General features: G+C 39.3%; 7 non-coding genes across 7 annotated transcripts; all 7 read right to left on the bottom strand.

The window, feature by feature from the left end:
* Positions 1-21,699: 21,699 nt before the first annotated feature.
* TRNAS-ACU (transfer RNA serine (anticodon ACU)) lies at positions 21,700-21,773 on the bottom strand. The gene has a single exon. It is a non-coding gene; the product is annotated as a tRNA-Ser (tRNA).
* Positions 21,774-40,547: 18,774 nt separating this feature from the next.
* Positions 40,548-40,621, bottom strand: TRNAS-ACU (transfer RNA serine (anticodon ACU)). The gene has a single exon. It is a non-coding gene; the product is annotated as a tRNA-Ser (tRNA).
* Positions 40,622-42,887: 2,266 nt separating this feature from the next.
* Positions 42,888-42,961, bottom strand: TRNAS-ACU (transfer RNA serine (anticodon ACU)). The gene has a single exon. It is a non-coding gene; the product is annotated as a tRNA-Ser (tRNA).
* A 2,266-nt stretch (positions 42,962-45,227) lies between these two features.
* On the bottom strand, positions 45,228-45,301 carry TRNAS-ACU (transfer RNA serine (anticodon ACU)). Its single transcript has one exon. It is a non-coding gene; the product is annotated as a tRNA-Ser (tRNA).
* A 1,097-nt stretch (positions 45,302-46,398) lies between these two features.
* TRNAR-CCU (transfer RNA arginine (anticodon CCU)) lies at positions 46,399-46,472 on the bottom strand. Its single transcript has one exon. It is a non-coding gene; the product is annotated as a tRNA-Arg (tRNA).
* Positions 46,473-51,071: 4,599 nt separating this feature from the next.
* TRNAS-ACU (transfer RNA serine (anticodon ACU)) lies at positions 51,072-51,145 on the bottom strand. Its single transcript has one exon. It is a non-coding gene; the product is annotated as a tRNA-Ser (tRNA).
* Positions 51,146-56,910: 5,765 nt separating this feature from the next.
* TRNAS-ACU (transfer RNA serine (anticodon ACU)) lies at positions 56,911-56,984 on the bottom strand. The gene has a single exon. It is a non-coding gene; the product is annotated as a tRNA-Ser (tRNA).
* Positions 56,985-72,089: the final 15,105 nt, after the last annotated feature.

The following is a 72,089-nucleotide window of genomic DNA, read 5'->3' as shown; positions in this document are numbered from 1 at the left end:
CCTACAAATGCCTGTATCTGTATTATTGTAATTTTGTTTTTTAAGCACAGCTGCACCAATGCAATTTTACCTGCAAACACTTAAAACATCTAACATAATTACCATTGCTTCTTAAACCTCTCACAATCCTTTCATTTCTTACACTCCAAATACATTTCTGCACCCACTTTATCTACGCTTTTGACTAATTTCATACTAAATCTACACCCCTTGAGCCTACACTGCTTTTCTCACCTGCATTTCTACAATTCTTCTGCTCGGATTCCCTTACAGTCTCCTCTCCTACTTCCACTTTCCCTCAACCTATTTACCTACTTAACACTATGTGAATGCTTTCTTATACTCCCCACATCACTCAGTGTCTACCTAATAATGTATCTTTATCCTTCCCCCCTAGTCTCCTCCACCTCCTCCTCTGTCTCCCCTCCATCCCTCTGTTTCCTTCCCCCACCTTTTCTGTTACCCCACTTTCATTCACCTCTGCCCCATGGTCCTGCTACCCCACAACTCAGCCCTGCTCCCTCTCTCCCTTCCCTGTCACCTCCCCACACCCCCATCCACATCACACTGACCTCCCTCCCTGCCCACCTCCTGCAGTTTCCCCTCCTATCTCAGGCACCCGTACCATCACTACTCTCTCATCCCTGCCCTCAAAGTTAATCCCACCTCATCGCTACAGCAACCCTGAAAATCTAATTCACATCTCTCCCACAAACTCATACCCCCTATCCTGTGCCCTCTGGAATGCCAGATCCGTTTGTAACAAACTGGTCCCCACTCATGACCTTTTCATTTCCAACTCCCTACACCTACTAGCCATTACTGAAACTTGGATTACGCCCTCTGACACTACTTCTGCTGCTGCTCTATCTGCTGGGGGCCTTACATTCACACACACCCCCCGACCTGGGGGTCGCCATGGGGGTGGTGTTGGGGTCCTTTTACCTTCTAGTTACTCCTACCAACTCATACCACCAGAACCATCCCTTATATTATCTACATTTGAGGTCCACTCCATATGTCTCTTCCAACCAGTCCATCTTAGAGTAGCTGTCATTTACCGCCCCCCTGGCACTGCTTCCAAATTCATCGACAACTTTGCTTCCTGGCTTCCTCACTTCCTCTCTTCTGACATTCCCACCATTATCCTAGGCGATTTCAACATCCCTATTGACATCCCCACACAATCCCCTGTCTCTAAACTCCTTAACCTCACCTCTTCACTTGGTCTCTCCCAGTGGACCTCCTCACCCTCCCATGTGAATGGGAGCTCACTGGATCTGGTCTTCACTCACCGCTGTGATATTTCTGATTTTTCCAACTCCCCATTTCCCCTCTCTGACCACCACCTGCTCTCCTTCAACCTATCTCTCTCGACTTCCCCATCTCAACCTCCTAAGGCTACCATCACTAAGCGTAACATTGAAGCTATTGACACCACATTCCATTCCTCCCTGTTTGACTCACTTCTCTCTCCTATTCTCTCTCTCATGCCCTGAACAAGCCACTTCCACATACAATGCTTCCCTTACTTCTGCTCTTGACTCTGTTGCTCCACCAACCACTGTTCACCCTCGCAAATTAACACCTCAACCCTGGCACACCAAATGCACCAGATATCTGCAAAAATGCTCACGTACTGCTGAGCGACACTGGAGGAAATCACGCTCTAAGGCAGACTTCCTCCATTTCAAACTTATGCTCTCATCCTTCAGTGCTGCCCTTTCTCTTGCTAAACAGTCATACTTCAAGAACCTCATCTCCTCCCAGTCTTCCAACCCCCGGCGCCTCTTTGCCACTCTCAACTCACTCCTCTGCCCACCTCCACCTCGTCTCCCTTCCTCACTCTCTGCTCTTGACTTTGCCACTTACTTCACATCCAAAATTGACTCCATACGTCAGGACATCACATCACACCAGACTATCAGTAACCAGCCTTCTCCCATCCCTTACCAACCCTCCCCATCCCTCGCACCAACTCTGTCATCTTTCTCCCATGCATCTGGAGAGGAAGTCATGGCCCTCATTCGTTCCTGTCCCCTCACCACCTCCCCACTTGACCCTATCCCCTCCCGCCTCCTCTGCCACATCTCTTCTTCTGCTTGTTCCCATCTTTCCCACCTTCTCAATCTCTCCCTCTCATCAGGCACTGTCCCCTCTGCCTTCAAGCACGCTCTCATCTCTCCTATTCTTAAAAAACCTACCCTTGATCCAAACACTCTCTCCAACTACCGACCCATCTCTCTTCTCCCTTTTGCCTCCAAACTCCTTGAGCGTATTGCCTACAACCGCCTTACTTCCTTTCTTTCCTCACACTCACTGCTTGACCCATTCCAGTCTGGCTTCCGTCCTCTCCACTCCACTGAAACTGCCCTTACAAAAGTATGCAATGACCTCCATGCTGCTAAATCTAAGGGACACTACTCTCTACTTATTCTACTTGATCTCTCTGCTGCTTTTGACACTGTGGACCATCCTCTCCTACTGCAAATCCTTCACTCCATTGGTCTGCGTAACACAGCCCTCTCTTGGTTGTCGTCCTACCTTTCTGACCATTCATTCTCTGTCTCCTCTCATGACTCCACCTCCCCCTCACTTCCACTAACTGTAGGGGTACCCCAAGGTTCTGTCCTTGGTCCTCTTCTCTCTCTATACGTCCTCACTAGGTAAGCTCATTAGTTCTTTTGGTTTCCAATATCATCTCTATGCTGATGACACTCAAATCTATCTTTCCTCTCCAGACCTCTCCCCTACTCTCCTCACTCGTATCTCCAACTGTCTCTCTGCTATCTCTTCCTGGATGTCCCAGCGCTTTCTTAAACTTAACATGTCTAAGACCGAGCTGATCATCTTCCCTCCCTCCCGCATAACCTCACCTCCTACAATCTCATTATCTATTGATGGCACTACTATCTCCTCTACCCCCCAAGTGCGCTGTCTTGGAGTAATCCTTGACTCCTCCCTCTCCTTCAAACCACACATTCAGCACCTCTCACAAACCTGCCGTTTTCATCTAAAAAATATTTCCAGGATCAGACCCTTTCTGACCCAGGATGCTACTAAGACTCTTATCCACTCACTGGTCATCTCCAGACTAGACTACTGTAATCTCCTCCTGACTGGCATTCCTGACAAATACCTCTCTCCACTCCAATCTATCCTCAATGCTGCTGCCCGGCTCATTTTCCTCACCAAATGCACTACGTCCACCTCTCCTCTCTTACTAGTCCTTCACTGGCTCCCCTTCCCTTTCAGAATCCATTTCAAGCTTCTCACACTTGCTTACAAAACCCTCACCCACTCCTCTCCCATCTACATCTCTGATCTTATCTCGCTTTACACTCCCACCCGTCCTCTTCGCTCTGCTAATGCACGCCGACTCTCCTGCCTACGGATTACTTCCTCCCACTCCTACCTCCAAGATTTTTCACGTGCTGCACCACTTCTCTGGAATTCCCTACCTCTCCCCCTCAGACTCTCCACCTCTCTACAAAACTTCAAATGGGCTCTCAAGACCCACTTCTTCACCAAACCCAGCCAAATCTCATCCTAAACCTCTGTTCCACGCTATGTACCCCATCTGTCTCACCCCTGTCTGTCTACCCCTCCCCTTTAGAATGTAAGCTCTCATGAGCAGGGCCCTCTTCCCTCATGTGCTTACTCTTTTCTTACTTTAATAATCTTCAGCTGCACCAAATCCAGCAGTCTTCTGCCACCTGATACTTATTCCAGTGTCATCTGCTGATGTAGCTATGTTTATTTACCCTGTACTTGTCCTATATTGTCATCAACTGTAAGTTGCTGTTTTCCTGTTTGATTATTTGTTTATGTACTCTGTAATTTGGTGCTGCCATATAAATAAAGGATAATAATAATAAATAATATAATATATAGCAGTACGGTACAGTAGGCCACTGCTCTACCTACCTCTGTGTCGTCAAGTATACTATCCATCCATACCTGTGGTGCATTTTAGAAAAAAAACATATCTCGGCAGAGCAATCTATATATCCATCATTTTTCAGACAGCAACAGTGGGTATTGTAATAGTCACCCAATCCATCACTTTTATAGGGTTACATGCATCCACATGCTACAGCCTGTCTCAATAATTTTACTGTCACGGTGTGTGTGTTTGTGTTTTTATTTGGGTATTTTTTGTTGTTGTAGAACTACAGGTACCAGCGAGCCCGTTATTTCCCCGCCTGCTGGTACTTGAGGTTCTCCAAGTACCAGCAAGTGGGGGAGGCTTGCTGGGCCTTGTAGTTCCACAACAAAAAAACAATATTCTTTTTTTACACATATGGCTATCAGCCCGGCACCCACCACCCAGGGGTGCTGGGGACAGCCTCGGGCTTCACCCCTGGCCCTTGGGTGCCTCGAGGGGAGGAACCTCTTGATTTAAGGGATCCCCACTTCTCCAGGGAACCCCGGCCAGGGGTGACTAGTTGGAGGGGTAATGCCAGGGCCGCAGGGACCTACATAAAAGTGTCCCCTGGCTGTGGCATTATCTCTCTGGCTAGTGGAGCCCGGTGCTGGTTTTAAAAATATGGGGGACCCCTACATCTTTTGTCCCACGTATTTTTGGAACCAGGACCCGTCTAAGAGCCCGGTGCTGGTTGTCTAAATACGGGGAACCTCTGTCCAATTTTTCCCCCAGTATTTAAATAACCAGGACCGGCTCAAAGAGGCTGGTTATACTAAGGAGGGGGGACCTCACACATTTTTTTTAACCCATTCAGACCCTTCTCCTTTAAGTTAATGGAAGCCCTTGACAACAAAATTGCATTCATGTCCTCCTCCATCACCCTTCCCAGTCCCAAACACTCATTTTTTTTCTTTAAAAATTTATAATATATCACAAGAACAATGAGCAGGCAGGCAGCGGGCATTGGCGGCATCGGACTGAGATAGAAATTAGTGGTGGAGGGCTGGGTCAGTTGATTGTGGGAGAGTTTTTTAAGCCATTGGCGGTGGCAGTGGGTATCGGCTCAGAGGCAGTAGCGGGCATTGGCTAAGGGTCATCGGCAGGATTCGGCGGACATTATGGCTGTAGTGCCTCACTAGCCACTGACCTCACCGCACGCCACTGTGGGACAGATGTAACATGCAGAGAGAGGTAGATTTTGGGAGAAGGAATGTCCTAGCATAACTGTTAATTGCAGTGTAATACTGTAATTCAACTGTGCAGCATTTGTGGCTAAATGTCAAAGAAGCCAGTATTTACCCTGCATGCAAAACAATAAATGTATTTGCACATACCTCCCAACTAACCCAATTTTTGCAGGACAGTCACTTTTTTGGGAATGTCCAGCTAACCCAAATAACCCCCCCCCCCCCCCCAGTGTCCCATAGTCATGGGGAAGGGGGGGGGGGGTGGAAGGCTCCCTGTAGCTTGTTGCTCTGCAAATATGCACATTGTGGGTAATTCAGACCTGATCGCTAGGGTGTGTTTTTTGCATCCCTGTGATCAGGTGGTTGCCGCCTACAGCGGAAGGGAAAATTTGCTGTGCAGGTGTGTGATCACATGTGCACAAGAGCTGCACAGCTCAGCACTTACTCAGCCATTGAGGTGACGTCACAAATCCTCCCACAAAACGCCGGGTCCCTCCAATGTTTTTCCGGACACTCCCTAGAAACATTCAGTTGCCACCCACACAAACACCCTCTTCTTGTCAATCTTCTTGTGATCTCCGGACCGTCGCACCTACGCATTGTTGTGCATACGCATGTGCAGTGCAGACCTGATTGCCCGCTGGGTGAAAATAAATTGAAGCGATCTTGTCTGAATAAGCCCCAATGTCTATTCACGGGAGACAGAGGGGCTGGGGCATGGTCAGCAGCTCACAGAGCACCTATAATGACAAAAATGGGAGACATGGCTCATGATCGCGATATACCTGCGAAGGTACGCCCTCTATTGATTGACAGGCAGAGGCATTCGCATTTTCTGCGGGGCACCCGGAGAAAATGTAGGCACATGCACAGGATGGACCCTGCGTATATGCCCCCATCCTCTTCATAGTTTTTGGGGTTGGAACGAGCAGTGTGAAAACATCAATCGATGGGGGTAATTCCAAGTTGATCGCAGCAGGAATTTTGTTAGCAGTTGGGCAAAACCATGTGCACTGCATTTACGAACAGATGATTTTTTATATAAATTTTAAAATGTTAGTAAATGTGTGTTTTTTTCAACCTGGAAGCCCAACATCGATTAAGATCGATCTTAAATAGACCCCTGGGTTTTAAGTATAACCATGGTTGAGTCCAATAATGAATTCACATTGACCGAAGTTCTAATTAAGTAGTGATGTGCACCGGAAATTTTTCGGGTTTTGGGTTCGGTTCCGCGGCCGTGTTTTGGGTTCGGACGCGTTTTGGCAAAACCTCACCGAAATTTTTTTGTCGGATTCGGGTGTGTTTTGGATTTGGGTGTTTTTTTCAAAAAAACCCTAAAAAACAGCTTAAATCATAGAATTTGGGGGTCATTTTGATCCCATAGTATTATTAACCTCAATAACCATAATTTCCACTCATTTTCAGTCTTTTTTGAACACCTCACAATATTATTTTAATTGGTATTTGGTACCGGGGACACAGTACCTCAATCAAGTCTATAGTTGGCTCTGAAATCAGCATTAAACTGGATCCACACTTAGATTATCTGTCCAATTTTTTTTTCTTGTTGAAACAAAATTATGCTAATATGTGGCAGCAAATGACAATTGACCATTTGCTCCCAAACACTGGAAAACATCCAAAAATTGTCATTTAGATAAATTGGTTAAATCCATTTCATTTAGCTAATTTATCCAAACTACCTTTATTGTATCTTTGTGGGTGAATGATGTGTGGGTCAGTGTTGAGGGTGGTGGAGGAGATGGGTAATAGGCACAGCAGGGTGTGGACAGTCAAATAGTGTGCTTAGAGGTGCAGATAAATAGGGATATCTAATAATTCACCCACTATTCTATAGAATTATTAGATATCCCTATTTATCTGCATTACTCACCTAACACTCAGCATTTATCTACATGCTGATGCTATTCATAGCACTTAGCTTGCAAGTATTTTACCCATAAGGAGACACATTAGATGTTCCCTCTCTTTTCATTAAAGACGTCCCCAGCAACCATACTGTACTATACTACAACAGGAATAATTACTGTGGGGGATTATACCATTTGATCTGGAATAAAGGGAAAATATTGTGGAAAGAGTGCTGTAAGTGTATGATATGTAGAACTATTGCCAGGTTCTGACATTTGTCAAGTGAATTACTAATATACATTCAACTAATATTACATAGTGTCCAGTAATTCAGTATCAGACTAATTGATATAGTCAATTTGGATCAATAATAAAGACACAACACAGGTAGCGAACCTTGATATTAATAAATGTATTTCCATTTATTATATATGGTAATTACATTATACAAACTTATTGTACTTTATTTTGTGTTTAGACAATTTTAACGAATTTATTAAAAGTTAATTTTTAAATCATCATTTGTGCGCCAGCAAAAGAGACATTCTTTTCTCTTCTCCTTTCCTGCATAACATTACTGGTCTCTGGTAGCACCCCGAACGTCCTACAATTAATATTTAATATAACTGATGGACATTTATTGGGGCCTCTTCATACAAATATTTAGAATTTAATAGCTGGTGCAGAACACATCCCCTTCCCCCCATTCCCTGTATATCTGGATTCACCAAGGAACTGCTGATACTGACTCCAAGAAGAAAGGGAGTCTCTTCCCTATGAAGGTGAAGCCTTGTTTGGCGACGGCCTAGTTAATTTGATCTCGGCAGCTCCCGCAGGTAAGTCAACCTTCTTGCACTATGTTCCCTCTCAACGGATAAAGACGCATCATTATCTGATGCAGTCATTTCGGCCCAATAGATATGCAAGAAGTTAAGATTCCCCTTTCTTTGCAGGTAGAGGAAGGAGAAGAGGGAAGAGGTCTGTAGCCTCTTCAAGATTGCAGGAGCAGAGATTGTCCTCTGCTTCTGCCAAATCCACTGCATGACGCTAGGGCTTTCTTGCAGGAGCCCGCACCAGTGGGGGCACGTCTAAAACTCTTCAGTCAGTTCTGGATTCATTCGGACCTGGACTCGTGGGTTTTATAAATAGTGTCCCAAGGGTACAAACTGGGGTTTCAAGACGTTCCCCCTCACCGATTGTTCAAATCAGCCTTAGTCAGCAGGGAGAAGGTTTTTATTCAAGCCGCTTCGTGGTCCCGAAGCCGGACTGCTCAGTCAGACCAATCTGAAATCTGAAATCCCTCAATTTCTACCTAAAGAAATTCAATTTCAAGATGGAATCTCTCACAGTAGTGATCTCCAGTCCGGAGGAAGGAGATTTCATGGTTTTGGTAAACTTAAAGGATGCCTACTTACATGTTCCCATTTAGCCACTGCATCAAGCTACCTGAGGTTTGCAATTCAGGATTGTCATTACTAATTTCAGACGTTGCCATTTGGTCTGTCCACGGCTCCGAGGATTTTCACCAGGGTGATGGCGGAAATGATGGTTCTCCTTCGCAAGCAAGGAGTCACAATTATCCCGTACTTGGATGTTCTCCTGATAAAGGCGAGATCCAGGGACCAGTTGGTGCAAAACATTGCACTCTCCCTGACAGTTCTTCAACAACATGGTTGGCTCCTAAACTTGCCAAAATCGCAGTTGGTCCCAATGACGCGGTTGTTGTTTTTGGGAGTGATACTGGACACAGAAGAGGTTTTCCTCCAGTGGAAAGGCTATGGAGATCCAGAGTCTGGTCAAACAAATTCTGAAACCAGCAAGAGTGTTAATCCATCAATGCATTCGGTTGCTGGGGAAAATGGTTTTGGCCTTCGAGGCCATTCAGTTTGGCAGGTTCCATGCCAGAGTGTTCCAGTGGGACCTGTTGGACAAGTGGTCCGGATCCCACTTACACATGCACCGGAGGATAATCCTGTCTTCCAAGACCAGAATCTCACTCCATTGGTGGCTGCACAGTTCTCACCTCCTAGAGGGGCGATGGTTCGGGATCCAGGACTGGATCCTAGGGACCACGGATGCAACCCTTTCGAGGTGGGGAGCAGTCACACAGGGGGAAAACGTCCAAGGAAGATGGTCAAGTCAGGAAAGTTGTCTCCACATAAATGTTCTGGAGTTAAGGGCCATTTAATAACAGCAGACACAGTACACACTGGGACGGGTGCCCAGCATCCTCTACGGACTAAGAGAAAAGGATTTACCGGTAGGTATTAAAATTCTAGTTTCTCTAATGTCCTAGAGTATGCTGGGGACTCCGTAAGGACCATGGGGATAGACGGGCTCCGCAGGAGACATGGGCACTTTAAGAAAGACTTTAGTTCTGGGTGTGCACTGGCTCCTCCCTCTATGCCCCTCCTCCATACCTCAGTTTGATACTGTGCCCAGTTGAGACTGGGTGCTTTTCAGGAGCTCTCCTGAGCTTTCTGACAGAAAGTATTTTGTTAGGTTTTTAATTTTCAGGGAGCACTGCTGGCAACAGACTCCCTGCATCGAGGGACTGAGGGGAGAGAAGCAGCCCTACTCTCTGAGTTGCAAGGTCCTGCTTCTTAGGCTACTGGACACCATTAGCTCCAGAGGGATTGGTACGCAGGATCTCACCCTCGCCGTCCGTCCCAGAGCCGCGCCGCCGTCCCCCTCGAAGATTCAGAAGATAGAAGCCGGGTGAGTATGAGAAGAAAAGAAGACTTCAGAGGCGGCAGAAGAGTTCATGATCTTCACTGAGGTAACGCACAGCACTGCAGCTGTGCACCATTGCTCCCATACACCTCACATACTCCGGTCACTGTAAGGGTGCAGGGCGCAGGGGGGGCGCCCTGGGCAGCAATATAAACCTCTTTTTGGCAAAAATATAACATATATACAGCTGGGCACTGTATATGTATGAGCCCCTGCCAATTTTACAGTTTAAGCGGGACAGAAGCCCGCCGCCGAGGGGGCGGGGCTTCTCCCTCAGCACTCACCAGCGCCATTTTTTCTCCACAGCACCGCTGAGAGGAAGCTGCCCGGACTCTCCCCTGCTTATACCATGGTAGACAAGAGGGTTGAAAAGCGAGGGGGGGCACATAATTTGGCGCAAATGACATACAGCAGCGCTACTGGACAAACATTAAGTTACTGTGTTATTCCTGGGTTATATAGCGCTGGGGTGTGTGCTGGCATACTCTCTCTCTCTGTCTCTCCAATGGGCCTTGTGGGGAAACTGTCTTCAGAAAAAGCATTCCCTGTGTGTGTGTGGTGTGTCGGTACACGTGTGTCGACATGTCTGAGGAAGAAGGCTATATTAGAGAGGAGCGGTAGCAAATGAATGTGGTGTCTCCGCCGACACCTGATTGGATGGATATGTGGAATGTTTTAAATGCTAGTGTAAACTCATTGCACAAAAGATTAGACAAGGCTGAAGCTTTGGGACAGTCAGGGTCTCAACCCATGCCTGATCCTATGTCGCAGGGACTGTCAGGGTCTCATAAGTGCCCACTATCCCAGATTGTTGACACAGATACCGACACGGATTCTGACTCCAGTGTCGATTACGTTGATGCAAAGTTACAGACAAAATTGGCAAAATCCATTCGATATAGGATTATGGCAATAAAATATGTTTTGCACATCACAGAGGAACCCCCTGTCCCTGACAAGAGGGTACATATGTACAAGGGAAAGAAGCCTGAGGTAACCTTTCTCCCCTCACACGAGCTGAACGAGTTATGTGAAAAAGCTTGGGAATCTCCAGATAAAAGACTGCAGATTTCCAAAAGGATTCTTATGGCGTATCCTTTCCCATCAACGGATAGGTTACGATGGGAATCCTCCCCTAGGATGGACAAAGCATTAACACGCACAGCTACAGCTGGAAAATCAAATTTTTTACCTTATGTTCCCTCACAGCATAAGAAAGCTCTGCATTATCAAATGCAGTCCTTTCGGTCACAAAGAAACAAGAAAGTGCGAGGTGCGTCCTTTCTTGCCAGAGGTAGGGGCAGAGGAAAAAAGATGCACAACACAGCTAGCTCCCAGGAACAGAAGTCCTCCCCGGCCTCTACAAAATCTACTGCATGACGCTGGGGCTCCACTGGCGGAGTCCGGCCCATGTGATGTCATGCAGCCGCTCTGACCACGCCTCCTGTTTCTCCGTTGCCGACCCAATATTGAAACCCTGCCCCCGCACCGCTCCATCTCCGACTTGGAAATGGAGTGTTGTTGACCCCCCTCCCCCCCCCTGCACCGATTGACAGGCAGAGGCGATCGCATTATCTGCAGGCGGATGCGTATGCTCTTAGCAATTTTTGCAGTTGGATTGCTTATTGCGATTGCAATCCAACCTGAATCAGGCCCTATTACCTATCACAATGCACTGCGGGTAGTACAAAATGGGGTTAATATAGGAGAAAAACCCCCAGAGCTGTGCTCCTTAACTGTCCCTGGTGGCTAGTGGAGCAGCTGCCCAGTAATCAGTGTCCACGCCAGTGCGCACACGGCCCGCCCCCTACAGCCACGCTGGATCACGGTATAAAGTGGGCACAGAAGCCCCTTACCACCCTTTCATCAGCGGCCTCGTGATCCCGGAGGGCGGTGTGTGTGTGACTGACCTTAGGAAGAAACCGGAGCCTCCGCTGCATTGACCCAGCAACCGGGGCACTGGAGTATACTGTGCCGCTGGGAGTGATGGAGCTGCAGTAAATATGTCTATTAGACCTAGCCTGCTGCAGCCCTTGTAGATTCTTATTAAAAAAGTTCTTCTTTTCTTGTCAAAATTAATAGCTAAGAATAGGATGCCTGAGGCAGCCCCCTGTTAAGTGGCCTGCTACTGAAGGCACCAACTACAAACTGAGCTCCCTGTTCATGGAAGCAAGGTTATAGAGGAGGGGGCGCTGAGTATCTTGTGAACAGTCAAAAGCTTTGAGCTTGTTGGTGCCTCAGATCAAGATCCTACTCTACACCCCAATATGAATCCTTGTGGAGTCCAGTGTACCCCACAGAAGAAAAAAATGTGTCACAACCATTGGCAGCAACATAAGAATAGCTGCTGATGGGCACAATTGAGAAAGGAAGGGGGGAAAACATTTGAATCCAGCACATATATGTAATTCGAATATGTAATTTGTACCTTCCTACTTTAAAATGTAATGGATGAACCTCACCCTGTGAGAACTATCTTCATGATCAAGAGATCTCATATGCAAGATAAGTATGTGTTGGGATAGGGCTGTGGAGGGCGGCTGCTCGGGCACACCCCCGTCAAGTTAAGGAGATTCAACTGAGGAAGCACAAGGGAACTCTCATCTGGGGACAACAACTGCAGGGAGAACACATTTTCAGATGAATGTGGGAGGGCAGAAGGCTGCCTAATACTGAAGCACCCCCAAACAACAAACCAAATGCAACAACTAGTGCAAGCATTCCTGGGGGAAGGCCTGCAGCAGATGGATCCAATAACAGCTCCAGAGTTGCTCTACAAGACAAGTAAAAGGGTGTGAGCCCTGCAGCACCACCTGTACTTTGCATACACACATATAGGACAGCATCTCTTATATGCCCCAGAATCAATAAAATAGTATCCTTATCTAGGGTATCCATTCCCTCAGATAAGGTATCCGTCCATGCTGCTACAGCACTACACACCCAGGCCGACGCAATTGCCGGTCTGAGTAAGGTACCCGAATGTGTATAAATGGACTTCAGGGTTATCTCCTGTTTGCGGTCAGCAGACTCTTTGAGGGTAGCCGTATCCTGGGACGGGAGGGCTACCTTCTTGGATAAGCGTGTTAATGCTTTGTCCACCCTAGGGGAGGATTCCCATCTTAACCTATCCATTGATGGGAAAGGATACGCCATAAGAATCCTTTTGGAAATCTGCAGTCTTTTATCTGGAGATTCCCAGGCTTTTTCACATAACTCGTTCAGCTCGTGTGAGAGGGGTAAGGTTACCTCAGGCTTCTTTCCCTTGTACTTATGTACCCTCTTGTCAGGGACAGGGGGTTCCTCTGTGATGTGCAAAACATCTTTTATTGCCATAATCCTATATCGAATGGATTTTGCCAATTTTGGCTGTAACTTTGCATCATCGTAATCGACACTGGAGTCAGAATCCATGTCAGTATCTGTGTCAACAATCTGGGATAGTGGGCGCTTATGAGACCCTGACAGTCCCTGCGACATAGGATCAGGCATGGGTTGAGACCCTGACTGTCCCGAAGCTTCAGCCTTTTCTAATCTTTTGTGCACTGAGATTACACTAGCATTTAAAACATTCCACATATCCATCCAATCAGCTGTCGCAGAGACACCACATTAATTTGCTCCCGCTCCTCTCTAATATAGCCTTCTTCCTCAGACATGTCGACACACGTGTACCGACACACCACAAACACAGGGAATGCTTTTTCTGAAAACAGTTTCCCCACAAGGCCCTTTGGAGAGACAGAGAGAGAGAGTATGCCAGCACACACCCCAGCGCTATATAACCCAGGAATAACACAGTAACTTAATGTTTGCCCAGTAGTGCTGCTGTATGTAATTTGCGCCGAATTATGTGCCCCCCCCCCCTCTTTTCAACCCTCTTGTCTACCGTGGTTTCAGCAGGCGAGAGTCTGGGGAGCTGCCTCAGCGGTGCTGTGGAGAAAAAATGGCGCTGGTGAGTGCTGAGGGAGAAGCCCCGCCCCCTCGGCGGCGGGCTTCTGTCCCGCTTAAACTGTAAAATTGGCGGGGGCTCATACATATATACAGTGCTCAGCTGTATATATGTTATATTTTTGGCAAAAAGAGGTTTATATTGCTGCCCAGGGCGCCCTGCACCCTTACAGTGACCAGAGTATGTGAGGTGTATGGGAGCAATGGCGCACAGCTGCAGTGCTGTGCGTTACTTCAGTGAAGATCATGAAGTCTTCTGCCACCGCTGAAGTCTCTTTTTTTCTCATACTCACCCGGCTTCTATCTTCCGGCTCTGCGAGGGGGACGGCGGCGCGGCTCTGGGACGGACGGCGAGGGTGAGATCCTGCGTACCAATCCCGCTGGAGCTAATGGTGTCCAGTAGCCTAAGAAGCAGGACCTTGCAACTCAGAGAGTAGGGCTGCTTCTCTCCCCTCAGTCCCTCGATGCAGGGAGTCTGTTGCCAGCAGTGCTCCCTGAAATTTAAAAACCTAACAAAATACTTTCTGTCAGAAAGCTCAGGAGAGCTCCTGAAAAGCACACAGTTTCCACTGGGCACAGTATCAAACTGAGGTATGGAGGAGGGGCATAGAGGGAGGAGCCACTGCACACCCAGAACTAAAGTCTTTCTTAAAGTGCCCATGTCTCCTGCGGAGCCCGTCTATCCCCATGGTCCTTACAGAGTCCCCAGCATCCTCTAGGACGTTAGAGAAAATAGGATTTTAATACCTACCGGTAAATCCTTTTCTCTTAGTCCGTAGAGGATGCTGGGCACCCGTCCCAGTGCGTACTGTGTCTGCAGTTATTAAATGGCCCTTAACTCCAGAACATTTATGTGGAGACAACTTTCCCGACTTGACCATCTTCCTTGGATGTTTTCCCCCTGTGTGACTGCTCCCCAGCCTCGGAGGGTTGCATCAGTGGTCCCTAGGATCCAGTCCTGGATCCCGAACCATCGCCCCACTAGGAGGTGAGAACTGTGCAGCCGCCAATGGAGTGATATTCTGGTCTTGGAAGACAGGATTATCCTCCGGTGCATGTGTAGGTGGGATCCGGACCACTTGTCCAACAGGTCCCACTGGAACCATCTTCCCCAGCAACCGAATGCATTGATGGATTAACACTCTTGCTGGTTTCAGAATTTGTTTGACCAGACTCTGGATCTCCATAGCCTTTCCACTGGAAGAAAACCTCTTCTGTGTCCAGTATCACTCCCAAAAACAACAACCGCGTCATTGGGACCAACTGCGATTTTGGCAAGTTTAGGAGCCAACCATGTTGTTGAAGAACTGTCAGGGAGAGTGCAATGTTTTGCAACAACTGGTCCCTGGATCTCGCCTTTATCAAGAGATCATCCAAGTACGGGATAATTGTGACTCCTTGCTTGCGAAGGAGAACCATCATTTCCGCCATCACCCTGGTGAAAATCCTCGGAGCCGTGGACAGACCAAACGGCAACGTCTGAAATTGGTAATGACAATACTGAATTGCAAACCTCAGGTAGCTTGATGCAGTGGCTAAACGGAACATGTAAGTAGGCATCCTTATGTCTACCAAAACCATGAAATCTCCTTCCTCCGGACTGGAGATCCCTACCCTGAGAGATTCCATCTTGAAATTGAATTTCTTTAGGTAGAAATTGAGGGATTTCAGATTTCAGATTGGTCTGACTGAGCCTTCCGGCTTCGGGACCACGAAGAGGCTTGAATAAAAGCCTTCTCCCTGCTGACTAAGGCCGATTTGAACAATCGGTGAGGGGGAACGTCTTGAAACCCCAGTTTGTACCCTTGGGACACTATTTGTAAAACCCACGAGTCCAGGTCCAAATTAATCCAGAACTGACTGAAGTGTTTTAGACGTGCCCCCACTGGTGTGGGCTCCTGCAAGAGAGCCCCAGCGTCATGCAGTGGATTTGGCAGAAGCAGAGGACGATCTCTGCTCCTGCGATCTTGAAGAGGCTACAGACCTCTTCCCTCTTCTCCTTCCTCTACCTGCAAAGAAAGGGGAATCTTAACTTCTTGCATATCTATTGGGCCAAAATGACTGCATTAGATAATGATGCGTCTTCATCCGTTGAGAGGAAAAATAGGGCAAGAAGGTTGACTTACCTGCGGGAGCTGCTGAGATCAAATTAACTAGGCCGTCGCCAAACAAGGCTTCACCTTCATAGGGAAGAGACTCCCTTTCTTCTTGGAGTCAGCATCAGCATTCCCTTGGTGAATCCACAATGCCCTCCTATACGAGACTGCCATGAAATTGGCCCGTGAACTCAAGAGTCCTATATCCCTTGCAGTCGTAAGTATGCTGCAGTGTCCTTGATATGATCCAACGTAAGGAGCATCCCATGTCTCCAGGATATCTATATCGGATGACAAGGTATTCGACCAATTCTTGAATACTACTACTCACCCATGCGCATGTAATGGCAGGTCTAAGTAATGTACCCGTGGTTACATAACTAGAAATAATGTAGCTTCCTGCATACGATCCGCTGGATTTGTGACAGGGCCCCGTGCAGAACAGGGGGTGATTCCCACTTTATTCTGTCCGCGGCAGGAAATGAATAAACAACCGGAAACATTTTGGGGATTTGAAACCATCTTGTCGAGCTGGCCCAGACTTTCTCAAACAGAGATGGAGGAACGTTACATCAGCTTTCATTATATATCTATATATACATACATATAGACCCCTTTGTCAGGAACAGCAGGGTCCTCAGTGATGTTAATATGTCCTTAATATCCACAATCATGTACTGAATGCTCCTTGCCAATATTGGATCTAATCAGGAAATATTATGGTCGACATAGGAATCAGTATCCGAGTCAGTATCAGTGTGTAGTAACTGGGCAAAATAACATTTTTGCGGGGCCTGAGGGAAAAGAAGCATAGCCATGAACATCACATCTTTTCTCTACGTCTGTGTCTGGGACACAGATTTATACAACCTCACTCTGATATTACTGAAACTTTCACCCAGTCAGTTATTGGTGGTGCCAACAGGGCCACCATCATATGTCTGCATTCCTAATATAGTTTCCTCTTGGGAAAAACATTCAGCCACCGACATGTTGACACACATGTACCAAGTACCCACAGACACATCGGCTTATGGGGGATAGACCTACAGTAAATCTGTCAGAGGGACAGATGGGATTTTTCAGCTCACAACCCAGCGTCAAAAGTACACAGTCTGGGAAATAATAAACTCTATAGTGATAGACTTGTAACGCTCTATAGATGTGCTGGTGAGGTGAGGAAGAAGCCCCGCCGCTGTAATGGCACGCTTCTGTCCCGCTCAGAAACAAATAATTAATTACGCTGGTGGGGTAAGGACAGTGCCCAGGCACTAATGTCCACTTTTGCCAGCCTTTTGTGAGGAATTTATGCTGCCCAGGGTGCCCCCCCCCCTTAACGCCCTGCACCCTGCAGTGCCTGTGTTTGTGTGGGAGCATGGCGCACAGCATTCCGCTCGCTGCGTGGTACCTCAGAATGCCATCTGTTCTTCTGCTACTCGCCTGTCTTCTGACTTCTGGCTCTGTAAGGGGGTGACGGCAGGCTACGAGAGTGGGCATCTAGGCGTACCCAGCGATCAGCACCCTCAGGAGCTAATGGTGTCCTGTCAGCCAGAGGTAGAGCCATTGAACTCACTAGAAGTTGGTCATACTTCTCTCCCCTAAGTCCCACGAAGCAGGGAGACTGTTGCCAGCAGCCTCCCTGAAAATAAGAAAAACTAACATAAGTCTTTTCAGAGAGACTCAGTAGAGCTCCCCTGTAGTGCATCCAGTCTCACTGGGCACAATTCTAAAACTGGAGTCTGGAGGAGGGGCATAGAGGGAGGAGACAGTTCACACCCTTTGAAAGTCTTAAAGTGCCCATGTCTCCTGCGGATCCCGTCTATACCCCATGGTTCTTAATGTGATCCCAGCATCCTCTAGGACGTATGAGAAAACAAATAACGCACACACGAGGAGAGAACAAAGGAAGCTATAAGGAGGGGAGGGGAGGGGGGGGGGTAAGGTAAGGTAGTAAAGGCATATTGGATAAACTACAACCTTATACATATTCATTAATGTACCAGTAGTTAGAAGTAGAAGAGCTCTAACAGAAACCACAAAGCTTATCTAAAGCCACACCACACTGGATATGCCCAATCTCATTTGATCTTTGAAGCAAAGCAGTATTGGACTTTGTTACTACCAAGCAGTCTCCCATCCATGTATTATCAGATTCTTTAGGTGTTTTTAAACTACCAACACCCTTTTCTTGGTACATTTAATTTTTACACGTATTCTTTTATGTACCAGAAGTTAGAAGTAGAAAAGCTCTAACAGAAACCACGAGCTCATCTACAGTCACAGCACACTGGATTTGCCCAATCTCTCCTGATCATGGAAGCTGAGCAGTGTTGGTCCTGGTTTTAGTACTTGGATGGGAGACCACCAGGAAATACCAGGAGCTGTGTGCATTTTTACAATACCAACACCGTTCTCTTGATGCATTCCATTTTGAAACATTGGGGCAGATCTATTAAGCCTGGTGAACTGATAAAGTGCAAGGTGATAAAGTACCAGCCAGTCAGCTCCTAACTGTCATTTTTCAAACCCAGCCTGTGACATGGCAATTAGGAGCTGATTGGCTGGTACTTTATCACCATGCAAATTATCATTCCACCAGGTTTAATAAATCGGCCGCTTATTCATTTATGTACTAGTAGTTAGAAGTAGAAGAACTCTAACAGAAACCACTAAGCTCATCTACAGCCACACCACACTGTATATGCCCAATATCACCTGATCTTAGGCCTGGTTTGTTCTTGGATGTGAGACCACCTGGGAATACCAGGTGCTGTAGGTAGTTTTATACTACCAACACCGTTCTCTTGATGCATTCTATTTTGAAACTTATTCATTGATGTAGAAGTTAGAAACAGCAAAAATCATCTACAGCCGCATCACACTGGATATGTCCAATCTCATCTGATGTTGGAAGCTAAGCAGTGTTGTGCCTGGTTAGTTTTTGGATTTCAGGTCCTGCCTTCTGGTTTGGCCACGGCACCTCGGAAATTCACCAAGGTCATGGCCGTGATGACGACCCTTCACCATCGGTGGACCAGGGAGGAATCTCTCCTCCCGATAAACATTCTGGAATTGCGGGCAGTGTTCAATTCATTGATACTGGCCCTGCCTCTAGTACAGAACAGGCCTGTTCAAGTACAATCGGACAACGCCACCACGGTAGTGTACACAAATCATCAAGTCGGCACTCGAAACTGCATGACAAAGCTGGAAGTATAAAAAAATCCTCAGTTGGCTAGAACGTCATCTGCCAGCAATATCGGCAGTGTTCATTCCCGGAGTCCTCAACTGGGAAGCGGATTTCCTCAGTCGTCAGGACGTTCACGCTGGAGAGTGGAGAGGCTGCAGCAGAAATATCTGCACTGGTGTCAGTAGGTGACTGAGGCAGGGATGACTGGGAGATAGTGGGTGACTGAAGCATGTATGAGTGGGATATAGTGGGTGACTGAAGCCGGGGTGACTGGGAGATAGTGGGTGACTGATGCAGGGGTGACAGTGATAGTGGGTGACTTAGGCAGGGGTGACAGGGAGATAGTGGGTTACTGAGGGAGGGGTGATAGGAAGGGGTTGGGTAAGTATGGGAAGAAAGTGGGTGACAGGGATAATAAATGAATAAGGCAGGGATGATAGGGAGATAGTGGATGACTGTGGCAGGGGTGACAGGGACAGTAAGAGACTGAGGCAGGGTTGACAGGGATAGTGGGTGACTGAAGCAGGGGTGATAGAGTGACAGTGGGTGACTGAGGCAGGGGTGACAGGGATAGTGGGTGACTGAGGCAGGGGTCGCAGGTATAGTGGTTGACTGAGGCGGCGGTGACTGGGAGATAGTGGGTAACTGAGGCAGGGGTGACAGGGAAAGTGTGCGACTCAGGCAGGGGTGATAGGGAGATAGTGGGCAGCATATCTCTGCCTCACTGCAGCAGCACATTCCTGCTTCACTGACAGCAGCACATCCCTGCAACGTTGACAGCAACACATCCCTGCAACATTGACGGCAGCACATCCCTGCCTCATTGACGGCAGCACATCCCTGCCTCACTTATAGCAGCACATCCCTGCCTCGCTGACAGCAGCACATCACTGCCTCGCTGACAGCAGCACATCACTGCTTCACTGACAGCAGCACATCACTGCTTCACTGACAGCAGAACATCCCTGCCTCACTGGCAGCAGCACATCCCTGCTTTACTGACAGCTGTATATAGGGCCTAATTAAGACCTGATCCCTGCTGTGCATATTCACACAACAGGAGATCAGGTCTGAAGTGCGTGTGTGCTGGTGCCACAGTGCACCGGCACATGCCAGAGATGCGATCAGCATCTCTGCCCAGTGAGCGCCTCTGCCTGATTGACAGGTAGAGGCGGTCACTGGGCAGGAGGAGTCGGGCCAGCGGCGTTGTGCCGCCATTTTGGGGGCACAGTCAGGACAACGCAGACATGACCGGACCGTATGGGGGCGGGGCCGTGACGGCTGTGTAACCCGGACAGCAACGGGCCTTATTTACTAAAATCTCAGATAAATTTTATGGCATTTATGTGCAGTCTAGTTTGCACAGTTGACAGAGTGTTGATCTTGCACTATCAATGTAAGCCTCACATAGGTTTGATACACATGTAAGTTTGTTTTTATTTTACTACATTGTGGTTTGTGGCTCTATACCATGTAATGCATGTCTTTTAACAGTAGTCAAGTCTTCCAATGTGCTTGTTAGTGAAACCCAATACATAGCTTTATTTTATTTTGTTTCTTCAAATATTACATAGTAACATAGTAACATAGTATCTGAGGTTGAAAAAAGACAATTGTCCATCGAGTTCAACCTATTTGTGGTGTCCTATGCATGATGATTTTACTAAAATTTCTGACTGATGCTGCTGTCAGCCATTGCATTTTATCCCTATTTATAGTAACTATAATGCATGACTATGCACCATACCCCTGTATATCCTTATCCAATAGGAATTTATCTAACCCATTCTTAAAGGTGTTGACAGATTCCGCCATTACAACTCCCTCGGGCAGGGAATTCCAAACACGTATTGTCCTTACCGTGAAAAAGCCTTTACGCTGTATTGTCTCCTCTCCTCTAACCTGAGCGAGTGTCCACGAGTCCTCTGTGTTGATCTAACCAGAAACAGGTCCCGCGCAAGCTCTGTGTATTGTCCCCTTATATATTTGTAGATGTTGATCATATCCCCTCTTAGTCTCCGCTTTTCCAATGTAAACATGCCTAGTCTTTCAAGCCTTTCCTTGTATTCCATCATCTCCATGCCCTTAATTAGTTTGGTCGCCCTCCTCTGTACCTTTTCAAGCTCCAGGATATCCTTTTTGTAGTACGGTGCCCAGAACTGTACACAGTATTCAAGGTGTGGCCTCACTAGTGATTTATATAACGGGAGTATAATACTCTCGTCCCTAGCATCAATACCCCGTTTTATGCATGCTAATATCTTATTAGCCTTCTTTGCTGCAGTCCTACTTTGGGTACTACTGCTTAGCTTGCTATCTATGAGGACACCTAAGTCCTTTTCCAGTACAGAATCCCCTAATTTTACCCCATTTAGTAGGTAGGCATATGTCTTATAACTTTTTTTTTCAATATATAAACATTTTTATTATAAGATTTTCAATGACACAAGTACATCCAAGTTGCAGATTATGGATTGTGAAGGACAAATCAACCATATAAACAATTTAAGCAATTTAAATTGCATGCAGGTAGTAGAATATCAAACTCCTTGGATGAAAGTTGGTCGTAATAAACTAGGATAGAAAAGAATAAAGTCCTAGCTGTTTTTATAAAATCAATGAATCAAATCTAACTCTGATTACATCAGAGAAGGCCAGGTACCCTACACCAGAACAGGGGGTTTGAAATTTTGACTTGTCTACTTAAAGATCACCAAAATCTGATAACAAGGTCAATTACGTCCCTGGTTGGGATTGAACCAACAACCATTTGGTTAGTAGCCGGACACACTAACCAATTGCGCCACAGAGACACGTTGCAAAAAGCACATACTGACAAAGGCTAATAAGCATACATCTAGAACGTTTCCTAGAAAAACTTTAAAAAGTCAATAATCTGGAGAGTTTTTGTAAGATGTTTCTTCCATCAACCAAGGAAGAAACACATTGGTACTTTCCCATGATGAGTGAGTGCTTCAGGATCGCTTGCACTTACATGTGCAGCAGAGTACTGCAATGGAAGCATGCTGGGCCCATAACCCAGAGGTAGGCAGATTGAAACTATCCTTTGCTATATGCATTTTTTTTTGTTAATTTAAGTAATCAAAACTGGGATTGATATTTTTGCTCTTTTATTTTTACTTAAAGTACAATAACTTTTACCATTTTAATTTGTTTTAATAGTATATTGACAGTATAGTTTTCTTTAAAAAATCCACTTAATTTTCTTTACCCTATTATTAAAAGGGTAATTGACAAAAACAAACTACATTGTCACCAGAAGAGCAATACAAAATGTACAAGTGATATATTAAAATCATCTTTCCAGCTTGAATTTCAATGATGCATTGGGGCAACGATTTTGTGAGAAACATCTTCACCCTTAAATAAAGATTTTCTTAATTCCTTACCTGTGTGCTAATTAGATATCACCTTGTTTTCACATTAAACAGACTTCTACATGAGAAAGCAGCAAGGATGCAGTGGCGTTAATGTTTCCTGGTGTCAACCTGTATTATTTCAGTAGACATTGAAATGAGGATGCATCTTGCTGCCTTTCCAATGAAGCAAGTTTAATTTAGTAATAGGTGAAAAACCATCCCTACAAAGGTGTTAATCAGAGACTTGGCTTTGTGGACACTTTTCAGAGAACAAATTTGTTAGCATAAAAATAAAGCCAGAAAATGAAGAGCTGTTTAATCACTCAATTGGATTTTTTTTGCCAGCATATTTCTTTTTCTCTGCAACCCACTGCTAAATTGTGCTTCCTAGCTGTTTTTATAAAATCAATGAATCAAATCTAACTCTGATTACATCAGAGAAGGCCAGGTACCCTACACCATAACAGGGGGTTTGAAATTTTGACTTGTCTACTTAAAGATCACCAAAATCTGATAACAAAGTCAATTACGTCCCTGGGTGGGATTGAACCACCAACCATTTGGTTAGTAGCCGGACCCACTAACCGATTGCACCACAGAGACACTTTGCAAAAAGCACATACTGACAAAGGCTAATAAGCATACATCTAGAACGTTTCCTAGAAAAACTTTAAAAAGTCAATAATCTGGAGAGTTTTTGTAAGATGTTTCTTCCATCAACCAACGAAGAAACACATTGGTACTTTCCCATGATGACTGAGCGCTTCAGGATCTCTTGCACTTACATGTGCAGCAGAGTACTGCAATGGAAGCATGCTGGGCCCATAACCCAGAGGTAGGCAGATTGAAACTATCCTTTGCTATATGCATTTTTTTTGTTAATTTAAGTAATCAAAACTGGGATTGATATTTTTGCTCTTTTATTTTTACTTACCATTTTAATTTGTTTTAATAGTATATTGACAGTATAGTTTTCTTTAAAAAATCCACTTAATTTTCTTTACCCTATTATTAAAAGGGTAATTGACAAAAACAAACTACATTGTCACCAGAAGAGCAATACAAAATGTACAAGTGATATATTAAAATCATCTTTCCAGCTTGAATTTCAATGATGCATTGGGGCAACGATTTTGTGAGAAACATCTTCACCCTTAAATAAAGATTTTCTTAATTCCTTACCTGTGTGCTAATTAGATATCACCTTGTTTTCACATTAAACAGACTTCCACATGAGAAAGCAGCAAGGATGCTGTGGCGTTAATGTTTCCTGGTGTCAACCCGTATTATTTCAGTAGACATTGAAATGAGGATGCATCTTGCTGCCTTTCCAATGAAGCAAATTTAATTTAGTAATAGGTGAAAAACCATCCCTACAAAGGTGTTAATCAGAGACTTGGCTTTGTGGACACTTTTCAGAGAACAAATTTGTTAGCATAAAAATAAAGCCAGAAAATGAAGAGCTGTTTAATCACTCAATTGGATTTTTTTGCCAGCATATTTCTTTTTCTCTGCAACCCACTGCTAAATTGTGCTTCCTAGCTGTTTTTATAAAATCACTGAATCAAATCTAACTCTGATTACATCAGAGAAGGCCAGGTACCCTACACCATAAGAGGGGGTTTGAAATTTTGACTTGTCTACTTAAAGATCACCAAAATCTGATAACAAGGTCAATTACGTCCCTGGGTGGGATTGAACCACCAACCTTTTGGTTTTTAGCCGTACACACTAACTGATTGCGCCACAGAGAGACTTTGCAAAAGTACATACTGACAAAGGCTAATAAGCATTCATCTAAAACGTTTCCTAGAAAAACTTTAAAAAGTCAATAATCTGGAGAGTTTTTGTAAGATGTTTCTTCCATCCACCAACGAAGAAACACATTGGTACTTTCCCATGATGAGTGAGTGCTTCAGGATCTCTTGCACTTACATGTGCAGCAGAGTACTGCAATGGAAGCATGCTGGGCCCATAACCCAGAGGTAGGCAGATTAAAACTATCCTCTGCTATATGCATTTTTTTTGTTAATTAAAGTAATCCAAAACTGGGATTGATATTTTTGCTCTTTTATTTTTCATTAAAGTACAATAACTTTTACCATTTTAATTTGTTTTAATAGTATATTGAAAGTATTGTTTTCTTTTAAAAATCCACTTAATTTTCTTTACCCTATTATTAAAATGGTAATTGACAAAAACAAACTACATTGTCACCAGAAGAGCAATACAAAATGTACAAGTGATATATTAAAATCATCTTTCCAGCTTGAATTTCAATGATGCATTGGGGCAACGATTTTGTGAGAAACATTTTCACCCTTAAATAAAGATTTTCTTAATTCCTTACCTGTGTGCTAATTAGATATCACCTTGTTTTCACATTAAACAGACTTCCACATGAGAAAGCAGCAAGGATGCAGTGGCGTTAATGTTTCCTGGTGTCAACCTGTATTATTTCAGTAGACATTGAAATGAGGATGCATCTTGCTGCCTTTCCAATGAAGCAAGTTTAATTTAGTAATAGGTGAAAAACCATCCTTACAAAGGTGTTAATCAGAGACTTGGCTTTGTGGACACTTTTCAGAGAACAAATTTGTTAGCATAAAAATAAAGCCAGAAAATGAAGAGCTGTTTAATCACTCAATTGGATTTTTTTGCCAGCATATTTCTTTTTCTCTGCAACCCACTGCTAAATTGTGCTTCCTAGCTGTTTTTATAAAATCACTGAATCAAATCTAACTCTGATTACATCAGAGAAGGCCAGGTACCCTACACCATAAGAGGGGGTTTGAAATTTTGACTTGTCTACTTAAAGATCACCAAAATCTGATAACAAGGTCAATTACGTCACTGGGTGGGATTGAACCACCAACCTTTTAATTAATAGCCATACACACTAACTGATTGCGCCACAGAGACACTTTGCAAAAGTACATACTGACAAAGGCTAATAAGCATTCATCTAAAACGTTTCCTAGAAAAACTTTAAAAAGTCAATAATCTGGAGAGTTTTTGTAAGATGTTTCTTCCATCAACCAACGAAGAAACACATTGGTACTTTCCCATGATGAGTGAGTGCTTCAGGATCTATTGCACTTACATGTGCAGAAGAGTACAGCAATGGAAGCATGCTGGGCACATAACCCAGAGGTAGGCAGATTGAAACTATCCTCTGCTATATGCATTTTTTTTTGTTAATTAAAGTAATCCAAAACTGGGATTGATATGTTGGCTCTTTTATTTTTACTTACAGTACAATAACTTTTACCATTTTAATTTGTTTTAATAGCATATTGACAGTATTGTTTTCTTTCAAAAATCCACTTAATTTTCTTTACCCTATTATTAAAATGGTAATTGACAAAAACAAACTACATTGTCACCAGAAGAGCAATACAAAATGTACAAGTGATATATTAAAATCATCTTTCCAGCTTGAATTTCAATGATGCATTGGGGCAACGATTTTGTGAGAAACATTTTCACCCTTAAATAAAGATTTTCTTAATTCCTTACCTGTGTGCTAATTAGATATCACCTTGTTTTCACATTAAACAGACTTCCACATGAGAAAGCAGCAAGGATGCAGTGGCGTTAATGTTTCCTGGTGTCAACCCGTATTATTTCAGTAGACATTGAAATGAGGATGCATCTTGCTGCCTTTCCAATGAAGCAAGTTTAATTTAGTAATAGGTTAAAAACCATCCTTACAAAGGTGTTAATCAGAGACTTGGCTTTGTGGACACTTTTCAGAGAACAAATTTGTTAGCATAAAAATAAAGCCAGAAAATTAAGAGCTGTTTAATCACTCAATTGGATTTTTTTTGCCAGCATATTTCTTTTTCTCTGCAACCCACTGCTAAATTGTGCTTCCTAGCTGTTTTTATAAAATCACTGAATCAAATCAAACTCTGATTACATCAGAGAAAGCCAGGTACCCTACACCAGAACAGGGGGTTTGAAATTTTGACTTGTCTACTTAAAGATCACCAAAACCTGATAACAAGGTCAATTACGTCCCTGAGTGGGATTGAACCACCAACCTTTTGGTTAATAGTCGTGCACACTAACTGATTGCGCCACAGAGACACTTTGCAAAAATGCATACTGACAAAGGCTAATAAGCATTCATCTAAAACGTTTCCTAGAAAAACTTTAAAAAGTCAATAATCTGGAGAGTTTTTGTAAGATGTTTCTTCCATCAACCAACGAAGAAACACATTGGTACTTTCCCATGATGAGTGAGTGCTTCAGGATCTCTTGCACTTACATGTGCAGCAGAGTACAGCAATGGAAGCATGCTGGGCCCATAACCCAGCGGTAGGCAGATTGAAACTATCCTCTGCTATATGCATTTTTTTTTGTTAATTAAAGTAATCCAAAACTGGGATTGATATTTTGGCTCTTTTATTTTTACTTAAAGTACAATAACTTTTACCATTTTAATTTGTTTTAATAGTATATTGACAGTATTGTTTTCTTTCAAAAATCCATTTAATTTTCTTTACCCTATTATTAAAATGGTAATTGACAAAAACAAACTACATTGTCACCAGAAGAGCAATACAAAATGTACAAGTGATATATTAAAATCATCTTTCCAGCTTGAATTTCAATGATGCATTGGGGCAACGATTTTGTGAGAAACATCTTCACCCTTAAATAAAGATTTTCTTAATTCCTTACCTATGTGCTAATTAGATATCACCTTGTTTTCACATTAAACAGACTTCCACATGAGAAAGCAGCAAGGATACAGTGGCGTTAATGTTTCCTGGTGTCAACCTGTATTATTTCAGTAGACATTGAAATGAGGATGCATCTTGCTGCCTTTCCAATGAAGCAAGTTTAATTTAGTAATAGGTGAAAAACCATCCCTACAAAGGTGTTAATCAGAGACTTGGTTTTGTGGACACTTTTCAAAGAACAAATTTGTTAGCATAAAAATAAAGCCAGAAAATGAAGAGCTGTTTAATCACTCAATTGGATTTTTTTGCCAGCATATTTCTTTTTCTCTGCAACCCACTGCTAAATTGTGCTTCCTAGCTGTTTTTATAAAATCACTGAATCAAATCTAACTCTGATTACATCAGAGAAAGCCAGGTACCCTACACCATAACAGGGGGTTTGAAATTTTGACTTGTCTACTTAAAGATCACCAAAATCTGATAACAAGGTCAATTACATCCCTGGTTGGGATTGAACCACCAACCTTTTGGTTAGTAGCCAGACACACTAACCGATTGCGCCACAGAGACACTTTGCGAAAAGTATATACTGACAAAGTCTAATAAGCATACATCTAGAACGTTTCCTAGAAAAACTTTAAAAAGTCAATAATCTGGAGAGTTTTTGTAAGATGTTTCTTCCATCAACCAATGAAGAAACACATTGGTACTTTCCCATGATGAGTGAGTGCTTCAGGATCTCTTGCACTTACATGTGCAGCAAAGTACTGCAATGGAAGCATGCTGGGCCCATTACCCAGAGGTAGGCAGATTGAAACTATCCTCTGCTATATGCATTTTTTTTGTTAATTAAAGTAATCAAAACTGGGATTGATATTTTTGCTCTTTTATTTTTACTTAAAGTACAATAACTTTTACCATTTTAATTTGTTTTAATAGTATATTGACAGTATAGTTTTCTTTTAAAAATCCACTTAATTGTCTTTACCCTATTATTAAAAGGGTAATTGACAAAAACAAACTACATTGTCACCAGAAGAGCAATACAAAATGTACAAGTGATATATTAAAATCATCTTTCCAGCTTGAATTTCAATGATGCATTGGGGCAACGATTTTGTGAGAAACATCTTCACCCTTAAATAAAGATTTTCTTAATTCCTTACCTGTGTGCTAATTAGATATCACCTTGTTTTCACATTAAACAGACTTCTACATGAGAAAGCAGCAAGGATGCAGTGGCGTTAATGTTTCCTGGTGTCAACCTGTATTATTTCAGTAGACATTGAAATGAGGATGCATCTTGCTGCCTTTCCAATTAAGCAAGTTTAATTTAGTAATAGGTGAAAAACCATCCCTACAAAGGTGTTAATCAGAGACTTGGCTTTGTGGACACTTTTCAGAGAACAAATTTGTTAGCATAAAAATAAAGCCAGAAAATGAAGAGCTATTTAATCACTCAATTGGATTTTTTTTGCCAGCATATTTCTTTTTCTCTGCAACCCACTGCTAAATTGTGCTTCCTAGCTGTTTTTATAAAATCAATGAATCAAATCTAACTCTGATTACATCAGAGAAGGCCAGGTACCCTACACCAGAACAGGGGGATTTGAAATTTTGACTTGTCTACTTAAAGATCACCAAAATCTGATAACAAGGTCAATTACGTCCCTGGGTGGGATTGAACCACCAACCTTTTGGTTAATAGCCGTGCACACAAACTGATTGCGCCACAAAGACACTTTGCAAACGTACATACTGACAAAGGCTAATAAGCATTCATCTAAAACGTTTCCTAGAAAAACTTTAAAAAGTCAATAATCTGGAGAGTTTTTGTAAAATGTTTCTTCCATCAACCAACGAAGAAACACATTGGTACTTTCCCATGATGAGTGAGTGCTTCAGGATCTCTTGCACTTACATGTGCAGCAGAGTACAGCAATGGAAGCATGCTGGGCCCATAACCCAGCGGTAGGCAGATTGAAACTATCCTTTGCTATATGCATTTTTTTTTGTTCATTTAAGTAATCAAAACTGGGATTGATATTTTTGCTCTTTTATTTTTACTTAAAGTACAATTACTTTTACCATTTTAATTTGTTTTAATAGTATATTGACAGTATTGTTTTCTTTCAAAAATCCACTTAATTTTCTTTACCCTATTATTAAAATGGTAATTGACAAAAACAAACTACATTGTCACCAGAAGAGCAATACAAAATGTACAAGTGATATATTAAAATCATCTTTCCAGCTTGAATTTCAATGATGCATTGGGGCAACGATTTTGTGAGAAACATCTTCACCCTTAAATAAAGATTTTCTTAATTCCTTACCTGTGTGCTAATTAGATATCACCTTGTTTTCACATTAAACAGACTTCCACATGAGAAAGCAGCAAGGATACAGTGGCGTTAATGTTTCCTGGTGTCAACCTGTATTATTTCAGTAGACATTGAATTGAGGATGCATCTTGCTGCCTTTCCAATGAAGCAAGTTTAATTTAGTAATAGGTGAAAAACCATCCCTACAAAGGTGTTAATCAGAGACTTGGCTTTGTGGACACTTTTCAGAGAACAAATTTGTTAGCATAAAAATAAAGCCAGAAAATGAAGAGCTATTTAATCACTCAATTGGATTTTTTTTGCCAGCATATTTCTTTTTCTCTGCAACCCACTGCTAAATTGTGCTTCCTAGCTGTTTTTATAAAATCACTGAATCAAATCTAACTCTGATTACATCAGAGAAGGCCAGGTACCCTACACCAGAACAGGGGGATTTGAAATTTTGACTTGTCTACTTAAAGATCACCAAAATCTGATAACAAGGTCAATTACGTCCCTGGGTGGGATTGAACCACCAACCTTTTGGTTAATAGCCGTGCACACAAACTGATTGCGCCACAAAGACACTTTGCAAACGTACATACTGACAAAGGCTAATAAGCATTCATCTAAAACGTTTCCTAGAAAAACTTTAAAAAGTCAATAATCTGGAGAGTTTTTGTAAAATGTTTCTTCCATCAACCAACGAAGAAACACATTGGTACTTTCCCATGATGAGTGAGTGCTTCAGGATCTCTTGCACTTACATGTGCAGCAGAGTACAGCAATGGAAGCATGCTGGGCCCATAACCCAGCGGTAGGCAGATTGAAACTATCCTTTGCTATATGCATTTTTTTTTGTTCATTTAAGTAATCAAAACTGGGATTGATATTTTTGCTCTTTTATTTTTACTTAAAGTACAATAACTTTTACCATTTTAATTTGTTTTAATAGTATATTGACAGTATTGTTTTCTTTCAAAAATCCACTTAATTTTCTTTACCCTATTATTAAAATGGTAATTGACAAAAACAAACTACATTGTCACCAGAAGAGCAATACAAAATGTACAAGTGATATATTAAAATCATCTTTCCAGCTTGAATTTCAATGATGCATTGGGGCAACGATTTTGTGAGAAACATCTTCACCCTTAAATAAAGATTTTCTTAATTCCTTACCTGTGTGCTAATTAGATATCACCTTGTTTTCACATTAAACAGACTTCTACATGAGAAAGCAGCAAGGATGCAGTGGCGTTAATGTTTCCTGGTGTCAACCTGTATTATTTCAGTAGACATTGAAATGAGGATGCATCTTGCTGCCTTTCCAATAAAGCAAGTTTAATTTAGTAATAGGTGAAAAACCATCCCTACAAAGGTGTTAATCAGAGACTTGGCTTTGTGGACACTTTTCAGAGAACAAATTTGTTAGCATAAAAATAAAGCCAGAAAATGAAGAGCTGTTTAATCACTCAATTGGATTTTTTTTGCCAGCATATTTCTTTTTCTCTGCAACCCACTGCTAAATTGTGCTTCCTAGCTGTTTTTATAAAATCAATGAATCAAATCTAACTCTGATTACATCAGAGAAGGCCAGGTACCCTACACCAGAACAGGGGGATTTGAAATTTTGACTTGTCTACTTAAAGATCACCAAAATCTGATAACAAGGTCAATTACGTCCCTGGGTGGGATTGAACCACCAACCTTTTGGTTAATAGCCGTGCACACAAACTGATTGCGCCACAAAGACACTTTGCAAACGTACATACTGACAAAGGCTAATAAGCATTCATCTAAAACGTTTCCTAGAAAAACTTTAAAAAGTCAATAATCTGGAGAGTTTTTGTAAAATGTTTCTTCCATCAACCAACGAAGAAACACATTGGTACTTTCCCATGATGAGTGAGTGCTTCAGGATCTCTTGCACTTACATGTGCAGCAGAGTACAGCAATGGAAGCATGCTGGGCCCATAACCCAGCGGTAGGCAGATTGAAACTATCCTTTGCTATATGCATTTTTTTTTGTTCATTTAAGTAATCAAAACTGGGATTGATATTTTTGCTCTTTTATTTTTACTTAAAGTACAATAACTTTTACCATTTTAATTTGTTTTAATAGTATATTGACAGTATTGTTTTCTTTCAAAAATCCACTTAATTTTCTTTACCCTATTATTAAAATGGTAATTGACAAAAACAAACTACATTGTCACCAGAAGAGCAATACAAAATGTACAAGTGATATATTAAAATCATCTTTCCAGCTTGAATTTCAATGATGCATTGGGGCAACGATTTTGTGAGAAACATCTTCACCCTTAAATAAAGATTTTCTTAATTCCTTACCTGTGTGCTAATTAGATATCACCTTGTTTTCACATTAAACAGACTTCTACATGAGAAAGCAGCAAGGATGCAGTGGCGTTAATGTTTCCTGGTGTCAACCTGTATTATTTCAGTAGACATTGAAATGAGGATGCATCTTGCTGCCTTTCCAATAAAGCAAGTTTAATTTAGTAATAGGTGAAAAACCATCCCTACAAAGGTGTTAATCAGAGACTTGGCTTTGTGGACACTTTTCAGAGAACAAATTTGTTAGCATAAAAATAAAGCCAGAAAATGAAGAGCTGTTTAATCACTCAATTGGATTTTTTTTGCCAGCATATTTCTTTTTCTCTGCAACCCACTGCTAAATTGTGCTTCCTAGCTGTTTTTATAAAATCAATGAATCAAATCTAACTCTGATTACATCAGAGAAGGCCAGGTACCCTACACCAGAACAGGGGGATTTGAAATTTTGACTTGTCTACTTAAAGATCACCAAAATCTGATAACAAGGTCAATTACGTCCCTGGGTGGGATTGAACCACCAACCTTTTGGTTAATAGCCGTGCACACAAACTGATTGCGCCACAAAGACACTTTGCAAACGTACATACTGACAAAGGCTAATAAGCATTCATCTAAAACGTTTCCTAGAAAAACTTTAAAAAGTCAATAATCTGGAGAGTTTTTGTAAAATGTATCTTCCATCAACCAACGAAGAAACACATTGGTACTTTCCCATGATGAGTGAGTGCTTCAGGATCTCTTGCACTTACATGTGCAGCAGAGTACAGCAATGGAAGCATGCTGGGCCCATAACCCAGCGGTAGGCAGATTGAAACTATCCTTTGCTATATGCATTTTTTTTTGTTCATTTAAGTAATCAAAACTGGGATTGATATTTTTGCTCTTTTATTTTTACTTAAAGTACAATAACTTTTACCATTTTAATTTGTTTTAATAGTATATTGACAGTATTGTTTTCTTTCAAAAATCCACTTAATTTTCTTTACCCTATTATTAAAATGGTAATTGACAAAAACAAACTACATTGTCACCAGAAGAGCAATACAAAATGTACAAGTGATATATTAAAATCATCTTTCCAGCTTGAATTTCAATGATGCATTGTGGCAACGATTTTGTGAGAAACATCTTCACCCTTAAATAAAGATTTTCTTAATTCCTTACCTGTGTGCTAATTAGATATCACCTTGTTTTCACATTAAACAGACTTCCACATGAGAAAGCAGCAAGGATACAGTGGCGTTAATGTTTCCTGGTGTCAACCTGTATTATTTCAGTAGACATTGAATTGAGGATGCATCTTGCTGCCTTTCCAATGAAGCAAGTTTAATTTAGTAATAGGTGAAAAACCATCCCTACAAAGGTGTTAATCAGAGACTTGGCTTTGTGGACACTTTTCAGAGAACAAATTTGTTAGCATAAAAATAAAGCCAGAAAATGAAGAGCTGTTTAATCACTCAATTGGATTTTTTTGCCAGCATATTTCTTTTTCTCTGCAACCCACTGCTAAATTGTGCTTCCTAGCTGTTTTTATAAAATCACTGAATCAAATCTAACTCTGATTACATCAGAGAAGGCCAGGTACCCTACACCATAACAGGGGGTTTGAAATTTTGACTTGTCTACTTAAAGATCACCAAAATCTGATAACAAGGTCAATTATGTCCCTGGGTGGGATTGAACCACCAACCTTTTGGTTAGTAGTCAGATACACTAACCGATTGCGCCACAGAGACACTTTGTAAAAAGTACATACTGACAAAGGCTAATAAGCATACATCTAGAACGTTTCCTAGAAAAACTTTAAAAAGTCAATAATCTGGAGAGTTTTTGTAAGATGTTTCTTCCATCAACCAACGAAGAAACACATTGGTACTTTCCCATGATGACTGAGTGCTTCAGGATCTCTTGCACTTACATGTGCAGCAGAGTACTGCAATGGAAGCATGCTGGGCCCATAACCCAGAGGTAGGCAGATTGAAACTATCCTTTGCTATATGCATTTTTTTTTGTTAATTTAAGTAATCAAAACTGGGATTGATATTTTTGCTCTTTTATTTTTACTTAAAGTACAATAACTTTTACCATTTTAATTTGTTTTAATAGTATATTGACAGTATAGTTTTCTTTAAAAAATCCACTTAATTTTCTTTACCCTATTATTAAAAGGGTAATTGACAAAAACAAACTACATTGTCACCAGAAGAGCAATACAAAATGTACAAGTGATATATTAAAATCATCTTTCCAGCTTGAATTTCAATGATGCATTGGGGCAACGATTTTGTGAGAAACATCTTCACCCTTAAATAAAGATTTTCTTAATTCCTTACCTGTGTGCTAATTAGATATCACCTTGTTTTCACATTAAACAGACTTCTACATGAGAAAGCAGCAAGGATGCAGTGGCGTTAATGTTTCCTGGTGTCAACCTGTATTATTTCAGTAGACATTGAAATGAGGATGCATCTTGCTGCCTTTCCAATGAAGCAAGTTTAATTTAGTAATAGGTGAAAAACCATCCCTACAAAGGTGTTAATCAGAGACTTGGCTTTGTGGACACTTTTCAGAGAACAAATTTGTTAGCATAAAAATAAAGCCAGAAAATGAAGAGCTGTTTAATCACTCAATTGGATTTTTTTTTTGCCAGCATATTTCTTTTTCTCTGCAACCCACTGCTAAATTGTGCTTCCTAGCTGTTTTTATAAAATCAATGAATCAAATCTAACTCTGATTACATCAGAGAAGGCCAGGTACCCTACACCATAACAGGGGGTTTGAAATTTTGACTTGTCTACTTAAAGATCACCAAAATCTGATAACAAGGTCAATTACGTCCCTGGTTTGGATTAAACCACCAACCTTTTGGTTAGTAGCCGGACACACTAGCTGATTGCGCCACAGAGACACTTTGCAAAAAGTACATACTGACAAAGGCTAATAAGCATACATCTAGAACGTTTCCTAGAAAAACTTTAAAAAGTCAATAATCTGGAGAGTTTTTGTAAGATGTTTCTTCCATCAACCAACGAAGAAACACATTGGTACTTTCCCATGATGACTGAGTGCTTCAGGATCTCTTGCACTTACATGTGCAGCAGAGTACTGCAATGGAAGCATGCTGGGCCCATAACCCAGAGGTAGGCAGATTGAAACTATCCTTTGCTATATGCATTTTTTTTTGTTAATTTAAGTAATCAAAACTGGGATTGATATTTTTGCTCTTTTATTTTTACTTAAAGTACAATAACTTTTACCATTTTAATTTGTTTTAATAGTATATTGACAGTATAGTTTTCTTTAAAAAATCCACTTAATTTTCTTTACCCTATTATTAAAAGGGTAATTGACAAAAACAAACTACATTGTCACCAGAAGAGCAATACAAAATGTTCAAGTGATATATTAAAATCATATTTCCAGCTTGAATTTCAATGATGCATTGGGGCAACGATTTTGTGAGAAACATCTTCACCCTTAAATAAAGATTTTCTTAATTCCTTACCTGTGTGCTAATTAGATATCACCTTGTTTTCACATTAAACAGACTTCTACATGAGAAAGCAGCAAGGATGCAGTGGCGTTAATGTTTCCTGGTGTCAACCTGTATTATTTCAGTAGACATTGAAATGAGGATGCATCTTGCTGCCTTTCCAATGAAGCAAGTTTAATTTAGTAATAGGTGAAAAACCATCCCTACAAAGGTGTTAATCAGAGACTTGGCTTTGTGGACACTTTTCAGAGAACAAATTTGTTAGCATAAAAATAAAGCCAGAAAATGAAGAGCTGTTTAATCACTCAATTGGATTTTTTTTTGCCAGCATATTTCTTTTTCTCTGCAACCCACTGCTAAATTGTGCTTCCTAGCTGTTTTTATAAAATCAATGAATCAAATCTAACTCTGATTACATCAGAGAAGGCCAGGTACCCTACACCATAACAGGGGGTTTGAAATTTTGACTTGTCTACTTAAAGATCACCAAAATCTGATAACAAGGTCACTTACGTCCCTGGGTTGGATTGAACCACCAACCTTTTGGTTAATAGCCGGACACACTAACCGATTGCGCCACAGAGACACTTTGCAAAAGGTACTTACTGACAAAGGCTAATAAGCATACATCTAGAACGTTTCCTAGAAAAACTTTAAAAAGTCAATAATCTGGAGAGTTTTTGTAAGATGTTTCTTCCATCAACCAACGAAGAAACACATTGGTACTTTCCCATGATGACTGAGTGCTTCAGGATCTCTTGCACTTACATGTGCAGCAGAGTACTGCAATGGAAGCATGCTGGGCCCATAACCCAGAGGTAGGCAGATTGAAACTATCCTTTGCTATATACATTTTTTTGGTTAATTTAAGTAATCAAAACTGGGATTGATATTTTTGCTCTTTTATTTTTTCTTAAAGTACAATAACTTTTACCATTTTAATTTGTTTTAATAGTATATTGACAGTATAGTTTTCTTTAAAAAATCCACTTAATTTTCTTTACCCTATTATTAAAAGGGTAATTGACAAAAACAAACTACATTGTCACCAGAAGAGCAATACAAAATGTACAAGTGATATATTAAAATCATCTTTCCAGCTTGAATTTCAATGATGCATTGGGGCAACGATTTTGTGAGAAACATCTTCACCCTTAAATAAAGATTTTCTTAATTCCTTACCTGTGTGCTAATTAGATATCACCTTGTTTTCACATTAAACAGACTTCCACATGAGAAAGCAGCAAGGATGCAGTGGCGTTAATGTTTCCTGGTGTCAACCTGTATTATTTCAGTAGACATTGAAATGAGGATGCATCTTGCTGCCTTTCCAATGAAGCAAGTTTAATTTAGTAATAGGTGAAAAACCATCCTTACAAAGGTGTTAATCAGAGACTTGGCTTTGTGGACACTTTTCAGAGAACAAATTTGTTAGCATAAAAATAAAGCCAGAAAATGAAGAGCTGTTTAATCACTCAATTGGATTTTTTTGCCAGCATATTTCTTTTTCTCTGCAACCCACTGCTAAATTGTGCTCCCTAGCTGTTTTTATAAAATCACTGAATCAAATCTAACTCTGATTACATCAGAGAAGGCCAGGTACCCTACACCAGGCCTGGCCAACCTGTGGCTCTCCAGCTGTTGTAAAACTAAAAGTCCCATCATGCTTTGCCACAGTTTTGCTAAAACTGTGGCAGGGCATGCTGGGATGTGTAGTTTCACAACATCTGGAGAGCCACAGGTTGGCCAGGCCTGCCCTACACCATAAGAGGGGGTTTGAAATTTTGACTTGTCTACTTAAAGATCACCAAAATCTGATAACAAGGTCAATTACGTCCCTGGGTGGGATTGAACCACCAACCTTTTGGTTAACAGCCATACACACTAACTGATTGCGCCACAGAGACACTTTGCAAATAGTACATACTGACAAAGGCTAATAAGCATTCATCTAAAACGTTTCCTAGAAAAACTTTAAAAAGTCAATAATCTGGAGAGTTTTTGTAAGATGTTTCTTCCATCAACCAACGAAGAAACACATTGGTACTTTCCCATGATGAGTGAGTGCTTCAGGATCTATTGCACTTACATGTGCAGCAGAGTACAGCAATGGAATCATGCTGGGCACATTACCCAGAGGTAGGCAGATTAAAACTATCCTCTGCTATATGCATTTTTTTTTGTTAATTAAAGTAATCCAAAACTGGGATTGATATTTTGGCTCTTTTATTTTTACTTAAAGTACAATAACTTTTACCATTTTAATTTGTTTTAATAGTATATTGACAGTATTGTTTACTTTCAAAAATCCACTTAATTTTCTTTACCCTATTATTAAAATGGTAATTGACAAAAACAAACTACATTGTCACCAGAAGAGCAATACAAAATGTACAAGTGATATATTAAAATCATCTTTCCAGCTTGAATTTCAATGATGCATTGGGGCAACGATTTTGTGAGAAACATCTTCACCCTTAAATAAAGATTTTCTTAATTCCTTACCTGTGTGCTAATTAGATATCACCTTGTTTTCACATTAAACAGACTTCCACATGAGAAAGCAGCAAGGATACAGTGGCGTTAATGTTTCCTGGTGTCAACCTGTATTATTTCAGTAGACATTGAAATGAGGATGCATCTTGCTGCCTTTCCAATGAAGCAAGTTTAATTTAGTAATAGGTGAAAAACCATCCCTACAAAGGTGTTAATCAGAGACTTGGCTTTGTGGACACTTTTCAAAGAACAAATTTGTTAGCATAAAAATAAAACCAGAAAATGAAGAGCTGTTTAATCACTCAATTGGATTTTTTTTGCCAGCATATTTCTTTTTCTCTGCAACCCACTGCTAAATTGTGCTTCCTAGCTGTTTTTATAAAATCACTGAATCAAATCTAACTCTGATTACATCAGAGAAGGCCAGGTACCCTACACCATAACAGGGGGTTTGAAATTTTGACTTGTCTACTTAAAGATCACCAAAATCTGATAACAAGGTCAATTACGTCCCTGGTTGGGATTGAACCACCAACCTTTTGGGGAGTAGCCGGACACACTAACCGATTGCGCCACAGAGACACTTTGCAAAAAGTACATACTGACAAAGTCTAATAAGCATACATCTAGAACGTTTCCTAAAAAAACTTTAAAAAGTCAATAATCTGGAGAGTTTTTGTAAGATGTTTCTTCCATCAACCAATGAAGAAACACATTGGTACTTTCCCATGATGAGTGAGTGCTTCAGGATCTCTTGCACTTACATGTGCAGCAGAGTACTGCAATGGAAGCATGCTGGGCCCATAACCCAGAGGTAGGCAGATTGAAACTATCCTTTGCTATATGCATTTTTTTTGTTAATTTAAGTAATCAAAACTGGGATTGATATTTTTGCTCTTTTATTTTTACTTAAAGTACAATAACTTTTACCATTTTAATTTGTTTTAATAGTATATTGACAGTATAGTTTTCTTTAAAAAATCCACTTAATTTTCTTTACCCTATTATTAAAAGGGTAATTGACAAAAACAAACTACATTGTCACCAGAAGAGCAATACAAAATGTACAAGTGATATATTAAAATCATCTTTCCAGCTTGAATTTCAATGATGCATTGGGGCAACGATTTTGTGAGAAATATTTCACCCTTAAATAAAGATTTTCTTAATTCCTTACCTGTGTGCTAATTAGATATCACCTTGTTTTCACATTAAACAGACTTCTACATGAGAAAGCAGCAAGGATGCAGTGGCGGTAATGTTTCCTGGTGTCAACCTGTATTATTTCAGTAGACATTGAAATGAAGATGCATCTTGCTGCCTTTCCAATGAAGCAAGTTTAATTTAGTAATAGGTGAAAAACCATCCCTACAAAGGTGTTAATCAGAGACTTGGCTTTGTGGACACTTTTCAGAGAACAAATTTGTTAGCATAAAAATAAAGCCAGAAAATGAAGAGCTGTTTAATCACTCAATTGGATTTTTTTTGCCAGCATATTTCTTTTTCTCTGCAACCCACTGCTAAATTGTGCTTCCTAGCTGTTTTTATTAAATCACTGAATCAAATCTAACTCTGATTACATCAGAAAAGGCCAGGTACCCTACACCATAACAGGGGGTTTGAAATTTTGACTTGTCTACTTAAAGATCACCAAAATCTGATAACAAGGTCAATTACGTCCCTGGGTGGGATTGAACCACCAACCTTTTAGTTAGTAGCCGGACACACTAACCGATTGCGCCACAGAGATACTTCGCAAAAAGTACATACTGACAAAGGCTAATAAGCATACATCTAGAACGTTTCCTAGAAAAACTTTAAAAAGTCAATAATCTGGAGAATTTTTGTAAAATGTTTCTTCCATCAACCAACGAAGAAACACATTGGTACTTTCCCATGATGAGTGAGTGCTTCAGGATCTCTAGCACTTACATGTGCAGCAGAGTACTGCAATGGAAGCATGCTGGGCCCATAACCCAGAGGTAGGCAGATTGAAACTATCCTTTGCTATATGCATTTTTTTTGTTAATTTAAGTAATCAAAACTGGGATTGATATTTTTGCTCTTTTATTTTTACTTGAAGTACAATAACTTTTACCATTTTAATTTGTTTGAATAGTATATTGACAGTATAGTTTTCTTTAAAAAATCCACTTAATTTTCTTTACCCTATTATTAAAAGGGTAATTGACAAAAACAAACTACATTGTCACCAGAAGAGCAATACAAAATGTACAAGTGATATATTAAAATCATCTTTCCAGCTTGAATTTCAATGATGCATTGGGGCAACGATTTTGTGAGAAACATCTTCACCCTTAAATAAAGATTTTCTTAATTCCTTACCTGTGTGCTAATTAGATATCACCTTGTTTTCACATTAAACAGACTTCCACATGAGAAAGCAGCAAGGATGCAGTGGCGTTAATGTTTCCTGGTGTCAACCTGTATTATTTCAGTAGAAATTGAAATGAGGATGCATCTTGCTGCCTTTCCAATGAAGCAAGTTTAATTTAGTTATAGGTGAAAAACCATCCCTACAAAGGTGTTAATCAGAGACTTGGCTTTGTGGACACTTTTCAGAGAACAAATTTGTTAGCATAAAAATAAAGCCAGAAAATGAAGAGCTGTTTAATCACTCAATTGGATTTTTTTTTCCAGCATATTTCTTTTTCTCTGCAACCCACTGCTAAATTGTGCTTCCTATCTGTTTTTATAAAATCACTGAATCAAATCTAACTCTGATTACATCAGAGAAGGCCAGGTACCCTACACCATAACAGGGGGTTTGAAATTTTGACTTGTCTACTTAAAGATCACCAAAATCTGATAACAAGGTCAATTACGTCCCTGGGTGGGATTGAACCACCAACCTTTTGGTTAGTAACCAGACACACTAACCGATTGCGCCACAGAGACACTTTGTAAAAAGTACGTACTGACAAAGGCTAATAAGCATACATCTAGAACGTTTCCTAGAAAAACTTTAAAAAGTCAATAATCTGGAGAGTTTTTGTAAGATGTTTCTTCCATCAACCAACGAAGAAACACATTGGTACTTTCCCATGATGAGTGAGTGCTTCAGGATCTATTGCACTTACATGTGCAGCAGAGTACAGCAATGGAATCATGCTGGGCACATTACCCAGAGGTAGGCAGATTAAAACTATCCTCTGCTATATGCATTTTTTTTTGTTAATTAAAGTAATCCAAAACTGGGATTGATATTTTGGCTCTTTTATTTTTACTTAAAGTACAATAACTTTTACCATTTTAATTTGTTTTAATAGTATATTGACAGTATTGTTTTCTTTCAAAAATCCACTTAATTTTCTTTACCCTATTATTAAAATGGTAATTGACAAAAACAAACTACATTGTCACCAGAAGAGCAATACAAAATGTACAAGTGCTATATTAAAATCATCTTTCCAGCTTGAATTTCAATGATGCATTGGGGCAACGATTTTGTGAGAAACATCTTCACCCTTAAATAAAGATTTTCTTAATTCCTTACCTGTGTGCTAATTAGATATCACCTTGTTTTCACATTAAACAGACTTCCACATGAGAAAGCAGCAAGGATGCAGTGGCGTTAATGTTTCCTGGTGTCAACCTGTATTATTTCAGTAGAAATTGAAATGAGGATGCATCTTGCTGCCTTTCCAATGAAGCAAGTTTAATTTAGTAATAGGTGAAAAACCATCCCTACAAAGGTGTTAATCAGAGACTTGGCTTTGTGGACACTTTTCAGAGAACAAATTTGTTAGCATAAAAATAAAGCCAGAAAATGAAGAGCTGTTTAATCACTCAATTGGATTTTTTTTTCCAGCATATTTCTTTTTCTCTGCAACCCACTGCTAAATTGTGCTTCCTAGCTGTTTTTATTAAATCACTGAATCAAATCTAACTCTGATTACATCAGAAAAGGCCAGGTACCCTACACCATAACAGGGGGTTTGAAATTTTGACTTGTCTACTTAAAGATCACCAAAATCTGATAACAAGGTCAATTACTTCCCTGGGTGGGATTGAACCACCAACCTTTTGGTTAGTAGCCGGACACACTAACCGATTGCGCCACAGAGATACTTCGCAAAAAGTACATACTGACAAAGGCTAATAAGCATACATCTAGAACGTTTCCTAGAAAAACTTTAAAAAGTCAATAATCTGGAGAATTTTTGTAAAATGTTTCTTCCATCAACCAACGAAGAAACACATTGGTACTTTCCCATGATGAGTGAGTGCTTCAGGATCTCTAGCACTTACATGTGCAGCAGAGTACTGCAATGGAAGCATGCTGGGCCCATAACCCAGAGGTAGGCAGATTGAAACTATCCTTTGCTATATGCATTTTTTTTGTTAATTTAAGTAATCAAAACTGGGATTGATATTTTTGCTCTTTTATTTTTACTTGAAGTACAATAACTTTTACCATTTTAATTTGTTTGAATAGTATATTGACAGTATAGTTTTCTTTAAAAAATCCACTTAATTTTCTTTACCCTATTATTAAAAGGGTAATTGACAAAAACAAACTACATTGTCACCAGAAGAGCAATACAAAATGTACAAGTGATATATTAAAATCATCTTTCCAGCTTGAATTTCAATGATGCATTGGGGCAACGATTTTGTGAGAAACATCTTCACCCTTAAATAAAGATTTTCTTAATTCCTTACCTGTGTGCTAATTAGATATCACCTTGTTTTCACATTAAACAGACTTCCACATGAGAAAGCAGCAAGGATGCAGTGGCGTTAATGTTTCCTGGTGTCAACCTGTATTATTTCAGTAGAAATTGAAATGAGGATGCATCTTGCTGCCTTTCCAATGAAGCAAGTTTAATTTAGTTATAGGTGAAAAACCATCCCTACAAAGGTGTTAATCAGAGACTTGGCTTTGTGGACACTTTTCAGAGAACAAATTTGTTAGCATAAAAATAAAGCCAGAAAATGAAGAGCTGTTTAATCACTCAATTGGATTTTTTTTTCCAGCATATTTCTTTTTCTCTGCAACCCACTGCTAAATTGTGCTTCCTATCTGTTTTTATAAAATCACTGAATCAAATCTAACTCTGATTACATCAGAGAAGGCCAGGTACCCTACACCATAACAGGGGGTTTGAAATTTTGACTTGTCTACTTAAAGATCACCAAAATCTGATAACAAGGTCAATTACGTCCCTGGGTGGGATTGAACCACCAACCTTTTGGTTAGTAACCAGACACACTAACCGATTGCGCCACAGAGACACTTTGTAAAAAGTACGTACTGACAAAGGCTAATAAGCATACATCTAGAACGTTTCCTAGAAAAACTTTAAAAAGTCAATAATCTGGAGAGTTTTTGTAAGATGTTTCTTCCATCAACCAACGAAGAAACACATTGGTACTTTCCCATGATGAGTGAGTGCTTCAGGATCTATTGCACTTACATGTGCAGCAGAGTACAGCAATGGAATCATGCTGGGCACATTACCCAGAGGTAGGCAGATTAAAACTATCCTCTGCTATATGCATTTTTTTTTGTTAATTAAAGTAATCCAAAACTGGGATTGATATTTTGGCTCTTTTATTTTTACTTAAAGTACAATAACTTTTACCATTTTAATTTGTTTTAATAGTATATTGACAGTATTGTTTTCTTTCAAAAATCCACTTAATTTTCTTTACCCTATTATTAAAATGGTAATTGACAAAAACAAACTACATTGTCACCAGAAGAGCAATACAAAATGTACAAGTGCTATATTAAAATCATCTTTCCAGCTTGAATTTCAATGATGCATTGGGGCAACGATTTTGTGAGAAACATCTTCACCCTTAAATAAAGATTTTCTTAATTCCTTACCTGTGTGCTAATTAGATATCACCTTGTTTTCACATTAAACAGACTTCCACATGAGAAAGCAGCAAGGATGCAGTGGCGTTAATGTTTCCTGGTGTCAACCTGTATTATTTCAGTAGAAATTGAAATGAGGATGCATCTTGCTGCCTTTCCAATGAAGCAAGTTTAATTTAGTAATAGGTGAAAAACCATCCCTACAAAGGTGTTAATCAGAGACTTGGCTTTGTGGACACTTTTCAGAGAACAAATTTGTTAGCATAAAAATAAAGCCAGAAAATGAAGAGCTGTTTAATCACTCAATTGGATTTTTTTTTCCAGCATATTTCTTTTTCTCTGCAACCCACTGCTAAATTGTGCTTCCTAGCTGTTTTTATTAAATCACTGAATCAAATCTAACTCTGATTACATCAGAAAAGGCCAGGTACCCTACACCATAACAGGGGGTTTGAAATTTTGACTTGTCTACTTAAAGATCACCAAAATCTGATAACAAGGTCAATTACTTCCCTGGGTGGGATTGAACCACCAACCTTTTGGTTAGTAGCCGGACACACTAACCGATTGCGCCACAGAGATACTTCGCAAAAAGTACATACTGACAAAGGCTAATAAGCATACATCTAGAACGTTTCCTAGAAAAACTTTAAAAAGTCAATAATCTGGAGAATTTTTGTAAAATGTTTCTTCCATCAACCAACGAAGAAACACATTGGTACTTTCCCATGATGAGTGAGTGCTTCAGGATCTCTTGCACTTACATGTGCAGCAGAGTACTGCAATGGAAGCATGCTGGGCCCATAACCCAGAGGTAGGCAGATTGAAACTATCCTTTGCTATATGCATTTTTTTTGTTAATTTAAGTAATCAAAACTGGGATTGATATTTTTGCTCTTTTATTTTTACTTGAAGTACAATAACTTTTACCATTTTAATTTGTTTGAATAGTATATTGACAGTATAGTTTTCTTTAAAAAATCCACTTAATTTTCTTTACCCTATTATTAAAAGGGTAATTGACAAAAACAAACTACATTGTCACCAGAAGAGCAATACAAAATGTACAAGTGATATATTAAAATCATCTTTCCAGCTTGAATTTCAATGATGCATTGGGGCAACGATTTTGTGAGAAACATCTTCACCCTTAAATAAAGATTTTCTTAATTCCTTACCTGTGTGCTAATTAGATATCACCTTGTTTTCACATTAAACAGACTTCCACATGAGAAAGCAGCAAGGATGCAGTGGCGTTAATGTTTCCTGGTGTCAACCTGTATTATTTCAGTAGAAATTGAAATGAGGATGCATCTTGCTGCCTTTCCAATGAAGCAAGTTTAATTTAGTAATAGGTGAAAAACCATCCCTACAAAGGTGTTAATCAGAGACTTGGCTTTGTGGACACTTTTCAGAGAACAAATTTGTTAGCATAAAAATAAAGCCAGAAAATGAAGAGCTGTTTAATCACTCAATTGGATTTTTTTTGCCAGCATATTTCTTTTTCTCTGCAACCCACTGCTAAATTGTGCTTCCTATCTGTTTTTATAAAATCACTGAATCAAATCTAACTCTGATTACATCAGAGAAGGCCAGGTACCCTACACCATAACAGGGGGTTTGAAATTTTGACTTGTCTACTTAAAGATCACCAAAATCTGATAACAATGTCAATTACGTCTCTGGGTGGGATTGAACCACCAACCTTTTGGTTAGTAACCAGACACACTAACCGATTGCGCCACAGAGACACTTTGTAAAAAGTACGTACTGACAAAGGCTAATAAGCATACATCTAGAACGTTTCCTAGAAAAACTTTAAAAAGTCAATAATCTGGAGAGTTTTTGTAAGATGTTTCTTCCATCAACCAACGAAGAAACACATTGGTACTTTCCCATGATGAGTGAGTGCTTCAGGATCTATTGCACTTACATGTGCAGCAGAGTACAGCAATGGAATCATGCTGGGCACATTACCCAGAGGTAGGCAGATTAAAACTATCCTCTGCTATATGCATTTTTTTTTGTTAATTAAAGTAATCCAAAACTGGGATTGATATTTTGGCTCTTTTATTTTTACTTAAAGTACAATAACTTTTACCATTTTAATTTGTTTTAATAGTATATTAACAGTATTGTTTTCTTTCAAAAATCCACTTAATTTTCTTTACCCTATTATTAAAATGGTAATTGACAAAAACAAACTACATTGTCACCAGAAGAGCAATACAAAATGTACAAGTGATATATTAAAATCATCTTTCCAGCTTGAATTTCAATGATGCATTGGGGCAACGATTTTGTGAGAAACATCTTCACCCTTAAATAAAGATTTTCTTAATTCCTTACCTGTGTGCTAATTAGATATCACCTTGTTTTCACATTAAACAGACTTCCACATGAGAAAGCAGCAAGGATACAGTGGCAATAATGTTTCCTGGTGTCAACCTGTATTATTTCAGTAGACATTGAAATGAGGATGCATCTTGCTGCCTTTCCAATGAAGCAAGTTTAATTTAGTAATAGGTGAAAAACCATCCCTACAAAGGTGTTAATCAGAGACTTGGCTTTGTGGACACTTTTCAAAGAACAAATTTGTTAGCATAAAAATAAAGCCAGAAAATGAAGAGCTGTTTAATCACTCAATTGGATTTTTTTTGCCAGCATATTTCTTTTTCTCTGCAACCCACTGCTAAATTGTGCTTCCTAGCTGTTTTTATTAAATCACTGAATCAAATCTAACTCTGATTACATCAGAAAAGGCCAGGTACCCTACACCATAACAGGGGGTTTGAAATTTTGACTTGTCTACTTAAAGATCACCAAAATCTGATAACAAGGTCAATTATGTCCCTGGGTGGGATTGAACCACCAACCTTTTGGTTAGGAGCCGGACACACTAACCGATTGCGCCACAGAGACACTTCGCAAAAAGTACATACTGACAAAGGCTAATAAGCATACATCTAGAACGTTTCCTAGAAAAACTTTAAAAAGTCAATAATCTGGAGAATTTTTGTAAAATGTTTCTTCCATCAACCAACGAAGAAACACATTGGTACTTTCCCATGATGAGTGAGTGCTTCAGGATCTCTTGCACTTACATGTGCAGCAGAGTACTGCAATGGAAGCATGCTGGGCCCATAACCCAGAGGTAGGCAGATTGAAACTATCCTTTGCTATATGCATTTTTTTTGTTAATTTAAGTAATCAAAACTGGGATTGATATTTTTGCTCTTTTATTTTTACTTGAAGTACAATAACTTTTACCATTTTAATTTGTTTGAATAGTATATTGACAGTATAGTTTTCTTTAAAAAATCCACTTAATTTTCTTTACCCTATTATTAAAAGGGTAATTGACAAAAACAAACTACATTGTCTCCAGAAGAGCAATACAAAATGTACAAGTGATATATTAAAATCATCTTTCCAGCTTGAATTTCAATGATGCATTGGGGCAACGATTTTGTGAGAAACATCTTCACCCTTAAATAAAGATTTTCTTAATTCCTTACCTGTGTGCTAATTAGATATCACCTTGTTTTCACATTAAACAGACTTCCACATGAGAAAGCTGCAAGGATGCAGTGGCGTTAATGTTTCCTGGTGTCAACCTGTATTATTTCAGTAGAAATTGAAATGAGGATGCATCTTGCTGCCTTTCCAATGAAGCAAGTTTAATTTAGTAATAGGTGAAAAACCATCCCTACAAAGGTGTTAATCAGAGACTTGGCTTTGTGGACACTTTTCAGAGAACAAATTTGTTAGCATAAAAATAAAGCCAGAAAATGTAGAGCTGTTTAATCACTCAATTGGATTTTTTTTTCCAGCATATTTCTTTTTCTCTGCAACCCACTGCTAAATTGTGCTTCCTATCTGTTTTTATAAAATCACTGAATCAAATCTAACTCTGATTACATCAGAGAAGGCCAGGTACCCTACACCATAACAGGGGGTTTGAAATTTTGACTTGTCTACTTAAAGATCACCAAAATCTGATAACAAGGTCAATTACGTCCCTGGGTGGGATTGAACCACCAACCTTTTGGTTAGTAACCAGCCACACTAACCGATTGCGCCACAGAGACACTTTGTAAAAAGTACGTACTGACAAAGGCTAATAAGCATACATCTAGAACGTTTCCTAGAAAAACTTTAAAAAGTCAATAATCTGGAGAGTTTTTGTAAGATGTTTCTTCCATCAACCAACGAAGAAACACATTGGTACTTTCCTATGATGAGTGAGTGCTTCAGGATCTCTTGCACTTACATGTGTAGCAGAGTACTGCAATGGAAGCATGCTGGGCCCATAACCCAGAGGTAGGCAGATTGAAACTATCCTTTGCTATATGCATTTTTTTTGTTAATTTAAGTAATCAAAACTGGGATTGATATTTTTGCTCTTTTATTTTTACTTAAAGTACAATAACTTTTACCATTTTAATTTGTTTTAATAGTATATTGACAGTATAGTTTTCTTTAAAAAATCCACTTAATTTTCTTTACCCTATTATTAAAAGGGTAATTGACAAAAACAAACTACATTGTCACCAGAAGAGCAATACAAAATGTACAAGTGATATATTAAAATCATCTTTCCAGCTTGAATTTCAATGATGCATTGGGGCAACGATTTTGTGAGAAACATTTCACCCTTAAATAAAGATTTTCTTAATTCCTTACCTGTGTGCTAATTAGATATCACCTTGTTTTCACATTAAACAGACTTCTACATGAGAAAGCAGCAAGGATGCAGTGGCGTTAATGTTTCCTGGTGTCAACCTGTATTATTTCAGTAGACATTGAAATGAGGATGCATCTTACTGCCTTTCCAATGAAGCAAGTTTAATTTAGTAATAGGTGAAAAACCATCCCTACAAAGGTGTTAATCAGAGACTTGGCTTTGTGGACACTTTTCAGAGAACAAATTTGTTAGCATAAAAATAAAGCCAGAAAATGAAGAGCTGTTTAATCACTCAATTGGATTTTTTTTGCCAGCATATTTCTTTTTCTCTGCAACCCACTGCTAAATTGTGCTTCCTAGCTGTTTTTATAAAATCACTGAATCAAATCTAACTCTGATTACATCAGAGAAGGCCAGGTACCCTACACCATAAGAGGGGGTTTGAAATTTTGACTTGTCTACTTAAAGATCACCAAAATCTGATAACAAGTTCAATTACGTCCCTGGGTGGGATTGAACCACCAACCTTTTGGTTAGTAGCTGGACACACTAACCGATTGCGCCACAGAGACACTTTGCAAAAAATATATACTGACAAAGGCTAATAAGCATACATCTAGAACGTTTCCTAGAAAAACTTTAAAAAGTAAATAATCTGGAGAGTTTTTGTAAGATGTTTCTTCCATCAACCAACGAAGAAACACATTGGTACTTTCCCATGATGAGTGAGTGCTTCAGGATCTCTTGCACTTACATGTGCAGCAGAGTACTGCAATGGAAGCATGCTGGGCCCATAACCCAGAGGTAGGCAGATTGAAACTATCCTCTGCTATATGCATTTTTTTTGTTAATTAAAGTAATCCAAAACTGGGATTGATATGTTAGCTATTTTATGTTTACTTAAAGTACAATAACTTTTACCATTTTAATTTGTTTTAATAGTATATTGACAGTATTGTTTTCTTTCAAAAATCCACTTAATTTTCTTTACCCTATTATTAAAATGGTAATTGACAAAAACAAACTACATTGTCACCAGAAGAGCAATACAAAATGTACAAGTGATATATTAAAATCATCTTTCCAGCTTGAATTTCAATGATGCATTGGGGCAACTATTTTGTGAGAAACATCTTCACCCTTAAATAAAGATTTTCTTAATTCCTTACCTGTGTGCTAATTAGATATCACCTTGTTTTCACATTAAACAGACTTCCACATGAGAAAGCAGCAAGGATGCATTGGCGTTAATGTTTCCTGGTGTCAACCTGTATTATTTCAGTAGACATTGAAATGAGGATGCATCTTGCTGCCTTTCCAATGAAGCAAGTTTAATTTAGTAATAGGTGAAAAACCATCCTTACAAAGGTGTTCATCAGAGACTTGGCTTTGTGGACACTTTTCAGAGAACAAATTTGTTAGCATAAAAATAAAGCCAGAAAATGAAGAGCTGTTTAATCACTCAATTGGATTTTTTTGCCAGCATATTTCTTTTTCTCTGCAACCCACTGCTAAATTGTGCTTCCTAGCTGTTTTTATAAAATCACTGAATCAAATCTAACTCTGATTACATCAGAGAAGGCCAGGTACCCTACACCATAAGAGGGGATTTGAAATTTTGACTTGTCTACTTAAAGATCACCAAAATCTGATAACTAGGTCAATTACGTCCCTTAGTGGGATTGAACCACCAACCTTTTGGTTTATAGCCGTACACACTAACTGATTGCACCACAGAGACACTTTGCAAAAGTACGTACTGACAAAGGCTAATAAGCATTCATCTAAAACGTTTCCTAGAAAAACTTTAAAAAGTCAATAATCTGGAGAGTTTTTGTAAGATGTTTCTTCCATCCACCAACGAAGAAACACATTGGTACTTTCCCATGATGAGTGAGTGCTTCAGGATCTCTTGCACTTACATGTGCAGCAGAGTACTGCAATGGAAGCATGCTGGGCCCATAACCCAGAGGTAGGCAGATTGAAACTATCCTTTGCTATATGCATTTTTTTTGTTAATTTAAGTAATCAAAACTGGGATTGATATTTTTGCTCTTTTATTTTTACTTGAAGTACAATAACTTTTACCATTTTAATTTGTTTGAATAGTATATTGACAGTATAGTTTTCTTTAAAAAATCAACTTAATTTTCTTTACCCTATTATTAAAAGGGTAATTGACAAAAACAAACTACATTGTCACCAGAAGAGCAATACAAAATGTACAAGTGATATATTAAAATCATCTTTCCAGCTTGAATTTCAATGATGCATTGGGGCAACGATTTTGTGAGAAACATCTTCACCCTTAAATAAAGATTTTCTTAATTCCTTACCTGTGTGCTAATTAGATATCACCTTGTTTTCACATTAAACAGACTTCCACATGAGAAAGCAGCAAGGATGCAGTGGCGTTAATGTTTCCTGGTGTCAACCTGTATTATTTCAGTAGAAATTGAAATGAGGATGCATCTTGCTGCCTTTCCAATGAAGCAAGTTTAATTTAGTAATAGGTGAAAAACCATCCCTACAAAGGTGTTAATCAGAGACTTGGCTTTGTGGACACTTTTCAGAGAACAAATTTGTTAGCATAAAAATAAAGCCAGAAAATGAAGAGCTGTTTAATCACTTAATTGGATTTTTTTTCCAGCATATTTCTTTTTCTCTGCAACCCACTGCTAAATTGTGCTTCCTATCTGTTTTTATAAAATCACTGAATCAAATCTAACTCTGATTACATCAGAGAAGGCCAGGTACCCTACAACATAACAGGGGGTTTTAAATTTTTACTTGTCTACTTAAAGATCACCAAAATCTGATAACAAGGTCAATTACGTCCCTGGGTGGGATTGAACCACCAACCTTTTGGTTAGTAGCCAGACACACTAACCGATTGCGCCACAGAGACACTTTGCAAAAAGTGCGTACTGACAAAGGCTAATAAGCATACATCTAGAACGTTTCCTAGAAAAACTTTAAAAAGTCAATAATCTGGAGAGTTTTTGTAAGATGTTTCTTCCATCAACCAACGAAGAAACACATTGGTACTTTCCCATGATGAGTGAGTGAGTGCTTCAGGATCTCTTGCACTTACATGTGCAGCAGAGTACTGCAATGGAAGCATGCTGGGCCCATAACCCAGAGGTAGGCAGATTGAAACTATCCTTTGCTATATGCATTTTTTTTTGTTAATTTAAGTAATCAAAACTGGGATTGATATTTTTGCTCTTTTATTTTTACTTAAAGTACAATAACTTTTACCATTTTAATTTGTTTTAATAGTATATTGACTGTATAGTTTTCTTTAAAAAATCCACTTAATTTTCTTTACCCTATTATTAAAAGGGTAATTGACAAAAACAAACTACATTGTCACCAGAAGAGCAATACAAAATGTACAAGTGATATATTAAAATCATCTTTCCAGCTTGAATTTCAATGATGCATTGGGGCAACGATTTTGTGAGAAACATCTTCACCCTTAAATAAAGATTTTCTTAATTCCTTACCTGTGTGCTAATTAGATATCACCTTGTTTTCACATTAAACAGACTTCTACATGAGAAAGCAGCAAGGATGCAGTGGCGTTAATGTTTCCTGGTGTCAACCTGTATTATTTCAGTAGACATTGAAATGAGGATGCATCTTACTGCCTTTCCAATGAAGCAAGTTTAATTTAGTAATAGGTGAAAAACCATCCCTACAAAGGTGTTAATCAGAGACTTGGCTTTGTGGACACTTTTCAGAGAACAAATTTGTTAGCATAAAAATAAAGCCAGAAAATGAAGAGCTGTTTAATCACTCAATTGGATTTTTTTTGCCAGCATATTTCTTTTTCTCTGCAACCCACTGCTAAATTGTGCTTCCTAGCTGTTTTTATAAAATCACTGAATCAAATCTAACTCTGATTACATCAGAGAAGGCCAGGTACCCTACACCATAAGAGGGGGTTTGAAATTTTGACTTGTCTACTTAAAGATCACCAAAATCTGATAGCAAGTTCAATTACATCCCTGGGTGGGATTGAACCACCAACCTTTTGGTTAGTAGCTGGACACACTAACCGATTGCGCCACAGAGACACTTTGCAAAAAATATATACTGACAAAGGCTAATAAGCATACATCTAGAACGTTTCCTAGAAAAACTTTAAAAAGTCAATAATCTGGAGAGTTTTTGTAAGATGTTTCTTCCATCAACCAACGAAGAAACACATTGGTACTTTCCCATGATGAGTGAGTGCTTCAGGATCTCTTGCACTTACATGTGCAGCAGAGTACTGCAATGGAAGCATGCTGGGCCCATAACCCAGAGGTAGGCAGATTGAAACTATCCTCTGCTATATGCATTTTTTTTGTTAATTAAAGTAATCCAAAACTGGGATTGATATGTTAGCTATTTTATGTTTACTTAAAGTACAATAACTTTTACCATTTTAATTTGTTTTAATAGTATATTGACAGTATTGTTTTCTTTCAAAAATCCACTTAATTTTCTTTACCCTATTATTAAAATGGTAATTGACAAAAACAAACTACATTGTCACCAGAAGAGCAATACAAAATGTACAAGTGATATATTAAAATCATCTTTCCAGCTTGAATTTCAATGATGCATTGGGGCAACGATTTTGTGAGAAACATCTTCACCCTTAAATAAAGATTTTCTTAATTCCTTACCTGTGTGCTAATTAGATATCACCTTGTTTTCACATTAAACAGACTTCCACATGAGAAAGCAGCAAGGATGCATTGGCGTTAATGTTTCCTGGTGTCAACCTGTATTATTTCAGTAGACATTGATATGAGGATGCATCTTGCTGCCTTTCCAATGAAGCAAGTTTAATTTAGTAATAGGTGAAAAACCATCCTTACAAAGGTGTTCATCAGAGACTTGGCTTTGTGGACACTTTTCAGAGAACAAATTTGTTAGCATAAAAATAAAGCCAGAAAATTAAGAGCTGTTTAATCACTCAATTGGATTTTTTTGCCAGCATATTTCTTTTTCTCTGCAACCCACTGCTAAATTGTGCTTACTAGCTGTTTTTATAAAATCACTGAATCAAATCTAATTACATCAGAGAAGGCCAGGTACCCTACACCATAAGAGGGGATTTGAAATTTTGACTTGTCTACTTAAAGATCACCAAAATCTGATAACAATGTCAATTACATCCCTGGGTGGGATTGAACCACCAACCTTTTGGTTTATAGCCGTACACACTAACTGATTGCACCACAGAGACACTTTGCAAAAGTACATACTGACAAAGGCTAATAAGCATTCATCTAAAACGTTTCCTAGAAAAACTTTAAAAAGTCAATAATCTGGAGAGTTTTTGTAAGATGTTTCTTCCATCCACCAACGAAGAAACACATTGGTACTTTCCCATGATGAGTGAGTGCTTCAGGATCTCTTGCTCTTACATGTGCAGCAGAGTACTGCAATGGAAGCATGCTGGGCCCATAACCCAGAGGTAGGCAGATTGAAACTATCCTTTGCTATATGCATTTTTTTTGTTAATTTAAGTAATCAAAACTGGGATTGATATTTTTGCTCTTTTATTTTTACTTGAAGTACAATAACTTTTACCATTTTAATTTGTTTGAATAGTATATTGACAGTATAGTTTTCTTTAAAAAATCCACTTAATTTTCTTTACCCTATTATTAAAAGGGTAATTGACAAAAACAAACTACATTGTCACCAGAAGAGCAATACAAAATGTACAAGTGATATATTAAAATCATCTTTCCAGCTTGAATTTCAATGATGCATTGGGGCAACGATTTTGTGAGAAACATCTTCACCCTTAAATAAAGATTTTCTTAATTCCTTACCTGTGTGCTAATTAGATATCACCTTGTTTTCACATTAAACAGACTTCTACATGAGAAAGCAGCAAGGATACAGTGGCGTTAATGTTTCCTGGTGTCAACCTGTATTATTTCAGTAGACATTGAAATGAGGATGCATCTTACTGCCTTTCCAATGAAGCAAGTTTAATTTAGTAATAGGTGAAAAACCATCCCTACAAAGGTGTTAATCAGAGACTTGGCTTTGTGGACACTTTTCAGAGAACAAATTTGTTAGCATAAAAATAAAGCCAGAAAATGAAGAGCTGTTTAATCACTCAATTGGATTTTTTTGCCAGCATATTTCTTTTTCTCTGCAACCCACTGCTAAATTGTGCTTCCTAGCTGTTTTTATAAAATCACTGAATCAAATCTAACTCTGATTACATCAGAGAAGGCCAGGTACCCTACACCATAAGAGGGGGTTTGATATTTTGACTTGTCTACTTAAAGATCACCAAAATCTGATAACAAGGTCAATTACGTCCCTGGGTGGGATTGAACCACCAACCTTTTGGTTAATAGCCATACACACTAACTGATTGCGCCACAGAGACACTTTGCAAAAGTCCATACTGACAAAGGCTAATAAGCATTCATCTAAAACGTTTCCTAGAAAAACTTTAAAAAGTCAATAATCTGGAGAGTTTTTGTAAGATGTTTCTTCCATCAACCAATAAAGAAACACATTGGTACTTTCCCATGATGAGTGAGTGCTTCAGGATCTATTGCACTTACATGTGCAGCAGAGTACTGCAATGGAAGCATACTGGGCCCATAACCCAGAGGTAGGCAGATTGAAACTATCCTTTGCTATATGCATTTTTTTTTGTTAATTTAAGTAATCAAAACTGGGATTGATATTTTTGCTCTTTTATTTTTACTTAAAGTACAATAACTTTTACCATTTTAATTTGTTTTAATAGTATATTGACAGTATAGTTTTCTTTAAAAAATCCACTTAATTTTCTTTACCCTATTATTAAAAGGGTAATTGACAAAAACAAACTACATTGTCACCAGAAGAGCAATACAAAATGTACAAGTGATATATTAAAATCATCTTTCCAGCTTGAATTTCAATGATGCATTGGGGCAACGATTTTGTGAGAAACATCTTCACCCTTAAATAAAGATTTTCTTAATTCCTTACCTGTGTGCTAATTAGATATCACCTTGTTTTCACATTAAACAGACTTCTACATGAGAAAGCAGCAAGGATGCAGTGGCGTTAATGTTTCCTGGTGTCAACCTGTATTATTTCAGTAGACATTGAAATGAGGATGCATCTTGCTGCCTTTCCAATGAAGCAAGTTTAATTTAGTAATAGGTGAAAAACCATCCCTACAAAGGTGTTCATCAGAGACTTGGCTTTGTGGACACTTTTCAGAGAACAAATTTGTTAGCATAAAAATAAAGCCAGAAAATTAAGAGCTGTTTAATCACTCAATTGGATTTTTTTGCCAGCATATTTCTTTTTCTCTGCAACCCACTGCTAAATTGTGCTTCCTAGCTGTTTTTATAAAATCACTGAATCAAATCTAACTCTGATTACATCAGAGAAGGCCAGGTACCCTACACCATAAGAGGGGATTTGAAATTTTGACTTGTCTACTTAAAGATCACCAAAATCTGATAACAAGGTCAATTACATCCCTGGGTGGGATTGAACCACCAACCTTTTGGTTTATAGCCGTACACACTAACTGATTGCACCACAGAGACACTTTGCAAAAGTACATACTGACAAAGGCTAATAAGCATTCATCTAAAACGTTTCCTAGAAAAACTTTAAAAAGTCAATAATCTGGAGAGTTTTTGTAAGATGTTTCTTCCATCCACCAACGAAGAAACACATTGGTACTTTCCCATGATGAGTGAGTGCTTCAGGATCTCTTGCTCTTACATGTGCAGCAGAGTACTGCAATGGAAGCATGCTGGGCCCATAACCCAGAGGTAGGCAGATTGAAACTATCCTTTGCTATATGCATTTTTTTTGTTAATTTAAGTAATCAAAACTGGGATTGATATTTTTGCTCTTTTATTTTTACTTGAAGTACAATAACTTTTACCATTTTAATTTGTTTGAATAGTATATTGACAGTATAGTTTTCTTTAAAAAATCAACTTAATTTTCTTTACCCTATTATTAAAAGGGTAATTGACAAAAACAAACTACATTGTCACCAGAAGAGCAATACAAAATGTACAAGTGATATATTAAAATCATCTTTCCAGCTTGAATTTCAATGATGCATTGGGGCAACGATTTTGTGAGAAACATCTTCACCCTTAAATAAAGATTTTCTTAATTCCTTACCTGTGTGCTAATTAGATATCACCTTGTTTTCACATTAAACAGACTTCCACATGAGAAAGCAGCAAGGATGCAGTGGCGTTAATGTTTCCTGGTGTCAACCTGTATTATTTCAGTAGAAATTGAAATGAGGATGCATCTTGCTGCCTTTCCAATGAAGCAAGTTTAATTTAGTAATAGGTGAAAAACCATCCCTACAAAGGTGTTAATCAGAGACTTGGCTTTGTGGACACTTTTCAGAGAACAAATTTGTTAGCATAAAAATAAAGCCAGAAAATGAAGAGCTGTTTAATCACTCAATTGGATTTTTTTTCCAGCATATTTCTTTTTCTCTGCAACCCACTGCTAAATTGTGCTTCCTATCTGTTTTTATAAAATCACTGAATCAAATCTAACTCTGATTACATCAGAGAAGGCCAGGTACCCTACAACATAACAGGGGGTTTTACATTTTGACTTGTCTACTTAAAGATCACCAAAATCTGATAACAAGGTCAATTACGTCCCTGGGTGGGATTGAACCACCAACCTTTTGGTTAGTAGCCAGACACACTAACCGATTGCGCCACAGAGACACTTTGTAAAACGTGCGTACTGACAAAGGCTAATAAGCATACATCTAGAACGTTTCCTAGAAAAACTTTAAAAAGTCAATAATCTGGAGAGTTTTTGTAAGATGTTTCTTCCATCAACCAACGAAGAAACACATTGGTACTTTCCCATGATGAGTGAGTGCTTCAGGATCTCTTGCACTTACATGTGCAGCAGAGTACTGCAATGGAAGCATGCTGGGCCCATAACCCAGAGGTAGGCAGATTGAAACTATCCTTTGCTATATGCATTTTTTTTGTTAATTTAAGTAATCAAAACTGGGATTGATATTTTTGCTCTTTTATTTTTACTTAAAGTACAATAACTTTTACCATTTTAATTTGTTTTAATAGTATATTGACAGTATAGTTTTCTTTAAAAAATCCACTTAATTTTCTTTACCCTATTATTAAAAGGGTAATTGACAAAAACAAACTACATTGTCACCAGAAGAGCAATACAAAATGTACAAGTGATATATTAAAATCATCTTTCCAGCTTGAATTTCAATGATGCATTGGGGCAACGATTTTGTGAGAAACATCTTCACCCTTAAATAAAGATTTTCTTAATTCCTTACCTGTGTGCTAATTAGATATCACCTTGTTTTCACATTAAACAGACTTCTACATGAGAAAGCAGCAAGGATACAGTGGCGTTAATGTTTCCTGGTGTCAACCTGTATTATTTCAGTAGACATTGAAATGAGGATGCATCTTACTGCCTTTCCAATGAAGCAAGTTTAATTTAGTAATAGGTGAAAAACCATCCCTACAAAGGTGTTAATCAGAGACTTGGCTTTGTGGACACTTTTCAGAGAACAAATTTGTTAGCATAAAAATAAAGCCAGAAAATGAAGAGCTGTTTAATCACTCAATTGGATTTTTTTGCCAGCATATTTCTTTTTCTCTGCAACCCACTGCTAAATTGTGCTTCCTAGCTGTTTTTATTAGTGATGAGCGAGGTTCGGTTTTACTCGGTTTTACTCGGTTCTCAAAACGGCATCTTATTGGCTATCCAAAACACGTGACATCCGTGAGCCAATAAGATGCCGTTTTGAGAACCGAGTAAAACCGAGTAAAACCGAATCCGCTCATCACTAGTTTTTATAAAATCACTGAATCAAATCTAACTCTGATTACATCAGAGAAGGCCAGGTACCCTACACCATAAGAGGGGGTTTGATATTTTGACTTGTCTACTTAAAGATCACCAAAATCTGATAACAAAGTCAATTACGTCCCTGGGTGTGATTGAACCACCAACCTTTTGGTTAATAGCCATACACACTAACTGATTGCGCCACAGAGACACTTTGCAAAAGTCCATACTGACAAAGGCTAATAAGCATTCATCTAAAACGTTTCCTAGAAAAACTTTAAAAAGTCAATAATCTGGAGAGTTTTTGTAAGATGTTTCTTCCATCAACCAATGAAGAAACACATTGGTACTTTCCCATGATGAGTGAGTGCTTCAGGATCTATTGCACTTACATGTGCAGCAGAGTACTGCAATGGAAGCATACTGGGCCCATAACCCAGAGGTAGGCAGATTGAAACTATCCTTTGCTATATGCATTTTTTTTGTTAATTTAAGTAATCAAAACTGGGATTGATATTTTTGCTCTTTTATTTTTACTTAAAGTACAATAACTTTTACCATTTTAATTTGTTTTAATAGTATATTGACAGTATAGTTTTCTTTAAAAAATCCACTTAATTTTCTTTACCCTATTATTAAAAGGGTAATTGACAAAAACAAACTACATTGTCACCAGAAGAGCAATACAAAATGTACAAGTGATATATTAAAATCATCTTTCCAGCTTGAATTTCAATGATGCATTGGGGCAACGATTTTGTGAGAAACATCTTCACCCTTAAATAAAGATTTTCTTAATTCCTTACCTGTGTGCTAATTAGATATCACCTTGTTTTCACATTAAACAGACTTCTACATGAGAAAGCAGCAAGGATGCAGTGGCGTTAATGTTTCCTGGTGTCAACCTGTATTATTTCAGTAGACATTGAAATGAGGATGCATCTTGCTGCCTTTCCAATGAAGCAAGTTTAATTTAGTAATAGGTGAAAAACCATCCCTACAAAGGTGTTAATCAGAGACTTGGCTTTGTGGACACTTTTCAGAGAACAAATTTGTTAGCATAAAAATAAAGCCAGAAAATGAAGAGCTGTTTAATCACTCAATTGGATTTTTTTTGCCAGCATATTTCTTTTTCTCTGCAACCCACTGCTAAATTGTGCTTCCTAGCTGTTTTTATTAAATCACTGAGTCAAATCTAACTCTGATTACATCAGAAAAGGCCAGGTACCCTACACCATAACAGGGGGTTTGAAATTTTGACTTGTCTACTTAAAGTTCACCAAAATCTGATAACAAGGTCAATTACATCCCTGGGTGGAATTGAACCACCAACCTTTTGGTTAGTAGCCGGACACACTAACCGATTGCGCCACAGAGACACTTCACAAAAAGTACCTACTGACAAAGGCTAATAAGCATACATCTAGAACGTTTCCTAGAAAAACTTTAAAAAGTCAATAATCTGGAGAGTTTTTGTAAAATGTTTCTTCCATCAACCAACGAAGAAACACATTGGTACTTTCCCATGATGAGTGAGTGCTTCAGGATCTCTTGCACTTACATGTGCAGCAGAGTACTGCAATGGAAGCATGCTGGGCCCATAACCCAGAGTTAGGCAGATTGAAACTATCCTTTGCTATATGCATTTTTTTTGTTAATTTAAGTAATCAAAACTGGGATTGATATTTTTGCTCTTTTATTTTTACTTGAAGTACAATAACTTTTACCATTTTAATTTGTTTAAATCCACTTAATTTTCTTTACCCTATTATTAAAAGGGTAATTGACAAAAACAAACTACATTGTCACCAGAAGAGCAATACAAAATGTACAAGTGATATATTAAAATCATCTTTCCAGCTTGAATTTCAATGATGAATTGGGGCAACGATTTTGTGAGAAACATCTTCACCCTTAAATAAAGATTTTCTTAAATCCTTACCTGTGTGCTAATTAGATATCACCTTGTTTTCACATTAAACAGACTTCCACATGAGAAAGCAGCAAGGATGCAGTGGCGTTAATGTTTCCTGGTGTCAACCCGTATTATTTCAGTAGACATTGAAATGAGGATGCATCTTGCTTCCTTTCCAATGAAGCAAATTTAATTTAGTAATAGGTGAAAAACCATCCCTACAAAGGTGTTAATCAGAGACTTGGCTTTGTGGACACTTTTCAGAGAACAAATTTGTTAGCATAAAAATAAAGCCAGAAAATGAAGAGCTGTTTAATCACTCAATTGGATTTTTTTGCCAGCATATTTCTTTTTCTCTGCAACCCACAGCTAAATTGTGCTTCCTAGCTGTTTTTATAAAATCACTGAATCAAATCTAACTCTGATTACATCAGAGAAGGCCAGGTACCCTACACCATAAGAGGGGGTTTGAAATTTTGACTTGTCTACTTAAAGATCACCAAAATCTGATAACAAGGTTAATTACGTCCCTGGGTGGGATTGATCCACCAACCTTTTGGTTTATAGCCGTACACACTAACTGATTGCGCCACAGAGACACTTTGCAAAAGTACATACTGACAAAGGCTAATAAGCATTCATCTAAAACGTTTCCTAGAAAAACTTTAAAAAGTCAATAATCTGGAGAGTTTTTGTAAGATGTTTCTTCCATCCACCAACGAAGAAACACATTGGTACTTTCCCATGATGAGTGAGTGCTTCAGGATTTATTGCACTTACATGTGCAGCAGAGTACTGCAATGGAAGCATGCTGGGCCCATAACCCAGAGGTAGGCAGATTAAAACTATCCTCTGCTATATGCATTTTTTTTGTTAATTAAAGTAATCCAAAACTGGGATTGATATTTTTGCTCTTTTATTTTTCATTAAAGTACAATAACTTTTACCATTTTAATTTGTTTTAATAGTATATTGAAAGTATTGTTTTCTTTTAAAAATCCACTTAATTTTCTTTACCCTATTATTAAAATGGTAATTGACAAAAACAAACTACATTGTCACCAGAAGAGCAATACAAAATGTACAAGTGATATATTAAAATCATCTTTCCAGCTTGAATTTCAATGATGCATTGGGGCAACGATTTTGTGAGAAACATTTTCACCCTTAAATAAAGATTTTCTTAATTCCTTACCTGTGTGCTAATTAGATATCACCTTGTTTTCACATTAAACAGACTTCCACATGAGAAAGCAGCAAGGATGCAGTGGCGTTAATGTTTCCTGGTGTCAACCTGTATTATTTCAGTAGACATTGAAATGAGGATGCATCTTACTGCCTTTCCAATGAAGCAAGTTTAATTTAGTAATAGGTGAAAAACCATCCTTACAAAGGTGTTAATCAGAGACTTGGCTTTGTGGACACTATTCAGAGAACAAATTTGTTAGCATAAAAATAAAGCCAGAAAATGAAGAGCTGTTTAATCACTCAATTGGATTTTTTTGCCAGCATATTTCTTTTTCTCTGCAACCCACTGCTAAATTGTGCTTCCTAGCTGTTTTTATAAAATCACTGAATCAAATCTAACTCTGATTACATCAGAGAAGGCCAGGTACCCTACACCATAAGAGGGGGTTTGAAATTTTGACTTGTCTTCTTAAAGATCACCAAAATCTGATAACAAGGTCAATTACGTCTCTGGGTGGGATTGAACCACCAACCTTTTGGTTAATAGCCATGCACACTAACTGATTGCGCCACAGAGACACTTTGCTAAAGTCCATACTGACAAAGGCTAATAAGCATTCATCTAAAACGTTTCCTAGAAAAACTTTAAAAAGTCAATAATCTGGAGAGTTTTTGTAAGATGTTTCTTCCATCAACCAACGAAGAAACACATTGGTACTTTCCCATGATGAGTGAGTGCTTCAGGATCTCTTGCACTTACATGTGCAGCAGAGTACAGCAATGGAAGCATGCTGGGCCCATAACCCAGCGGTAGGCAGATTGAAACTATCCTCTGCTATATGCATTTTTTTTTGTTAATTAAAGTAATCCAAAACTGGGATTGATATTTTGGCTCTTTTATTTTTACTTAAAGTACAATAACTTTTACCATTTTAATTTGTTTTAATAGTATATTGACAGTATTGTTTTCTTTCAAAAATCCACTTAATTTTCTTTACCCTATTATTAAAATGGTAATTGACAAAAACAAACTACATTGTCACCAGAAGAGCAATACAAAATGTACAAGTGATATATTAAAATCATCTTTCCAGCTTGAATTTCAATGATGCATTGGGGCAACGATTTTGTGAGAAACATCTTCACCCTTAAATAAAGATTTTCTTAATTCCTTACCTGTGTGCTAATTAGATATCACCTTGTTTTCACATTAAGCAGACTTCCACATGAGAAAGCAGCAAGGATACAGTGGCGTTAATGTTTCCTGGTGTCAACCTGTATTATTTCAGTAGACATTGAAATGAGGATGCATCTTGCTGCCTTTCCAATGAAGCAAGTTTAATTTAGTAATAGGTGAAAAACCATCCCTACAAAGGTGTTAATCAGAGACTTGGCTTTGTGGACACTTTTCAAAGAACAAATTTGTTAGCATAAAAATAAAGCCAGAAAATGAAGAGCTGTTTAATCACTCAATTGGATTTTTTTTGCCAGCATATTTCTTTTTCTCTGCAACCCACTGCTAAATTGTGCTTCCTAGCTGTTTTTATTAAATCACTGAATCAAATCTAACTCTGATTACATCAGAGAAGGCCAGGTACCCTACAACATAACAGGGGGTTTTAAATTTTGACTTGTCTACTTAAAGATCACCAAAATCTGATAACAAGGTCAATTACGTTCCTGGTTGGGATTGAACCACTAACCTTTTGGTTAGTAGCCGGACACACTAACCGATTGCGCCACAGAGACACTTTGTAAAAACTACATACTGACAAAGTCTAATAAGCATACATCTAGAACGTTTCCTAGAAAAACTTTAAAAAGTCAATAATCTGGAGAGTTTTTGTAAGATGTTTCTTCCATCAACCAATGAAGAAACACATTGGTACTTTCCCATGATGAGTGAGTGCTTCAGGATCTCTTGCACTTACATGTGCAGCAGAGTACTGCAATGGAAGCATGCTGGGCCCATAACCCAGAGGTAGGCAGATTGAAACTATCCTTTGCTATATGCATTTTTTTTGTTAATTTAAGTAATCAAAACTGGGATTGATATTTTTGCTCTTTTATTTTTACTTAAAGTACAATAACTTTTACCATTTTAATTTGTTTTAATAGTATATTGACAGTATTGTTTTCTTTAAAAAATCCACTTAATTTTCTTTACCCTATTATTAAAAGGGTAATTGACAAAAACAAACTACATTGTCACCAGAAGAGCAATACAAAATGTACAAGTGATATATTAAAATCATCTTTCCAGCTTGAATTTCAATGATGCATTGGGGCAACGATTTTGTGAGAAACATCTTCACCCTTAAATAAAGATTTTCTTAATTCCTTACCTGTGTGCTAATTAGATATCACCTTGTTTTCACATTAAACAGACTTCTACATGAGAAAGCAGCAAGGATGCAGTGGCGTTAATGTTTCCTGGTGTCAACCTGTATTATTTCAGTAGACATTGAAATGAGGATGCATCTTGCTGCCTTTCCAATGAAGCAAGTTTAATTTAGTAATAGGTGAAAAACCATCCCTACAAAGGTGTTAATCAGAGACTTGGCTTTGTGGACACTTTTCAGAGAACAAATTTGTTAGCATAAAAATAAAGCCAGAAAATGAAGAGCTGTTTAATCACTCAATTGGATTTTTTTTGCCAGCATATTTCTTTTTCTCTGCAACCCACTGCTAAATTGTGCTTCCTAGCTGTTTTTATTAAATCACTGAATCAAATCTAACTCTGATTACATCAGAAAAGGCCAGGTACCCTACACCATAACAGGGGGTTTGAAATTTTGACTTGTCTACTTAAAGATCACCAAAATCTGATAACAAGGTCAATTACGTCCCTGGGTGGGATTGAACCACCAACCTTTTGGTTAGTAGCCGGACACACTAACCGATTGCGCCACAGAGACACTTCGCGAAAAGTACATACTGACAAAGGCTAATAAGCATACATCTAAAACTTTTCCTAGAAAAACTTTAAAAAGTCAATAATCTGGAGAGTTTTTTTAAGATGTTTCTTCCATCAACCAACGAAGAAACACATTGGTACTTTCCCATGATGAGTGAGTGCTTTAGGATCTCTTGCACTTACATGTGCAGCAGAGTACTGCAATGGAAGCATGCTGGGCCCATTACCCAGAGGTAGGCAGATTGAAACTATCCTCTGCTATATGCATTTTTTTTGTGATAAAGCTAAATATTTATCTTATATATTACCCTTTAAGAGGTCTAAGAACACTGTACGCTATCTACGTAAGAAGTACCGTAAGGGTACGCAAGTTGCGTAACGATCGCTCAACCGTAGTCGAGACGCTCAAGCGTCACGTTCGCTTACGGCCCAGAGATCACAGGCAGGCACGCTATTGCAGACGCTTATAACGTTAAACCTTTATATCTATACCTTTAACAACGAAATATACAGTAAACCTTAGTGTGGTGATAGAGTGTAAATGCAACCTGGTGTAACCTGATTAACTACAAAGCTGCTTGGGCGTCACCGACGCTCAGGGAATACTTAACACTATAAGAAATACACAGATACCTGGGCTTAGGGTCCAAAACCTATTGTATGTATTATGACTATTATACTTGCAAAAGAATCACATTACAAAGCATACACTACAATATAACATAGACTAACTAACCAAATAACTACACAGGAAATACCATACAATACAATACAATACAATCAAGGGAAAATAAGGGAAAAAGAGAGGAGAGAGAGATGGCTTACAATAACATCAAGACAATATGATTGCGGAGAAAACTTACGCACAAGGGGAAACGATCGCAAGCGCCTCTGGACATCCAGCTCCCGATTATCAGCAATGAGAACCGTTTGAAGAGAAGTGAGTGCTGGATGCCACAGGCTTGTCTTATTTATGCTCCACACACAATACAATTCAATGGTCCCTACAATCTCATTGTTCATTGGACACAGGAATTCGGCTTCGCATTATAACAAAAGGTCATAGGTTGATTCATACAGGTGGGCTGTGACTGTTTCCAACTGTTCAGGTGGGTGGGATACTGGGTTTCCCGCCGCATGACTAAGTAAGAACAAATAATAGTAAATGGACATAAACTTCTTATGTCCATAACTATTCGCACGAGCGACTAATCCGCTCCAAACCAACACCGGAATATTGCTATTTAAATACTCTTCCGATGGGTACCAAACACTACTGTATGACCCCTGTTAGACCCTTCATACAATACAAAGAGGGATCTCTCTGTTCAGGAACATGCTATGTTAACTAAACTTTCCGAATCTATCAAAGGGACCATGATCTACAAAATACATTATATGGTTAAAATATATATTGATTGAGTCGCCCGCTACGATCACATAAACTCTACCGTAAATACGCATACCGTGCGCCTGCGGGTGCCCGCGACTGTGAGTATGCGCACGCACGGGAGAGCGTACGCATGCGCAGCACGGACCTGTGTGAGGTGCAAATATGGTAGTGTGCATAGAGATATTTTTCTGACTTTGACAGTCCACCCTTTGGCAGTCAATAATAACTGCCACCTTCTAAAACATTTCAAAAGGAGAAAAATATATGTCAGGGGTTAATTAATTTCCATGGTTGGGTAAGGGAGGAGAGAGGAGTAGGTGGGAAGAGGGTATGACCTAGTGAGATAGCAGAAGCATGTGTGTATGAGTCCATGTTTGGGGGGGTCATGTATCATCGTGCCGTACGTGTTGTAAATCAAGCTTCGAGGTATTGCAAAGTATACATGTGAATTCCTTCTTATCCCGTGGTACGGGTCTGTGGATGGGCTGTCAACTTTACCGAGCTCTTTTCGGCTTTGGTTGTAACAAAATGGGGGAGCACATTTTAGTTGATGATACCTGAATGGGGGAGATATGTGACTGCTGATATCTGTGCCTGTATTCCCTATCGACTATGTGTGTCATTACCTGAGGGTTGTAGAGATGAAGATAAAGAACACTTATGGAAAATGCAGTGGTATTCTATGTCAGGTTAATGTATATCTGTCGGTTGAAGTTTTGTTCGGTATCAGTTGAAAGTCGTCTTCTTTGCGCTGTTTTGCCCATTAGGTGCGAGCAAAAAGCTTTGTCAATGCCATTAGATTTACAAAAAAAAATGTTGGGCTAGCGTAAGTTTAAGAATTCTAGGGAAACTGGGGATCCATGGCAAAGTTCATCAAATGTCCGTATCTACAGTGGTCAAAACTTCTTCTTTAATCCCTCTGTTGTCTGTATATCGGCTCATCAAATTCCTCGTCCAAGTGGGTCTTTTTACCTTGGAGGAAACGGAAAAACAGGTGAAAGAAACGGACCGTAGAAATCGCATTTTCATCACATCATTGTTTCTACATTTGGGTCGTAAATCAAGTCCATTGGAATTACAGTTTCCTCACTCCTTAAACTCATTACCCTTGTACGATGTTTGCACTTCATTAAACCCTGACCGCATCTAAATATCAATCCAATCGATATGACAACACCTAAGATACATAGGAGAAACTTCCCAACATCCATTATGACTCCTTGAGCCCAGTCTCCTAAACCAGAAAACCAATTTCGCGGGTTCAACCATGACACCCAACCAGTCAGCTCATTACCTACAGCAGCAAGAGTGAGATTGTGTCTCCTGCGAAATTCCCACTTCAATTGGAGAATATCGTCCATCTTTTGGTCTATGACCTCGACCGGATCCTCGGTGCTATTCGTAATATATGTGCAACATTTCACGCCGTATTGTGTTGCCAGTGTGACACAATATCCGCCTGTCACTGCTGTGAGGTAATTGAGAACCATTCTATGCTGTACCAGTTCTGTTTTGTAAGCCTGAAGTTCTCTTCCAGTATACCTAAACGTGTCATCATACATTTCAGTGATATTATCTAACAAATTGGCGAGCGCAGAAATGTATTTATAATTTAGCACTCCTCTAGCGGTGCGGGTGAAATCTAACGCGATTAAGAATTGAATCCCGGTGGATTCACTTATCAGATCAGAGGCCGGATGCTCTGTCTTCTCTATCAGGTGCCTTTTAACAACGTGCTCGTAATGGGTGTGAGTATAAGGAGCTTGGGCACCACGGTGTATGTTTTTCATTTTGTCATGTGACACAGTCATTACTTCAGGCAGTACTTTTCCAATATAACACAATCCTTCAGAGTTTGGGGCAAGCCACTTGTACGCCTTTCTCCCGCATATGAAATATGCATCATCGGGGAGAACATATGGGACGGAGTAGGACATAACCATATTACACACCTTCCATGTGAAATCTCCTGACCCTAATTCTTCCATCTGCTTAGTACACGTATCAGGTTGTACGATATGTGCACAGTATCCTGGTGATACTTCTCCAACTCTCGTAATTCTATTTCCTAAGGTGTACCTATACCGGAAAGATTTTCCTCTACTGGCTATGTGGCGTACAAGCTCTGTATCTGTAGGCATTCTATCTGCTCTATGCGAAAAGGTCATGGTTTGGTTACTCCATGACACTTCCCAATTTCCCGGCTTTCTGGGATTGGAGATGTTGAAACATAATAGGGACCTATCCACGTGGTATTGGTGGAGCTTTAAACTAGGAGGACTGGAGATGTTAAACCTCCTGTCCACCGGTCTCCCACCACTTAACTCAAGTACCTCCCCTATCGTTAAAGGAAATGGTACTAGCCCTGATTTGCTATGACCCTGAGGTACTTGAGAGCAAACCCAACAATCTGCTTTGTTTAACACACTACCCACTAAGGAGTGATAGTCACTCAATGGATGCCGGTCCATATGGATATTAAAACTGGATTGGCATTTCTTAATGCACCCATCCTCAATGACATTGTTACAGAGCCTACAGATACAGTTTTCTTCAGCCAACAATCCTTAAAAGAAAAATGTTTACAGATAACATGGCTGCTGGATCGTTTCCGGTACTCGCCTTTGCTTGGTGATTGGGTTGCTATTGGAAATTTACACCTCCGTCTCAGTCATCAGAACCTTTCTGGATCCTTTCTCGACCTCACTGGTACTCTCACCGAAACAGACTGTTCTGGTCAACATCAGGGTCAACATGAAAATCCATATCACAGTCTCTTGGGGCAAGTCCATCTTACAGGAGGAGAAAAGAAGAAATTTGTAAAGGGGGTATAAGAAAACAGTTTGTGGGGGAGAGAACTTGTTACGATAATAAGTTCTCTAGTCTTGTAGTTCTTCTTGTTCTGCTGTCATCTCAAAGGTGCTATCTCTCAGTCTTCCAAACGAACATTCTGGTGATGCAATATTCCTTCCTAACCAGCGATCTTTCTGTAAGGAGCAAAAATCTGGCATTACCATTGGTCCAACTGAGGGGTGACATACCATCTTTAAACCATGAAAACATGAGTGAGAAGAGAGAGAGAGAGTCAAAAAAACAAAAGAGAGGGAGAACGCTTCATGTGCATAACTCAACAACAAACAACAATAGGAAACGAGAAACGAAGCATTTTTATCAAACATTTTTCAACATTAAGAAAACATTGTTAGCATTATCAGGCTGTCATATCTACGTGTCTAATGGTCTCCTTGAACAGTCCCTCCCCACCAGCACCTGCATTACTCCACTGTTTGTATCTGGCCAGAAATACATTGTGGCGGATAGGTCATGCTGGGGTTTGGTAGACTTCTGCAAGGACCAAGTGGATATGCAATGTGTGAATTCTTACCAATAATCATCAGAGATGGGGATAGAGAGAGAGAGAAAAACATTTTTCTTCACAAATACATTTACAACGTTTCACCTGGTCATTCCTGTGTCTTTAGTGAATGACCTCCCAATTTATTAACCGTTACCTCAGGCTTACCATCAGTCCTAATAATCACCTTTCCTGACTATATCTCATGGGTGTGGGCCAAAATTCTTCCTGTCTGATCTCTGATTATAATGGTGTGTGTTATAATTTTGCTCATTTCTTGGTCTAGGGGGTCTGACTTTATGTGGGTTATTACAGTTGCTGGCATAATGCCCTTCTCTTCTACAATGATAACAAATCCTTGGCTTTCTCCATGTGCTAGGGGCCTGGGATTCCGGTCGACTTGATGTATCCTCTAGTGCTTGGATGTTCAGTGCCATCAACCGCTCTCCCTGCGCTTCCCTGGTTCTTTGGATATTTCGGTCATGCTCGATAGCGGACTCTCTTAATGCCGCCACCGAGATACCTCTCCAATGTGGTATGGAAGTTTGTACCCTAATTTTTAGTGTGTCTTTTAAGTTGTTCATTAATACGGACACAGCTACCTCTCTGTGGTGTACATTAGTTTCAATGTCATCTATACCAGTGTACCTAGCCATATCCTGCAGAGCCCGGTGAAAATACTCTGATGCGGATTCACCTTCTTTTTGTTTTATTGTAAAGATTTTATTCCACTTTACTACTGTAGGAAAATATTCTTTCAACTGTAGATTGATTCTTTTTACATTATCTTGGTTATACTCGTTTGTTAGTGGCACTTCCTCATCTAGCTTACAATCAGCGATAAATTTCAATGAATCAACATCGGGGGGTAAACATGCCCTCAAAACTGTCCTCCAATCTTTGTTATTTGGCTCTGCAGTGTGTCCTAGCACTCTAATGTATCTTTGACAAGCAACTAAGTCTTTCCTGGGATCAGGAAATTCAGACAGAATTGTTCTTAATTCTGTTCGGGAAAAAGGGCAGTACATGGCGATGTTCCTGACGGGGGTGACTCCTGAAGAGTCAGTTTTCCCATTTGGTACTGCAATTACCCTGACAGGATTAAGTCCAGTAACGTCATTCTGAATTGATTCTACAATATGAGGTACATTTGTTTGTGCCTAATGTATAATACCATACGTACCTGTGGACACGACCTCACCTGACCCTCCGTTAGGGGGTTTGATTACAGTCTTTACCGATTTGGTCGTGTCCACCTGGATGTCTTGTGTGATGGCTGCTGGAAAAGGTGCCGACATCGTTCTGGGCTCGTTTTCTTGTTGGTGTTCCTGAGGAAAGTTTAACATGGGGTGCGACTTGCATGGGTTAATAGTTGTACATTCAACAGTATTACAATTAGCATTGTTACATTTATTACACTTATTCTTATCATCTATACTACAGTTGCTAAGAGCGTTTTTATTGTTCACCCTTGTGCTTTTCTCCGCAACCACAATCCCCTCCATTGCCATGTCTCTCCTCTCAAGATGAAAGTTAGGTATGTAAGTTACATTTCTTTGCATGTCACTTTCCTGTAGCCATATCTGCAAACAATCATAATGCTTGATTCGTCTCTTTGCTGATTTAATGAGACATATCCTTCTCCTTAAATTATGCAACACCTCTGAGTCAAAACTACCTATCCCGGGAAATGGTGCCTTATCCCCCGCAGTCATTCGTGTCCATTCATCACAAAAGGTCTCAGTGTGGGGACCATATTTCCCCCACATTACTAACCGAGCAGACCCTCGGGGTCTGCAAGCCTCTGGAGTCTGAATCCTGACTGCCGACCGTCTCTGTGTTGTGCACTTGGCTGCCATTGTGGACCTCTTTAACACAGAAAAACTTCCTAAAATGCACCAAACACAGAACTTCGTTGGAAATCCTTAAAGCTCTTCCACTGAACTTCTTCTGCTCCGGGTATCTCCGATCCGCCTTCTAGCAGACACGTGTAGCCGTTGCAGGCCCTATCTCTAGAGATTTTCCTGAGAAAATTCCCTTCCTTTTTCTTTACACAAATCACGCTTGCATGTGGACAACACGTATGAGGGCAAGATTTACGCATGGATATACGACCTCATATCACGTTGCGTTATTGGTCACACATACAACCGTGCGGTCCAATCGTACCACTTATAGACACTTGTTGCCCATAAATGGTAGGATCATTGGAGTCTCCCTACTGTGCTCCAAAACAGCCAGAGCGTAACACAACGAAAACTTTATCACACTCTGTTGCACGTTTTCACTTCAGGCCGTGCTCATAGATCACACAGATCACAAAGTCCACAAAGCGGGATTTAATACCGTTTTATCACATAGACCACAAAGTCCACAAAGCGGGATTCAATACACTCATATCGTTTTCAACCCACTATCATTCTTATAGTTTTCTGATCAGAAAAATAATTTCCCGTAGTCTGATAGCTCTCCCCAGAGGTATTACAGTAAAGTAAGGTATTTAAACTAAGTTTTGGAAAGCTGAAATCAATTTGTGCTATTTATCGCCTTGCGCTATTTATCGCCTGTTAAAATCAACTTGTGGTTTGAGTTACGTGGGCGTACACAGACGCTCCGTTGCGTAATATACGCTGCGTGCGTCGGCCTTTGGATTGTGTACGCAAGTCTTTGTTAGAGACACGTGTACGCAAAGCAAAGATCCACCGTAACACAATTTATACTTTTATCAATGTAGATTGATCCTTGATCATCTACCACACAACACACTGACTTCGCCTTATCTCCCAGGCAAAAACTGTGTGTTTGTCTATACTTTAACTATATTACCTCTATTCTTAAATTATGAAATAACGGCAAATCTCTTTTAGCACGTTTATCAACTATAAACCTGGCAAACAGGAGAGTGATATACGAAAATACATAAATGAAAAAGAAATGCAGATATATATGTGTGCGTGCGTGTGTACGCAAGACAGAAAAATAAACAGTTTTAAAAGACACTAGCGTTTTGCTCTTACCTCCGGTTCCCGGATTCCTTCAGCACCCTTTACCTAAGCGAAGCAGACGCTTATCCCGTCAGCACTACGAGGGATACAACCTCCCGCCCTTTGCTGATGGATAATGTCTGCTGATCTACCTAGTGCAGATATGTGAAGGACTGGACGGCCCCCAATTTATAAAGCTAAATATTTATCTTATATATTACCCTTTAAGAGGTCTA

Source organism: Pseudophryne corroboree, unplaced genomic scaffold (genome assembly GCF_028390025.1).
Source record: "Pseudophryne corroboree isolate aPseCor3 unplaced genomic scaffold, aPseCor3.hap2 scaffold_536, whole genome shotgun sequence".
NCBI classification, from domain to species: domain Eukaryota; kingdom Metazoa; phylum Chordata; class Amphibia; order Anura; family Myobatrachidae; genus Pseudophryne; species Pseudophryne corroboree.
This window is presented reverse-complemented; position numbering and strand designations above follow the sequence as displayed.